Source organism: Pelodiscus sinensis, chromosome 7 (genome assembly GCF_049634645.1).
Source record: "Pelodiscus sinensis isolate JC-2024 chromosome 7, ASM4963464v1, whole genome shotgun sequence".
NCBI lineage: Eukaryota > Metazoa > Chordata > Testudines > Trionychidae > Pelodiscus > Pelodiscus sinensis.
The window spans coordinates 75,957,278-76,011,750 of NC_134717.1; the positions used below are offsets into that span (position 1 = coordinate 75,957,278).

At 45.3% G+C, this 54,473-nt stretch overlaps 1 protein-coding gene across 1 annotated transcript; it reads left to right on the top strand.

Moving 5' to 3' along the window:
- Positions 1-496: 496 nt before the first annotated feature.
- Positions 497-53,353, top strand: CCNYL1 (cyclin Y like 1). Its single transcript, XM_075934369.1, has 10 exons — positions 497-842; positions 16,859-16,933; positions 21,848-21,882; positions 22,712-22,812; positions 27,354-27,389; positions 29,880-29,931; positions 38,534-38,653; positions 42,285-42,451; positions 47,787-47,949; positions 51,599-53,353. Exons 1-10 carry the CDS (start codon positions 641-643, stop codon positions 51,713-51,715), a joined length of 1,068 nt encoding a protein of 355 aa, XP_075790484.1. The 5' UTR covers positions 497-640; the 3' UTR covers positions 51,716-53,353.
- The last annotated feature ends 1,120 nt before the right edge of the window (positions 53,354-54,473 follow it).

A 54,473-nucleotide genomic window follows, 5' to 3' on the forward strand; every position in this document is an offset into this window, starting at 1 on the left:
CCGGCCGGCGCCATTTTTAAATGCCGGCTGGTTCGAACCCCGTGCCCGCGGCTACACACGGCTACACGCGGCACGGAGTAGCTAGTGCGGATTAGGCTTCCTATCCGAACTAGCTGTACACTTGGTTCCACGAGGCCTTTGCAGGAAAGGAGGGGCAGGGTGCACGCTCTGGCAGGGCTCGCTGCAGCAAAGCCTGGAGCAGGCGGGGCTCGAAGGGCCGGGCCAGCCAGAATGCCTGGGTTAGCTGCACCTCCCGCAAGCCCACGGGCCTTTTGTGGGGGGGCAGGATTGGCCTCCGCCGCTGGCTGCTTGCAGCAGACCCGCCCCGCCCCCCAGCTCGGCAGAGCAGCTCGCGGCTGCCTCGCGCTTCCCGCTCTGCCCAGTGCGCGTGGGAGGGGCAAGGATGGAAGGGGAGGAGCAGGAACTTCCCGGGTCACGTGACACGGAGGCGCCCGGCTCCGTTCTCCCGCTCTGATTGGCTGCCTGGCATCATGTGACGGGAGGGCGTTTGTGCGGGGCTCCTGGGGAGGCGGCGGAGGCTCGCGAGCCGGCGCTGAGGTGGCTGCCGGGTGCGTGGCGGGATGCGGCTCGGCCCCCGCCTGGGAGCCGCGTAGCGGGGCCGGGGGCTCCGGCCGGGCCCATGGGGAACACCGTCACCTGCTGCGTGTCCCCGGACGCCAGCCCCAAGCTCAGCCGGGCCCGCGGGGGGGGCGGCGGGGCCGCGCCGGGGCCCGAGCGCCGGGCGGACGCGTATCAGGCCGCGGCGGAGGCGGACTCGGGGGACTCGGATCCTGGGGGCGGCCCCCACCTGCAGCACATCAGCGACCGGGAGTTCCCGGATGGTGAGCGGCGGCGCGGGGGGGCCGGCACGGGGGGGGGCGAGAGGGGCCGAGGCCGCACCTGGTGGGGCCCGGTGCCGCACAGCCGCGTGCTGCGCCGTCCCCTTCTCGGTGTCCGGCCGTGGGCACGTGGCCCCTGGGCTGGGGAGAGCCTGGATCCGCTTGGCGTTGGTGCTGTGAGGTGCTTCGGAGAGCTGCGCTAGGGCAGCCTCTTGGCTTTCTGTGGTATTCTCTCGGGTCCCTAGGCAGGCTTCTGTAGATCGTAATTTTTCTAAAAGGTCCATTTGGAGTTTCTAAATTATAATTCTTACAGATTCCTGGGCTTTCTTCATTTTCTAGAACGTTATATTTTTTTTGGTTTGAAGCCAGGGCTGTCAAGCGATTAAAAAAATTAATTGTGATTAGTTGTGCAATTAAATGTTTGTTAATATCGTGCTGTTAAACAATTGAGACTACTACCTATTTAAATATTTATGGGTGTTTCTATATATTCAAATATATTGACTTCAATTTCATCAGAGAATACAAAGTGTATAGTGCTCACTTTATATTTAATTACAAAACACTTACACTGTAAAAAAAAAAAACCCTTCAGTTCACCTCACTGAAAGAATTTGTACTACAATACATCAGCTGACCCAGCTGATGGCATTGCTCTTGTGGCATTTCAAAGGGACGGCGCTGCATGGAGCCCAGGGTTAGCTGGAGACTCCAGCTAACCCCAGGCTCTGCGTTGCGCTTCCCCTTTGAAATGCCATGGTGGTGTTTCAAAGGGGCAGTAGCTGATCCCAGGTTTTCCACAAAATGTCTGTAATTAATGCACATTAATTTTTTAATGTGTTAATTCTGCCCTGTGATAATCGCAGGGGTTAATGCATGTGAATTGACAGCCCTATTTGAAACTAGCCATGAAAAATTTTAGGTCAAAGGAACTTTTCTTAAGGAATTTAGGGAAGGAAGAGAAGTAAGGCTTAGAATGAAAAACTACTGGCAAGCTAAAGGGACATTACTGGCTTGCAATCTAGTCAGTGTCTTAAGAAAAGTGAAAAGAAATTGTAGGCTATACAGTTTAACCTGAAACCTACTTGTCAAACGTTATGGTTTCTCTAGATTTTTTTCCTCCCAGACTCTGTGTCCTATTGAAGCAGGAGGGGCCAACTAAAAAGAGAAAACAGTGAGACTGGCTATAGACTAACTCCATCACCTGATAATTAATCACTCTCTGAAGCCTTTAGAATCCTAGGGCTGGAAGAGACCTCAGGAAGTCATTGAGTTCAGCCCCTGAAACTGATTATGTTGGTGATCGGTGGTAATATCCATAAGTAAAACACTTTCAGGTGGAAGTGTGTTTTTTAGCATTGATGATAGTTCTTTAGTTTTGGAGTCATAATTCATAACTTACTTAACTTTTGTGTAATTGATAGTGGTTGCTGCATTCCCAGTCTCTGTTTAGTAAAAGGAGGAGGAGGGTTGGAGGGTAAAGGAATTATAAATTATGAAGATTATGTGTAATGTGACACCACCCTGGGAGACACAGACAATTTATAATCTAACTGCATGGGGAGCTAAATTACAGCAGTAGATTCATTGCACTGAAAGTCCATTTTCACATAGCTCTTGTTCTTATGTACTTCCCCATTGTCTCAAGGCTGCCAGATGTTTAACTGCAGTCTGAATAGCAAACTTGGGTGTGCTGGTGAATATAAGAATTATTCTGTAGAATTTTTTTATACTTGCAGCAGAACCTAGGAAGAACTGACGTGGGCCATGCTGTGGTAGGAATTGTGAAGAGATCACCTCATGTTTTACTGGTTCTGCTGCACATGTGAACTTCAGTTGCAGTTACACTCAACATTTCATGACTTGTCAGAAGTTAAGATGTTGAACTGATTTGTAGAACGTGTACAAGCTTTGCCATCCCATTTCATGATTATAACCAGGGCTCGCCGAACTGCGGCGATTCCCGCTCGCCAGCCGTGCTGTCCGGCGATCTGCGCATGTGCAGATCGCCCAAACCCGGCTCTTCCAGGTTGCAATCTACTTGCCACAGGCGAGTAGATTGCATTATTTGTCGAGCCCTGATACACAGTTTGAAAGAGACAGCATGTTTGCCATCTGGTGTGTAGGATGCCTGCAATAACAGTTAGCTTTGGTCTTCCTTTCTTGTTCCTGAATTTTTAGGGACACATTTTTGGCAGTTATTTAGAAACTGGTTGCAGAAGAGTATGAGGAAGCTGTCAGAATGGAACATTTAAACATCTATGGTTCTGCACACACAGAACCATATGGCAAAACTGTTTTTATAGAAATGAATCTAAATAGAACAGCCAATTTTCCAGGCTTCCTCTGGGACAGCTGTGTAATGCAGCAGTGGGAAAAGTTACATTCTGTGGTTAAGAAAAATTCTAATATCACAAGAAACTACAATGGAATCCATGAATTACTTCTTTTCTAAATATTTTTGGGTGGGAGGAGCTAAATTTTCTAATAAAGATTCTAGTAATCTGAGCAAAAAGCCTGAACTAAATATGGCCTGTTAATCTATAAAGAACTAACAAAACATGTACAGTAGATTTCTGATAATCCGGCACCTTTGGGATCCAGAGGGTGCTGGATTATCGGATATGCCAGAGTATCAGGAGGTACTCCGGCTGGGGGAGGGGTTGTGATGGGTCTGAGTTGGGGGGGGGGGGGAGGTCGGCAGGGAATGGTGCAGTGAGGGGCGAACCCTCTGCCGTTTTGCAGGGAGGCAGGGGAAGTCCCGTGTAGCCGCCAGCAACAGGCCAGCTGGAGCTGCAAGTGCTAGTAGCGGTCTTGGGGAAGCGGCGGGTCAGAGCAGCTGGATGCCACCAGGTTGGTCCTGCAGCGCCACCCCGACCTTGCCCCCTCGCCGCCGCTTACAGCCCCAGCTGGCCTGTAGCAGGCGGCTGTGTGGGGCTTTCCCCCGCCTCCCTGCAAAACGGTGGAGGGTTCGCTCCTTGCCGGCTGGCTGCAGTGTGGGTCCCAGCAGACCCGTCACAGGGGTATAATCCCCTTCCCTTTCCTGGCCCGTGAGCGTGTGTGAGGCTCACATGAGCTCCAAGTTTCCAGCTGGCTGGAGCACTTCCGGATTCCAGTTGGTGCTAGACTATCAGGAGAGCCGGACCACTTGATGCCGGACAATTGGAGTTTTACTGTAGATTGTGGTATGAGCTTTCGTGGGCACAGCCCACTTCTTCAGATGACGGAGGTGTTGAGTTTAGGATGTGCAGACCCAAAATAAATAGGGGAGATGGAGAAAGTGGGGGAGAGGAAAAGGAATGGGGTGGGAAACAAGGAGCAGAGGGTATGAAGATATCAAAGGGGAAAAACAAGGAGGCAGAACTGGTAATCTATAAGCTCCTGAAGATTGGATAGTTAAAAAGAAGCAGATAAGGATCAAAGGATAGCATTTAGATAGGAAGGGTACTAATGCAAGAATCTATACACAGAGCTATTGGCACCTTCATTGAATTTAGGTTGATAATGTCCCAGCCATCCGTTATCTCGATTAAGAAGAAAAAGACAAGACTATGCAGTACTTTAAAGTCTAACAAGCTGGTTTATTAGATGATGAGCTTTCGTGGGCCAGACCCACTTCCTCAGATGAAATTGTGGAAGAAAATTGGCATGACCATATATACCAAAGGGATACAATCAAAAAAATGAACACGCACAAAATTGACAAATCAGATTTTAGAACGGGGGGGGGGAGAGGGGGAGAGTGAGGAGGGGAGGTTAGTGTCTATGAGATGATAATATTAGGGGTGGTAATTGGGGAAGCAATCTTTGTAATGGGTAAGATAATTAGCATTTTTGTTAAGGCCCATTCATAAAGTGTCAAATTTAAGCATGAATGACAGTTCTGAGGCTTCCCTTTGTAGTCTGGTGTTAAAGTCTCTTTGAAGCAGGATGCATGTAGTGAGGTCATTGAGACAATGCCCAGTCTGGTTGAAATGGCAGGAAACTGTTTTTTCTTTGTGAAACTGTCCAATGTCTGTTCTGTGTGCATTGATTCTTCAGTGAAATGTCTGAGAAGTTGGTCCAATATACATAGCACACGGACATTGTTGGCACATCATGGCATAAATTATATTTCTGGATGAATAGGAATGTGTTCTTGATCTTGTAACTGACATGGTTAGGTCCAATGATGGTGTCAAAGGAGTAAATATGTGGACAAAGCTGGCAACGGGGTTTGTTGCAAGGGTAAGTTCCAGGGTTGGTATTAGTGTGATATGTGCTGTGGTTGTTGGTAAGAATCATCTTGAGGTTAGGTGGTTGTCTATAGGAGACTATGGGTCTGTCTCCCAGAGCCTCTTGGAGTGTAGTATCCTGTTCCAGTATAGGCTGTAGTTTATTGATAATGTGTTGGACAGGTTTAAGTTGGGGGCTATAGGAGATGACAAGTGGTGTTCTATTGTTGGTTTTCTTGGGTCTATCTTGAAGTAGATGGTTTCTGGGTATTCATCTGGCTCTTCCAATTTGTTTTTTTTTAAATTTCTCTGGGTGGATAATTGAGGTTTATAAATGCTTGGTAGAGATCCTGAAGTTTCTGGTCTCTGTCAGTGGGATTAGAGCAGATGCTGTTGTATCTAAGGGCTTGGCTATAGATGATGGATCATATGGTGTGTTCTGGATGGGAGCTGGAGGCATGTAGGTAACTGTATGAGTCAGTGGGTTTTCTGTAGAGAATAGTATCTAATTTACCATTGGTGATTTGTACTGTGGTGTCCAGGAAATGGATCTCTTGTGTAGAATGGTCCAGTCTGAAATTGATGGTGGGGTGTAGGTTGTTAAAGTCTCAGTGGAATGCATCCAGTGTTTCTTGGCTATGGGTCCAGATCATAAATATGTCATCCATGTAGCGTAAGTAGAGAAGGGATAAAAGGGGACGGGATCGGAGGAAACATTCTAAGTCAGCCATAAAGATGTTAGCATGCTGTGGGGCCATGCGGGTACTCATGACCAGAGCTCGCCGAGCTGTGGCAAACCCCGCTTGCCAGCTGCGCTGTCTGGCGATCTGTGCATGCACAGATCGCCCGAACCCGGATCTTCCGGGTTGTAATCTACTTGCCACGGGCGAGTAGATTACATAGATTGTCGAGCCCTGCCCATGACTGTGCCGCTGATCTGGAGGTATAAGTTGTCCCCAAATTGGAAATAATTGTGGGTGAGAACAAAGTTACATAGGTCTGCTACCAGACTGGCAGTGGTATCCTCTGGGATAGTGTTTCTAATTGCTTGTAATCCATCTTCATGTGGGATGTTGGTGTAGAGAGCGTCTACATCCATGGTAGCAAGGATGGTGTTATCAGGGAGGTTATCTATGTTTTGTAGTTTTTTCTCAGGAAGTCAGTAGAATATCGGCGATAGCTGGGAGTGTTGGTTGCGCAGGGTTTGTGAAGAGCGTCTACATAGCTGGATAATCCAGTAGTGAGTGTGCCGATACCTGAGATGATGGGATGTCCAGGGTGTCCAGGTTTATGGATTTTGGAAAGCAGATAGAACAATCGTGGTTGGGGTTCAGAATGCGTTTGTGTGGATTTGGTCCCAAGTAGAGGTAAGGAGTTCTTTAAGGAGACAGTGTAGTTTCTTTTGATATTCTGAAGTGGGATCAGGGGAGAGAGGTCTGTAAAATGTGGTGTTGGAGAGTTGTCTAGTTGTCTCCTGGTCATAGTCTGACTTATTCATAATGACCATACCACCCCCTTTGTCAGCTGGTTTGATTATAATGTCTGATTGTTTTAGAGACTCTGGATAGCATAGTGTTCAGCAAGGCTGAGATTATATGTTGCTTGTTGTCATTTGTGAATAATGTCAGTCTGTGCATTGTTGCGGAAGCATGGTATATAAAAATCCAAATTGTAATTCTGACCGTCAGGGGGAGCCCATATAGAATTAGTTTTCTTTTGGCATTGATAGGGGGGGATCTGGTTGGTCAGATTGATATTCATTGGTAGTTTGGAAATATTCTCGTAGGTGGAGACGGCGAAAGAAAGCCTCGGCTACATCTCTATTACTATTCGATTGAGAAGGTGATCAGTGGAGAACTAGATATCTCAATTGAGATAACCAATGGCTGGGACTTTTTCAACCTAACATTCAGTAAAGGTGCCAACAGCTCTTTGTGAAGATTAGTGATTCCCAAACCTTTTGGCATCATGCCCCCTTTTTTATTTTTGAGAAACCCTCATGCCCTGCTCCACCTCCCCCAAAATAGCAGCAAAACTTGTTGAGCCTCCCCCCCCCCCGCCCAAAAAGAACTGACTGGCGCCAAAAAACAAAAATAGCAGCAAAACTTGGGGGAGGATTGACCGGGGGGGGGGAGGGGCGGGGCCTGGGTCACCTCATGCCCCCCCCACCCCAGAATTACTTCATGGCCCCCAGAGGGGCACGTCCCCCAGTTTCAGAACCCACGGTGTAGATTCTTGTTAGTACCCTTCCTATCTAATTGCTATCCTTTAATCCTTATCTGCTTCTTTTTAACTATCAAATCTTCAGGTGCTTATAGATTACCAGTTTTGCCCACTTATTTTTCCCTTTTATATTTTCATACCCTCTGCTCCTTGTTTCTCGCCCCCTTCTTTTTTTTTCCTTCTCCCTCCTGCCCCCTTATTTATTTTGGGAATGCACATCCTAAATTCAACACTCCAGTCATCTGAAGAAGTGGGCTGTGCCCACAAAAGCTCATGATACCATCTCCATGTTTTGTCTATAAAGTGATATCAGACCATTTGTTGATTTTTTAGGTTTATCCTGCATAGACTAACTCTGCTACTCCCTGAAGCTTCTAAACTAAATATGTCTGCTCAGAAATAATGGCTATGTTTGTTTGAATCTCTCAACTTCAGTTTTGATCCAATCCTGAATAGCTATGGTAAGTTTAATGGAGAGTTCATCCCTATGTTGGCATTGGCCTTGGAGCAAGGAAGCATTTAATTTTCTGCGTTTGCAGACTTATGACAGAACTGTACAGTTGAAGGATAACCTAGCTAATTAATGAAGCAAGTTAGTTTTGTGGCTGTCAAAATTTTGACATGAAGTTGGACATCATTCTAGAATTTGTGAGAGGCACAAATTAGGCATATTATAGAGACTTTCAGAGGCATAGTTATTCACAAAACATTGCTCCTGATTCATTATGTTGTGTTCTGTAAGTTAGATCTTCTTACAGTAAATGTCTGTTCCTTATCTCTATTACTATTATAGTCTCGAATATATCTGGTTACTCTTTTTATAGGGCTGCAAACAAAATTACGATGACCTAGGTAAACTCAGAATAAGACAGTTGTGCAAATAGATGTATCGTGGGCCATCACTACAAGTGTATTTTTAAAGTTCTAAAATGAACAAGGAAATCTAAAATGTGACGGTAGTAGTTGTGATAACATCTTTGAGAGGTTCATTTCACACCATCAGAGCCTCTCAATATGCAAGGTTTTATGCGAATCCCTCTTTCATAATGCTTTTTTAAAGGTTCGGGTATCAGTGTAACTTAACGTTCTATAAAATGACAGACTTAGAATCATAGAACCATAGAGCTGGAAGAGACCTCAGAAGGTCATCAAGTCCAGCTCCCTGCTCTAGGCAGGACCAATCCCAATTAAATCAACCAAGCCAGGGCTTTGTCAAGCCGAGACTTAAACACCTCTAGGGATGGAGACTCCGCTACTTCCCTAGGGAACCCATTCCAGTACTTCACTACCCTCCTAGGGAAATAGTTTTTCCTAATATCCAACCTGGACCTCTCCCACCACAACTTGAGACCATTGCTCCTTGTTCTGCCATCTGTCACTACCGAGAACAGCCTCTCTCCATCCTCTTTGGAACCTCCCTTCAGGAAGTTGAAGGCTGCTATCAAATCCCCCCTCACTCTTCTCTTCTGCAGACTAAACAGACCCAACTCCCTCAGCCTCTCCTCATAAGTCATATGCTCCAACCCCCTAATCATTTTGGTTGCCATCCGCTGGACCCTCTCCAATGCATCCACATCCTTTTTGTAGTAGGGGGCCCAGAACTGGACACAATACTCCAGATGTGGCCTCACTAGAGCCGAATAAAGGTGAATAATGACATCTCTGGATCTGCTGGCAATGCTCCTCTTAATGCAACCTAATATGCCATTAGCCTTCTTGGCTACAAGGGCACATTGTTGACTCATATCCAGCTTCTCATCCACTGTAACGTCCAGGTCCTTTTCTGAATAACTACTACTTAACTGGTTGGTCCCCAGCTTGTAACTATGCTTGGGATTCTTCCGTCCCAAGTGCAGGACTGTGCACTTGTCCTTGTTGAACCTCATCAGATTTCTTGTGGCCCAATCCTCCAATTTGTCTAAGTCACTCTGGACCCCATCTCTGCCCTCAAGCGTATCTACCTCTCCCCCAGCTTAGTGTCATCTGCAAACTTGCTGAGGGTGCAATCCATCCCCTCATCCAGGTCATTAATAAAGATATTGAACAAAACCGGTCCTAGAACTGAACCTTGGGGCACTCGGCTAGAAACTGACCGCCATCCTGACAGCGAGCCGTTGATCACTACCCGCTGGGCCCGGCCTCCTAGCCATCTTTCTACCCATCTTACCGTCCATTTATCCAATCCATATTCCCTTAACTTGCTGGCAAGAATATTGTGGGAGACCGTATCAAAAGCCGTGCTAAAGTCAAGGTATATAACATCCACTGATTTCCCCATATCCACAGAGCCAGTTACCTCATCCTAGAAGCTAATCAGATTGGTCAGGCACGACTTGCCCTTTGTGAATCCATGCTGACTATTCCTAATCAATTTCCTCTCCTCCAAGTGCCTCAAAATGGATTCCTTAAGGATCCCTTCCATGATTTTTCCAGGAACCGAGGTAAGACTAACCGGCCTATAGTTCCCTGGATCGTCCTTTTTCCTTTTTTTGAAGATGGGCACTACATTTGCCTTTTTCCAATCATCGGGGATTTCTCCCCATCTCCACGACTTTTCAAAGATAATAGCCAAAGGCTCCTCAATGCCATTTGCCAACTCCCTCAGTACCCTCGGATGCATTAAGTCCGGACCCATGGATTTGTGTACGTTTAGCTTTTCTAAATAGTTCCTAACCTGTTCTTTACCCGCCATGGGTTGTCCATCTTCATCCCATCTTGCGTCACTTAGCGCACAAGTCCAGTAGCCAACCTTGTCCGTGAATACAGAGGCAAAGAAAGCATTGAGTACTTCAGCTTTCCGCACATCATCTGTCACTAGGTTACCTCCTTCATCCATTAGGGGCCACACACCCTCTCTGATCACCTTCTTCTTGTTAACATGCCTGTAGAAACCTTTCTTGTTATCTTTCACATCCTTAGCCAGTCGCAATTCCATCTGCGCTTTCGCCTTCCTGATAACCTCCCAGCACTCTCGAGCTATACAGGCAGTCCCCGGGTTAAGTACAAGATAGGGACTGTAGGTTTGTTCTTAAGTTGAATCTGTATGTAAGTTGGAACTGATCAGTTTCAACAGCGGCTGAATCTGGACGCCAGTTCTGACTTACATACAGATTCAACTTAAGAACCCCAGGCATCCCCAAGTCAGCTGCTGCTGAAACTGATCAGCGGCTGATTCCAGGAAGCCCGGGGCAGGGGCTTCCTGTAGTCAGTCACTGGTCAGTTTCAGCAGCGGCTGACTTGGGGATGCCTGGGGCAGAGCAGCTGGGGTGCTCTGCCCCAGGCGTCCTGATTCAGCCGCTGCTGAAACTGACCAGCAGTGGCTGAATCAGGACGCCTTGGGCAGAGCAGCTGGGGTGCTGCTGGGTTGGTCCAGTAGCGCCCAGAGCGGCGCTACGGGACCAACTGTCAGTGCCCCAGCTGCTGTACCACAGGCGTCCGGAGCAAAGCCGCGGAGCACGGGGGCAGCGGGACAGCCCAGATGTGTCTGGGCTGTCCGCTGCCCGCGTATTCCGCCGCTTTGCTTCCTCTCCCTGGTCTGCTGGAGGCCAGGGAGACGGGCCCCGTTCGTAACTGCGGATCCGACATAAGTCGGATCCGCGTAACTCGGGGACTGCCTGTACATTTAAACCCCTCCCTGGTCATTTGTCCAAGTTTCCACTTTTTGTAAGCTTCCTTTTTGTGCTTAAGTTCACCAAGGATTTCCCCTGTAAGCCAATCTCGTCTCCTACCATGTTTGCCTCTCTTGCTACATGTCGGGATGCTTTTTTTCTGTGCCTTCAATGAGGCTTCTTTAAAATACTGCCAGCTGTCCAGGGCTCCTTTCCCCTTCATTTTAGCATCTCAGGGGATTCTGCCCATCAGATCTCTGAGGGAGTCAAAATCTGCTTTTATGAAGTCCAAGGTGTGTATTTTACTACTCTTTTCTTCCTTTGGTCAGGATCCTGAAATCTACCATCTCATGATCACTGCTTCCCAGGCTGTCACCCACCTCCACTTCCTCTATTAGTTCCTTGAACTGTAATTGTATGTTGTTGATACTGGAAAGGTTTTGGGGACAGGGATGATGTGGTTGAGGAAGCTTTCTGTTTTACTAGTAATGGTGTGATTGGAACTTACTAACTGGTTTGCCTTTCTCTAATCATTAAGGGGTGGAAATAGTCATCTCAGCCTTTTTATCAGTTATTCAGGGTTTTTTGAGAACATTTACTCTCAATGATTGTGCAACAGGCAACTAGTGTCTGAAAATGACTAGAGCGACCTCTCACTCAGTTCCTGCCATGAACAGACTTTTCCCTGTTTTGGGTGAGTGGGAACGGTAAAGCAGGGATTATGCTTTAAGCCCACACTTTAAGGGTACCTCTACACAACAGGGCAAAAGTCGAATTAAGATAGGCAAGTTCAACTATGTAAGTTTTGTAGCTGAAGTCAAAATAGTGCTAAAAGCTGAATTAAGTTGTCTACACAGCAGGAAATTGAAGGAAGAACACTCTTCCTTCAATTTCCCTTACTCCTTGTGAAATGAGGGCTGAAGGCAGGAGTCTGAGTAAGAAGTCCTCCATTTCAACATTACTTTGAAATAATGTCTTGCTGTGTAGATGCGCATTTTGTTATTTCGAAATAACGTCAGTTATTCTGAAATAACGCTGCTGTGTAGACGTACCCTACCACACTTGCTTTTATTTTGCTGAAATTGAAAGTTTGTGGCAGCAGAAATTTGACTGCTACAAGCTCAGACTTAGAGCTGTTAACCTGATTGGAGTGTGATGGTGGGGTGTTCCTCAATTTACTGGCATGGTATCTTAACAGCATCTTTTAAGCTGTTTTTAATTGAAGGATAAGTCAAGATTTGGTAAGAAGAAGACAGTGCTCAAAGTATGCTGTATAGATCCAAACAATTTAGGATCTATTTTTGTAGCAGAAGAAACAACTTAACTCCAATTGTAATTTCAGCTACCTATTCAGTGAATTTGTACAGCTGAATAAATCCCTAATTCATTTGTTGTCACTAATTGGTCTTTCACAGATTCAAGATTGAATCACAGTAAGTCAGTTTACGTGATTAGTATCTATTAAAAGCTATACTGATGACACTTGCTACAGATCATTAGACTTCAATATGAACTAGGGATGGGGAATGAGTAACTGGTTACCCAGTAAGCAGTGTTCCCTGTAAGATGGTTGCTTGTGCACCTGCTCAGGAGAGATTTAAGTGCTGCCCATCTGAGGAGCAGAGAATCCACATGTAGTTTTTTTGTTTCTATAGTGGGCACTTTTGCACATCCCTTGATGCACATAAAGTTTATTCCACACATGGATGGAAAAAAAGAGGGAACATTGCTGGTAAGCATTGCCATTACCGGGTACCATGTAATCAGTATCCGGGAGCAGCTCTTGTCTCCTCTTCCCCCCCCTCCCCCCCCCCCCCCCCCGCTGCAGCTGATTTAACTGATTAACCAGGATTTTACATCCCTAGTATGAATAACAGAGATGTTTAAAAAATGGTTAATTGTGTAACTGCATAACCACTGAAAATCTCAGTAGTTATGTTTGCTACCAGGGAGTCCTCTGCACTGTGGGAACTGCAGTACAAGCTTTATATTGCAGAGCCTAAGGGATGGCTGCTGGGTTCTGGTGCGCATCGGCTCTTGCCTGCCGCCCTGCTTCCAGAGAGCCAGTTGCTGCCCCATCCTTTGTGAGCTGATACAGAGCCAGCTGCATTGGGTGGCATCTTGTTGGCCAGGAGCCTGCATATAACAGTTATGGTAACCAATAAGCTAATGCTTGTTGGTTAACTGTTTAAACAGGTATACTGTTACATCCCTAATGAACACACATTACTTTCAGTAATTTAAAAAGATACTGTATTGCAGATTGACAGATCAGGACTGTAAGCCATCATCCTAGGGACAGTATGGTCCATTGTGCCAGCAATAGGGATGTTAGATATCGTGCAATTAAATAATCGTGTAACCACATCAAATTTTAGTGGTTATGTGACTATTTGATAGTCCCTGGGGGTGGATTAGGGAGCCAGTGTGCTCCAGCCCTACTCCTGGGGAGCCCTCTTCTATCCCACACTGCTGCCTCTTTATCAGAGGCAGCAGCGTGGGGGTTGGACCAGCGGATCTGGTTCTTGTGGGGAGCAGATGGGCACTGCCTCTGTATCAGAGACAATAAGGGGGGAAGGAATGCGTATAGTCAACAGGATTAACCAATAAGTCTAGGCTTATCTGTAAATCATGTAGTCATCTACACGTTGACATCCCTAACCAGCAAGGATCGTTAATAGCACTACAGTGCCTTCCCCTCCCCCCACCCAAGCCCCTTCTCCTTCCACTCCTCTCCCCCCACCTCCCGCGCAAGCCCTCTGCTGCCTCCTCCTCGCCTCTGCCCAAGCCCATTCCCTACCTTTTGCCTTCCACATTGCGGGGCCGGAGGCCGCCGGAGCCAGCGTGGCCCCGCCACGTGCCTCCGAAGACTTTTAAAATCCCGGGCCGTGATGTCGCGTCATGCCCGGGCATCCTTCCCGCCTACGTGCAACGCCGCACATGGGAAGCAGCAGGCAGTGAGGAGGAGCCGTGCACGGCGGGGACGCTCTGGGGGTGGGGTGGGAAGACGTGCGGGGGGGCGGTGCAGCACGGCACGGGGGGCCCACGCCCACGCCAGGCAGAGCTGGGGGAGAGACCCAGCTCCACATATAGGTGGAGCAGGGCTCCCGGCTCTGTAACTCGCCAGCTTATCCAGGTTCTGGGGTGCGGGGCCCGAATCGGCCTAAGGCCGTCCCTGCCGGTAGCCACCAGGCATGCTGAGGCCCGGTATTTTTTTCCCCACAACCTGGTAGCAGGCCGCGGCCCATAGTTTCGGAAACGCTGTATTGCAGCATAAGCTTTCGTGGGCAAAGACCCCTTTGTCAGATGCATGTAGTGGAAATATACTACATGCATCTGATAAAATGGGTCTTTGCCCACGAAAGCTTATGCTCCAATACATCTGTTAGTCTCTAAGGTACTACAGGACTCCTTGTCGCTCTTGCAAGTCCAGACTAACATGGCTATCCCTCTAATATTAATTTTCTGTTTGCCATACTAAAATGTCCTTTCATTTCACCCAGATTTTGATATTTCTTCCCTCTCCCAGATACATAGTGTTAATGTCCCTTTTGCCTTCTACAAATGTGTTAATTGGTCTTATTTTCTCACTTGGAATTCTTGTCCCCTTTTACATTCCAGCTGTTTGCCTACCCAAAATGCTACTTGTTCCTGTAAACAGAGCTTCAGGTGATGAGGCTTGTTAAATTTCTCTCAATCCCTGGAAAGCCTGATTAGTGCATGTGATGGAATAGGCATGTATTTTGTTTTACGTTTCCCCAGCAGGGGCTAAGATAAGTTAACTATAGGTTGCACCTCCCAAAACTGGTGCACTGTGATGTTCCGGGATCGGAGCACCCTGGTAGCCTAGTGGCAGGAGGGCAATTCAGGAGCAGAGCTGGGTGAAGCCCTTGGTGTAGCCCCCAACAGCCTTTCCCACGGGGATTGGGTCTGGGGCAGCCCGTGACAGCATGGGGTTGGGGCTAGAGCCCTGGGTAGCCTGTAGAAGCAGATCCAGATCCCCCAGGTCTGTGTGTCACTTTGAGCACTTTGCAGCAGGGGACCTTCCCTGGTCCAGCAAATTCCCTGGTTCGGGACCAGTCAGGTCCTTAGGGTGCTGGACCAAGCAGGTCCAATCTGTAGGATTTGTTGGTTTTGCAGAGGTATTTTTTTAATGTTGAGAATAGGATTGGACTTTCAAAGGAGAATGAATTGATAGCTTGCAAGTTCTTATGCAAGTCTTGGTTTAAAACGGGTGGGCAATAATTTTTGAGTGGGGGGGGGCCACTTCAGAAATTTTTGACATGGTCATGGGCCACTCCAGAAGGGGCAGAGCCTTTAAATAGCAGGAGTTGAAAGGGCTCACGCCTCCCCTGTGACTCCTAGGCATCTCATTAGCCAGAGACCGGAGCTGTAAGCCCTTTCAATTCCTGCTATTTAAGGGACTCGCTGCTCCTAGTCTCGCTGCTAGAATGTTGCCTGGGAGCCGGGGACATGTGAGCCCTTTCAGCTGCTTCTGTTTAAAGGGCTCACACCCCTGTGGTGTTGCTTGTTTGTCCATCGTGTTCGAAGAGGACCTTGACATCTAACGAGTTGTGGGCTGTCCACGGTGTGTCCGCAGATGGCTGGTAAGGCCAATGCGGGCACGAAATGTTCTGCCACATGTCGGGCAGACATGTGTAGGCACCACTGTTGCAACGTTTGCAACTCTGGCTTTACGGAGTGCTCGCTTCTCTTGTGCTATGGTTGTCCTTCTGGCTTCAGATGTTTGACAGCCTTGGTGGATCAGCATGCGCCATGTCGATCAATCTTGTGCCACGGTCTCCCAGGAGGTGATGTCGATATCCAGGGACTTAAGAGAGGCTTTAAGCATGTCTTTTGTCCCCCGTGCAATCGCTTTCCTTGAGACAGCTCACCATAGAAGAGCTGTTTAGGGATGCGATGGTCTGGCATCCTTGCAACATGGCCAGCCCAGCGTGTCTGGGCTTTCATCAGCAGGGTGTGAACTGACGGCAGGCCTGCTCTAAAAAGATCAGCGCCGCAGGTCCGGCCCGGGTCCTCCGCCGCTTTGCTCCCCCAGCAGACCAGGGAGACGGGGAGCAGCTTTTCTCGCCCCGGAGAAGGCGGGCGGCGGGACGCAAGTCGGATCCGCGTAACTTGGGGACTGCCTGTAATTTAAATTTTATGAGATTAGTTTTCCACTAGTACAGGCAGAAATGTAGTTTCATAGCCAGGCTACTTTGTCCACATGGTATTCAGTACATCTGGCATGTTTTCTATAGAAGTAGGTCTAGTGGCGAGAAGCTTACACTCAAGTGAAGCTTGAGCATGCTTATAGCAAAGTACTTCAAAACTGATGTAAACCAATCTGGTGGGAGGTAGTATTGTTTACCATACTAAGCACCAAATGGAAACCAGACTGGCTGGGAATATATAGGGAGTTTGTAAGCAAGAGGCATCTGACAACAGCAAGTATCTTCAGCTTACTCCACTTTCCACAAAAATATGATCTCCTAAATTGGGATGGGGGAAATCCTTGCAGTAGGGGATAACAGGGAACAGCTTCTTAGCTAGTGTGATATCACCAGCAAGAGGTGACAAATGTTGCTGTTCCTCAGGATTGATGCTGATCACAAGAATGGTATTAACGTGTCTATCAACTTTTCTTTGTGAAAAAGGAAACTTGAATAAAGTTTAAAAAAAAAAACCTGCTTATTTAGCAAGATTATTTTTGTCCTCTGCCCTAATTAACTTGGCTTGAAAATTGTACATCCATTTGCTTACTGCAGTTTTAAAAACTGATAGTGTAGACTGGATTTCTGTTTGGGACCTCAAGCTAAGAAATCTGCATTTTAACACCCTTTTACGGATTTGAAAACTGATATAGATCTGCAAGAGTTGGACAGCCTTCATAATGTTCTCTTCATGGACACATAGAGAGGCTTGTTCTTTCTTCTCTTCTTCTGAAATGCCATCTCTTTGTGCTGTCTTTCAGATTTAGCCTTGGAATCAAATCCATCTGACCATCCCAGAGCAAGCACAATTTTCCTGAGCAAATCCCAAACAGATGGTAAGTTGATGCTTGTTTGTTTTTGAAAATTGGGGCAAATAACAATAACTGGATTTTTGAATTGCAGGTCTTAGAAACATACATTACATTGCCTTTGTGTGTTAACCTGCATCACAGGAAGGAATTACTAGCATAAAAATGTGCAACTCTTCATAGGCTGTTTTATTATGACAGTGCCATTTCACAGTAAAGTTCTCTTGTTGCTTTGTTGATACTAAATATCAGGAGATCATGTTTCTTGATTCTAGTAGCCTGGGAGAATAGGTTTGTTTTATTTCTTTGGGATTTTTCTAGCTGCAGAGGACACTTGTCATATGACCAAGGCCTGAAAAACCTACTTGCAAGTGGGAAGCTTTCCCTGGTGAATGGTGAGCTGGAGCCATTCATTTTGTAAGGGACATTGTCCATTTGACATCTGTTCTGTTTTGTAAGGTTTCAGAAAGCACACTTGTTCTTGAGTCCCTCATATACACGTGAACAGATTTACTCACTTAAAAAAAAAAATGCTCGTGTGAAAGACCCATACACTGGAAACTGACTATACAGGGCAAACAGTGAAGCTATCTGACCACTAAAGGCTGTTGAATGCACAAGCTAAATACAGTAAAACCCCAGTTGTCTGGCATCTAGTAGTCCAGCACTTCTAATAGTCTGGCATCAACTGGAACCTGGAAGTGCTCCGGCCAGCCGGACAACTGGAGCTGCTGTGAGCCCCATGGGCGCTCGCGGCTGGGAAAGGGAAGGGGAGAAGAGGGGAAGGGAATTATACCCCTGTGACGGGTCTTCTGGGACTCACACTGCGTCCGGGTGGGGAGTGGGCGGGGAATGGCGCAGAGAGGGGCAAACCCTCTGCCATTTTGCAGGAAGGCGGGGGAAGCCCCGCGCAGCCGCGAGAGCTAAGGCTCCGAACTTGCCCCGTTCCGGCTGCGCTCAGCCCCACGCCGCCGCCAAGAGTTTCTGGGAGCGGCGGACTTGGGGAAGCAGCAGGGGGAAGCAGCCGGGGTGCTGCCAGGTTGGTCCTGCAGCACCGCCCCTCATCCCCCTGATCGGCGATAACTACGGTAGTCTGGGGGTTGGGGAGCCTGTTCCCCTCCCAGAAACTCTCGGCGGCTGCACGGGTCTTCCCCCGCCTCCCTGAAAAATGGCTGAGGATTCGCCCCTCGCAGTGCCGTTCCCCACCCATCCCCCGGATGCAGTGCGGGTCCCGGCAGACCTGTCACAGCCCCCCGCTGGAATATATCCTGATACTCTGGCATATCTGATAATCCAGCACCACCTAGGTCCCAAAGGTGCTGGATTATTGGAAGTTTACTGTAAACTGAAATAATGGAAAAATGTTCTCATCTTTTAGTTATAGAAATGTTATTTGTGACAGTAGTAGAGTAGAAAAAGTGAACTGATTGGTCCCTTTTAATGTTCAGTTCTTTTTAAAGTTTCTAGTCCTTATTTGGAATGTTATCTTTGCAACCTTAAAACTTAAGGGCCTCTCTGTGTTAACCGAAAGCTTCAGTGTGGCTTCTGCTTGCTTATAGTTTTATAGTCTGTCATTTTCAGAGCTTCTGTTCACAATTGCCCTCCTAGGGGATTCAGTCATGTCAGCATCATGATTATACTGCTGAGGAAATCTGAGTGATAGAGGTGGGCACTGTAGTTAGTCCTTCCTCCCCATGACTCCACCTAATCTCCAGCCTACCTAAAAGCCCTTTCACCCTCAGAAGAGTTAGAAGTTAAGATCAGCTGGAGCAGCCTTTTCAAAGGAAAGACCCAAAGTACATTAAAATTCAGAACAAGTGGTCAACAAAAGCTGTATAAGATGACCATTTGCATGACCGAAGCTATACAACTTAATCATTATCAGTTGTCTATTAATAATATTAATAGTATAAATGAAACATTGTACTCACAGACTTTTAGTGGGACTTCTGCTGCTGTATCTTTTCACACATTTCTTTGAAGTCTGCATCATAACTGGTCAAATCCAGCTTCATGCACATATTCAGGCTGTCTTCTGTCACACTTATGGCAGGGGGCTGGGGATGTGGGGATTATGAGGGGCTCATGGCAGGGGGTTCAGGTGTATGATGGGCTCAGGGTTGGTGTATGTGCAGATGCTGTGGCCAGATGGGGGCTGGATCCCAATTGGTGGCTTATTGGCCAGATTTCATTTTTAAATATAGTGAAATATTACACCCAACACAAAAGATTTCAACGTTGTCTTTGATTTATAGGAGTGGGAAACCTCTTTGGTTTGCGGGGCCACTGAGTTTTGAGTGAAGGAGGCAGTTGTGACCTAGGGCATGGGTTACAGTGCAGGGGTTTGGGTTGTGACCTAGGGAAGGGGATTACAGTGCAGGGGTTTGGGTTGTGACCTAGGGCAGGGGGAGATTATGATTGGGGTGAGGTGTGTGGGAGGGAGTATGGGCTCGGGAGGGAGGCAGAGGGTTTGGGTTATGTGGGGTAGGGGATAGCAATGGGCAGATAGAGGGCTGAGGGAGAGGCTGGAGTGCCAGAGGCAGGCTTTGGCCAGGACACTTACCAGTGAGATGCAGCTCAGCATGTTTCTCTGGCAGGAGCCTCTCCCCCTTTCTCCCTTCCCCCACCTCCTCTCCCCCAAAAAAGCCAGTCTGCCTGGCCGTGTGCCGGTGACTAAGAGCCTGAAGGGAGGGGGGATTGGTGCTTCCCACACTGCCTGTTCTTGAAACCAGCAGCTTCCATTAGCCAGAACTGGACAATGGGATTGTGTTGGGATTGGCCTTAGCCATGAGGCACTGCTCCTTCCTCCCCTCCCTGCTCACAGTGTGTGAAAAATAGAGCCCCGCAGAGCTGCTTTTCTGCACAGCAAGCAGGTAGTCTGCCTGTGGGTTCCCATCTATGTCTGCGGGCTGGACCGTTTTGCCCCAGACCTATTGTAGTGCCAGCACGGGCTGCCTGCTTCAAAAGAGCCATATCTGAGCCATAGGTTGCTACCCCTGATCTAGAGAGAGAATGTTGCAAATATTAGAACTTCATAACCAAATGCCATAAAAATTGTCCTCGCTTTTTCTGAAGAGAGACCCTGAGTATTTCATTTCTTGGACTGACTTGGTTGTGTAACACAGCTATGTTCAAGCTTCATCCTTAGCTCCCTAATGGTTAATACAGAAAATAGCATTAGTCTCTGCTCAAAGGGAATACTGCAGAGGGGGCAATAAATAAAACAATATTAAATGAAAGATCTCGAAGGCCTAGTTTGAGTACAACTAAATCCATGCTTATTACCTTTGGAGGAGAGGACGTCTATTATGGTTGACAGACAGCCTGAATACCAATATGCACGTGGTTTTGTCCTAACCATTTCTGTGAAAACATTGATATCTAGGTACTCATTTTGAACTAGTCTAATAGTCGGCAGTGGAAACAGCTGAATGTATCTGCACCTCTGAAATCTTCCCAAAACACAAGTTTTGAACTTGTGTGGTGGGGTCTGATGTTGGTGCTGAGACTGTTTCCATCTGTGCGTATGAAAACAAATGGCTACTTGTACAATGCCCAGCTTACAGGTGAAGTAAGATAATATCTTGAACTAAAAGCTTTTATCAGTTGTGTTTGACTGCCAAAGAGTTCAGTTAGCCTCCAAACATTTTCAACACCCCTGCACTTTAGGAGACTGTGCGAGTGACACAGTGCAATGCTTAATGTAGTTCTAAACTCAGTTTATGCTCTATCATTTATTTTATTCGAACTACATCATAACTTCAGTTTTCTGAATTGCTTTTATACTGTACAAAGCCAGTGTTTCCTCTCCTCCCTCCCCACTAAGGATGTAAAATCCCATATAATTATTTAACCAGTTAACTGTTAAGCTTAATTGCTTATATTGGGAAGGCAGGGGAACCTTTGCAGCCCCCGTGCCACAGGCAGGGAGGGGCTGCTCCAGCCTGGCTGCTTGCGGCCCTGTGCAAGGCTGTCAACTCCTAGTTTGTGTAGGCTGGGAGCCAGCAGCTGGACTGGAGCAGCCCTCTGTGGGTGGACCACTGCTCCTAGATAACTTGTTACCCCTTCTCTCCCCTCCCTGAGTTATCATTGATTGGTTAACATGACAGTTGCAGGAACTGAGACTGGGGAGATTTCCTGAGATGGGATTGAGAAGGGGTGAAGGGAAGAAGGAGAGAATGGGAGAGGAAAAAGCAAGAAAACAGACAAAAAATGAAGGGAGGGGAGAGAGGGAGAGGAAGACTTGAATGAAGGGGAAGCAAGTGCGGTAGGAGGAAGGGACAGGAAGAGTGGCAGAGGAGAGGGTGGAGGGGACAGAAGGGGAAGGAAAGGAGGCAGAGAGGGAGTAGTTCAAGGAGGAATAGCTTCCTTGGTGGTGCTTCAGTGCTCCTTGGCACTGAAAGCCCTAGTGGAGGGGGCTAGTCTTACTCACTATTTATACTGAAGCTGTCAGTGTTCAAGCAACATCAGGGATGCTCCTATCTTCTGTGGCTATGTCCCCTTCTTTACCCTCCTCTCTACCTTCCTTTGGGTACCACCTGACATCCCTGTAGATACAGGGTCAAAGTACAGCTAGACCTAACCACTGCCTCTTGCTTCCTTTGAGTTCTAGTACTAAATTCTCTGGCACCTCCATTTATCCAGATGCCGGTTAACTGAAAGTTTTGGCTGTTCCCAGACCATTCAGATAAATGGGAGTGGATTTGTTAATGGCTTTATGAATTATTAAAAGTTCATTGATTTTTTTTTGTTTGTTTTTTGTTTTGTTTTTTGTCTTCAGAATTGAATTCCTGATATAGAATTAGAAAATGCTAAAATAGCATCCTGTGTGTTGCTTGTTTATATTTTGGAAAAACAGTACATCTTATTTGATACAACTGTGTGCCTTACTATGGAACTTCTTAATTTATAACTGAGTTCATTTTCCTCCCCCATTCCTAGTGCGAGAGAAGAGGAAGAGTAACCACATCAACCATGTAAGTAAAACAATCCATAAGATATAAGATGTTGGTCACTGTCAACTTAGAACCTAGATTGCAAAAGAAGGCTCAGAGGAGCTGTTGAGCCATGTGTGTACCTCAAAAATCTCTACTTATTTTGCTGATTATACAATTGTCTTTTCCTAGTTTAAAAAAATACAATTATTTCTTTCCTACATTGTGGGAAAGATTTGCACAAATGGAGGAAACAGACACAAGAAAGCACAGCAATGAATTACTAACTCTGTGTATTAATTATAAACAGAAGGGGGAAAAATCAGACAAGTGTGATTAAGTTGATTCTTTAAAGCCAAAGTAAAACCAGTACACTTAAAAGCTGAGATGACAAGAAAGGCTTCTTAATGCAAGAAAGGTTATCTCTTATGAGTGCTCTAATGAGTTTAATGGAGGAACTGAAATTTAAAGGGAGGAGGAAATGCCTAGAAGATAGGAGCATGTTTAAAGTGCCAGGTATGAAAGAAGAGGGAGATAAACAGGATTTGAGAGGAGACATGGGAGCAGTTGAAATAGAGGAAATGTATTAAAAGAAGGGAAAAAGCTGATCCCAAACTAAAATTAAAACATACGTGTTTTGTATTTTATGTACATGAACACTTTGGTATGTGATGCAGAATTAGCAGCATCTTGAATAATTACTGATATAGGGTAGCTTAGAAACAAAGCATTAATCTGCAAGTGCCTCTTGTTTGCTGCTTAATATCCATCTGCAGTATTTTGGATGTGTTGATGAAGTTGTACATCCAAAACCCAAACTTCTGTAAACAAAATTGAAGGATCACTTTTCTACCTCTTTTTTTTTTTTTAGGTTTCTCCAGGGCAGCTTACAAAAAAATATAGCTCATGCTCGACCATATTTATAGATGACAGCACAGTAAGTCAGCCTAATCTTAGAAGCACAATAAAATGGTAAGTATCATTCTAATCATTCAAGAGGCAGAGTGACATTGTGGGTTTTGAGTGTGGGATTGGTTAATCATGTTGGTTTCTATCAGTCTATTTGACAATTCATCCAGTTTGGAAAGGGATTTGGGAGCTAGTAGGGCTTCAGAAGGTAAGAGAACAGAACTTTGTTACCCAGTATTGCAATTTAATGCATTTTCACCTGTCAATGCTTGCCTGCATAAGATGTTGCTCTATGGCAGGCTAATGTGCTGTAGGGTCACATTCAGCTGCATGCCAAGGTCCCATGTAGACAAGATCTTAGTTAAAACCATGCTCAGTTTGCTTGTTTTTATGCAGAATTGGCGTATCAAAGGGACTTTTTTTAATTCTTTAAAATGAAAGCAAAGCAAGAACTGAGTTGAAAAATGGATGGTGGTTTTGTGTTCCATAGAATTCTGTTTTCTTCCCAAGCTGCCTGTAATGCTAATCTGCCCTCTAGTGGTAGCAGAATATATCCAGGGCAGTGATCTCCAGCCTTTTTAAACACAAGATCACTTGTTCAATTTTAAGTCAATCCAGGGTCTATCTTTGTCCCATCTCCTTCCCCATCTCTTTTTTTGAGGCCCTGCCCCGCCCTGCTCCCTCTGTGGAGATGGGTATGGGGTGGAGGGAGGATGACCTCCTGACATCAGCATTGCCCTCTTCTGCTTCCCCTATTATGCGCAGCAAGTGGAGGCCCTTTGGGGCAGCTCCAAAGCAGGGGGCAGGAGCAGCATTGCAGTGGGGAGAGGGGCAGATGAAGTACCAGCACTTGATAGCGTCTTGGCCAAATTAGTCAGGGTCACCTGTCAGAGGCTTTGAGATTTACCGGTAGATCCTGATCAATTGGTTGACCACTAACCTAGTGCACCACAGTCATTGTCTTGTATTTGAGTATAGTTATAACATGTCTTGTTGCAAAAGTGATTATATAGCTTCTGTTATTTCCCCATCTGAGGCTTCTTTTTGATCCATGTAATGCGGATAACCTAGTGAGAACTAGTTTCATACGACCTTGTTAGGGAGCCAAAGCTAAGAAATGACTTTTCCTCTCCTTGATGCAATGTTGAGGAAAATTTGGTAGCTCCCCACTGCATTGTGCCTGCAGACAGATGCAAAAGTTTGAGCAAAATTTAGAAGGGTATTAATGACTGGGCTGTTTGAATCCATACCTGAAGTACGGCTGTTTCTTGGCCAGAAGAAAAGTTAAAACCATCCCAAGCTCTCGCACTTTGCCATATGGCTGGCAAAAGCTTATCTGTTAATGTTATTGCAGTGGGGAACCTACACCTGCCACAGCTCTGCATTTAAAATGTAGTAGGAGCCAGATGGGCAGGCAGTATGGGACCTACCCGCACTGCGGTTCTGCAACTTAAATTTAAGGGCAGGCAGGCAGGCTCCGTCCTGGCTTTGGTCCCAGATGGGCATGAGCCAAGACTCAGCTGGGCTGCCTGTCTGCCTGGCTCTTATTCCATTTAAACTGCAGAGAGGGTAGCTCCTGGAACCAGCAAGAGGTAGGAGCTTTAACTTCCCTTATCAACTAATCATGTAGTCAATAGAATTTTTTATCAACTACATGATTAGTGAATTACCCGCTTAACATCCATAGTAGGGGAGTGTGGCTCAGAAGTGTAATGGTATTAGGAAGCTGCACTTGCATCTGATCCGTTTGAATTAAGTCTGCAGTTCTATTTTTCCAGAAGTCTTCCAGACAAAATGGAAAACAGAATAATAATTTCCCCTTCTGTTGGCCAGTACTAACAGTGAGTCACTGCCATCTGAATGAATTGTCCGTTTTTGTAGACAAGTGTCTCTATCAAATCCATCACATTTGTTGGTAGTCTCAGTCCTGGCCACACGAGCTGTATGGGCAATGGCGTGAACTCGGCTCTTTTCTGTCTTTGGGTCTATGACAGATCCATCCTCATGAGGAAGTGGACACTAGAGTTGTCCCTTACACTTTTTTCCCTTTGGCTAAACACATACTTCAGTCTCTACAGCTGTCTAGTTAGTGTTTCATAATATTACATTCATTACTCTGGATGCTTTGGCTTTTTAAAATGTACTTTTCTCAGTGTTGCACCAAATCCAAGCAAGTGTATAAGAACAATTGTGCTGCTTTAACTATATTGTACAGCACCACTCCTATAAATGTGCTTATACCTATTTGGGCTGGGAAGTAAACTATACCAGCATAAGGGTACCTTTTGGTATAACTGTCCATTCTGGGTATTGTGCTGCTATGACAACATCAGTAAAAAATAAAATCCTAATTCATGGTTGACTATTCCTGTAGCAAAAAACAGTGTAGACTAGGCTTTTCTCTGTATGCTGCACTCTGAAGAACTGCAGTGTTCTACTCAGTTCTGAACCATCCACTAGCTAAAAGCAGTGTCATTTGATTTTTAGTTTTATAAAGGATGTTGAAAAGGGGGTATAAGCTAAAAATCACCTAAGTGAAATTTTCTACCAGTAGTTACTAACTGAAATTACAACCGTTTTTTCCAGAGTTCTGAGTTGGTACACATGACATTATAGTCAGCTTTACTTCTTGTCTTGTCTTTGTGGGTCTCATACAAAGTAGGAAACCAGCAAAAAAACTGACAGGGAATTTGGGCAGGTGAAATACCTGAAATGTTTGAAATTGAATCCTGTGTCTGGTCTCTGTCTCTATTAAAAGAAAATTCCTGTGGGACAACAGTGACGTCATGCGTCACTCTGTCCTGCAACTCTGCCCTCAGCCCCAAGCTGCATGGCCTCTTCTCTCCCCCATGCTCAGCTGACTAACCTGGCCTGCTGTGACTTCCGCCCCACACCTTGGGGGGCAGGGTGGGGAGAAAGCCGGGCCTGGTGCAGTGAGGCCTGGGCGTGTGGCTTCCCTCCTTCCCAGTGCTCCAGGGAGAGGCTTTGTGGTCTGCCCACCCCCTATTTCCCACCCCTTCCCAGCCCAGGAGGCTTGAGGAGAGTGCTGGGGTTCTGCCTTTACCTCTGCCTCTCCTTTCCATACAGTAGACAGGACTCTCCTCCCCTCCAACTCCCTTCAGCCACTTACTCCCTCCTTCCCTTCTCTGCCAACCTGCTCTCTGAGCTCCTCTGTCTGTAGCAGGCAGCTGCTGCTACTGCTCAGCAAGAGTGCTCTTTTCCCAGCCCATCAGCTGAGCTCCCTGGGTGGAGTTTGTTAAACTGCTGGGTGGCTGTGCAGCTTACAAGGAAACTTGCTTTCGGGTAACCAGTTCTGTTCACATCCTTAATATCCATGAAAGTTTATGCCCAAATAAATCTGTTTTGTCTTTAAAGTGTCACAAGACTCCTCATTATTTTTGTAGATACAGACTAATATGGCTACTCCTTTGAGACAGGTCCAAAGGGAGTTATGCTGAGCTGGCTTCTGGCATGCTGAAGCTTTTAAATTTTGACAGTGGTTAATCAGAACTGTATTCAATTAAGTGCCAGAGTTGTCTTTTATGATACAAGTAGGGATGTAAAAGTGTAGTTGATTAACCAATAACCTTATAGATTAATGCTGTAGACTACACACATTCCTCTTCTCTTCTCTTCTTTTCTCTCCCTCACACACGCACGCGCGCGCGCTAGTAACTTTTTTAGCAGGCTGGCCAGCAGCCCTGCTCAGTCCTGGCTTGCAATGGGTCTGGGACCTTCACCACTGTGGCTCTGCATTTAGAGCGTATTAGGAACTGGGCAGGCAGCCCAGCTCGGTTCTGGTCACGCTATGTCTGGGAGCTCAGACTACCCCCTTGTTGGGGTTGGTGCCACCCTGCACTGCTGCCTCTTTATCACAGGTAGCAGCACAGGGTGACAGGCAGCCAGTCCACAAGGGGAGCTGGTTTTTAAACTGTCTCCCTTTGTGGACCAGCTCCCACCAGGCACCCTGCGCTACTCTGTCTGATACAGTGGTGGCAGTGTGGAGTGGCAGGGGTCTTCTCGGGAGTGAGGCTGGAGTGCATTGGCTGCCAGCCCCACCCCCAGGGAGTATAGAGGAGTCGACTAACCGATAAGAATTCATGAGATTACTCAACTATTCAATGAACCAATATTTAACATCCCTAATACAAAGATGTATATACGTAGTTATAAAATGAGTTTAGCTAGCAAATCCAATGGTATGTCTTGTTTAACTTCTGCTCACAGGAGAGAACCAGAAGCAGGAAATGAGAACTTAAGAAAAAAATGTATTTGGGAGATGTGGTATCACTAATTTAATTTCCGCTTCAGACATAGCACACAGTCATACTTCGATTCTTGAAATCTGATTTTGTCCTGAGTAGGGCCTGTAAAAACCCATTTAATCAGTTAACTGGTTAAACAGGGATAGGTAGGGGACTGCTCCAGCCCAGCTGGTCTGGAACGGCCTCCTGCCCATGGCATGGCAGGCCTGTCCTCCTGCCATGGGTGGGGACTGCTCTGGCCAGGGCGGACCACCAGTTAACCATTCCTATCTCTAAGCAGCATCCGTGTCATAACAGAATATGCTTCAGTAAAATAACCTTTTTCCCATTTCCTTGCAGTGTGACGCTAGCAATATACTACCACATAAAGAACAGGTGAGCACTCTCTAAACTTCTTTTTCTAGTTAAGTAAAATCACAACTGTTGCTTGTTAAGCTGTAGTTGTACAACCAAGTCATCTGAGCTGTACTGGCATAAAAGTAATTTAGCTTCAAAACTGCATACAATTTTAGGGAGCTACTGCCTTTCCTTCATCTTTATGTCCTGGGCTGATGGACCACCTTTAATGCATATGGTCAATATTATGTCAAGGGTGAAGCACGGAACTTAGTGACAGTGCTGGAAAAATATACTGAACTCCTGCTGCTGTTTTTAAGTGTACCAGCACTTGAGCTGGGCTTTGGTTTGTCTCCTAAATAATAAGAGGCTTAGATTATTACAATTTAGATGTTCATAAGAAAATGTTGCCCTGTGTACTACGTTCTGTGCAAATACCACAGATTGGCAATCACATTACATATGACCTAGTCCCTTTCCGTGGTATGCTAAATATTTGAATTGGGAAATGAATGATGAGCCTTGTAGAACATTTTGCCACTCATGAAGCTGCTGGTGTAGCTGCCATTTTAGATAATAGAAATAAAGAACATGGCCTGACTGTGCATTAAACAGTCAACAGCTTTTTATTTTTAAAGCCAGATCATGTCTCTAAGATCTGATAGCAGAGGGGTTCCAACCATCTCTCTGTCATGGGCCCTCTTTGTGAAGATTTCACTTCTGTGGAGTTGCGATCTGCTGCAGTTTTATTTTTGCTAGAGGTCTTGCCTAAGATTAACTACCTTTTGAGATAGGCTGTCCCTTTGATTATGAAGACTAGTTCATATGGGAGGCCACGAATGTCTAGCTAGCCTATACAATCTTATGAACTGCCTATCAATTCTGCCAATCAGTTATAAATAGATGAATTTGAGGTAAAAACTCAGTGGAGAGTGGACAGCACTCTACCCCTCCAGGTGGGGTGGGAGGAGGGATGCACATCATAACTCCACCCCTACAGATTTTAGACTCCTTTTTAGGGAGGGGAGACTATCCTTGAAAGGTATCCACCCTTTTTGATGGGGAAAAAATTGGGCATATTTTAACAGCATTAGCTCAGTCAGGTTAGTGTTTGAAAAACACTTTTATTGTTTATGATTTTGTATAGATTAGGATTTAAGGTATGATGTTAGCTAAGATGTTGATCCGTACCATGTCTGTTTTAGACAAGACATGCTACCTTTAAAATGTTAAACTAATCTAATTAAAGTCTAAGGGAAGCCTAAATTACAATGTGACCAGTGAACATGGCTTCAAATGTGCTAGCCTCCATTGTAAGAGACATTAAAAAGGCTTTTCCATCATGCTGAGTTAATTCAAGCTAATGCAATTGGGGGAAAAAAATACATCAGAGCCATGTCTACTAGGGTGGAAGTGTGTTTTTAAAAGCACATTAGCTAATTTGCTAAAACCCTACTGTAGCCAAGACTGTTGTAGTTTTACAAGTATTAGTTGGCTGAAGTAAATTCTGGGGAGCCAAGGTTTTATTTTTAACACATTAGCGAGTCAAAGTAAAGTGGTATTTCATTAACATGTATTAATGAATACGCCATTTTTTCCTAGTCAGGACAGGGCCAGTGGGAGCTCCCCAAGGTAGCTGCAGCCAAGACGGTCACTAGTACAATGCTTGCTATATCTTCCCTGGAAAAACGTGCTTTTGACATTTAGATCGCTAACTTGAGTTAGCTGTTTGTAATATTCCAGGAGAGATAAGGTTCAGGTACTCTTTTGCCTTGATGCCATAAACTCCGGGTGCTGTCCTAAGCTAGTCTATAGCTATGCTGGGTGCAAATGTGCTTTCTCTGCTAGGATTTTACATCAACACTGAGGGGCAGCAGCATGGCTGGGGGCATGTGGCTCCATGGGAGCCGATGCACATGGGGAGCACGCTCAAAAGCCAACTCCCTGCATGTACCAGCTCCCACCTGTCCTCCCTTCTCAGCCAGAGCAGGGGGTGGCTCTCAGGTAGCTGTCTTCCCACCCGTGTAAACATGCAACCGCTGAAATTTTACCCTAATAAATGCATTTTATATCCCTGACACTAACTCAAGTTAGCGATTTCAATGTGAACATTTTTTTTCAGTGAAGGCCTAGCTGTAGGTCCACTGGCACTGTGCTGCCAGATCTTAGACCTGATTTTATTTAGCCACAGCATACATCGTACGTGAAGTGTTACTTCAGAATGAGACGAAAGTTTTCGGTTTGGAAAAATCTATATAATAAATTGAAGTCAGCACTAAGTCCTTTTTTCAGATGCTTAATTGAACTTCTGGTAGTGAAAACATAGCTAGCTGTTCACATGCTTGCTTTTGCTTATTAAATGTTTTCAATTGTGGAAAGTTACTTCATAATCACTTTTATGGGAGTGTAGGAAAATCATATAACACTTTTTAAAATGCTTTAATGTGGTGAACAATTTTTGAAATATCAAAAGCATTGCTTTGCTAGTAGTTACTCTCCATTGGTAAAATGCATTCTCTTGTTTGATAGAGATTCAGATAGATCATTGGATATTTTTGATGAAAAATCCCATCCTCTCACGGTAAGTATAATTTCTTGAGTCTGTAGTCACTCTTGATCCGCTCAGTGTCACACCTTGTAGTATCATTAGTGCCCACATGGATGAGAAGCATGGGGTAGTAGTCAGAGGGCCGGACAATCCTTGACAATGCCTCCATAACATCTCGGATATGGGCCCCCGGCAGACAGATGAAATGTCAGGGAGACACATGGGCGCCTCTGCCCCCCCTTAGAAAAGGGTCTCCGACCACCACTACCCTACGTTTCCTATTCGCAGTGGTGGCAGCAGACCTCCCAGCCTTGGGCTTCTCCTCCTCCGGTGTAGGAGGTGATTGCTTATCTCTTGTATAAAGAAGAGCAGTTTCCTAGTACCATGGAGGGAGGGTTCGGAGCAGGGGTGGAATAGCGCCTACTGCTAGAAGTAACCAGCTGCCACTGTCCACCCTGAGCCGTCTCCTCCTCCACCAGTGGTGTATCCACAGTCCTGTGTACTGGGACAGCTACCCTAGCTGTCTCATGAACACGGTCCACTTGGCTCCCTGGCATTTGTCTTTCTTCCATGCTGTCCCTTGGTGCCTTCCCCTTTCTTCTCCTGACCTGCCCCCCTCCCCTCAGCACAAGCCCCTTCCTCACACACCCCTTCCCCCTATTTTTCCCACCCCCCCCCACCTTCTGCCTTCCAGTTTGAGTCTGTGATCAGGCCTGACCCCAGACCACGTGCCAGGCCTGGAGCTGGGCCGCGCAGTTTTAAATTGTAAAGTCCCGAGCCGTGACATCACGGCACACCAGGCGTCTCCTCTCCGCTGTTGTGCTGGCGTTTGAACGCGCCGTGTATGCACTCCCTCGGATGTCTTGTGAACCTGGTGTCTCCCCTCTCAGAGGGGGTGCGCGCACCCCACTTCGGGGACCACTGTTTTAAAACACTGGTGCGGGCGCACATAATGCCCCAGCGGGTGCCATGTTGGGAACCCCTGCTCTAGGACCTTGTGTGGATGGGTGGGTCCCAGAGCTCAGGCTCCAATCTAAGTCCGAACAGCTACACTGTAGTTAAACAGCCCCTTGGTCCCTTGAGTCTGTCAGCTGGCAGGCCAGCTAAAATTGTCTAATTGCAATGTAAACGCATTCAAAGACTCCAGGGTCTTCTCTATATATTGGGGGTGGACAAACGTTTTGGCATGGGGGCTACATCTCAGTATGGAAACTATATGGAGGGTCAGAAATGCTCACAAAATGGGGGTTGGATACAGGAGGGGGCGAGAGCCCTGGCTGATGATGCCAGGGTGGAGCCTGAAATGAGTTCACAGTGCAGGAGGGTGCTCCGGGCTGGGACTGAAGGGGCTTGCTGCTGAGGCTGGCGATTGGAGTACAGGGGAGGTAAATGCTCTGGGAGTGCGGGCTCCGGGGTCAGGCTGAGTCGTTTGGAGGTTGGAATTGAGGGGTTCAGGACCGGGAAGGAGGCTCAGAGCTGGGGCAGGTAGTTGGAGTGCTAGGGTTGGGCCTTTGGCTGGGGATCCAAGCTTGTGGTTGGGTTGAGGATGAGGAGTTTAGAGTGCAGGAGGACTGCCAGACAGGGATCGAAGGGTCTGGAAGGCAGATGGGGCGGGGATCAGGCACTGCTGCATGGATGGAACAAAGCAAGACAAGGCCCTCACTTGTTCTCTAGCTTGAGTACCTGACCAGGGAAAGCTCCTGAACCCCTCCCCAACGAAAGCTCGGGGGCTGTATTAAAGGTCAGGCAGGTCAGATGCAGCCTGCGTGCTGTCATTTGTCTATTCCTGCAAAATACGTTCAGAACCAGAGACCTCACCATCTCAGAGTGCAGTGCCACCTTTAAGACTTTAAGCCTGGTCTTGCTACTCCGATATTAAAAATCTTACATTTGGCTTTGGCCTTGCTGTAGTTGGTTTGTCTTACTGAAACTGTTTTGGGATTTCCTTTAAACTCCTTTTTTGCCAGGAGTATGACTCCTTCAGGGATGGTATTGTTTAAAGAATGGACAGTTACCTTCTAATCTTGCTTTCCTGGGATCACTGCAGATTCTTTTTCTCATCTATCACCCTGCCCTCAGCCTGGAGGGGACCCTTCTGAGGTATCTGTCTAGAGCTTTGCTGTCTTTTGAAAAGTCAGTGCCTCCAATATTTGTGATTGTGGCTTATTTTGGAATGGATTTTATTTTCCTGCTAAATAGAAAGGTTCCATGGATGAGTTAGTCCCATAGTTCATGCCCTTCTGCCCTTAGGGAAAAATGACCTTTCAGAACTTGGAATTTCACTTCTCAAGCTAGGCAGCTCATGCAGAGCAGAGAAAATCTTACATGATACTTTCAGAGAAGCAGAATGGCAAGCGATTCCTACGGTTGCCAGATGGTTTAACAAAAAATACTGAACCCCCCCCCCCCCCCCCCGCCCCCAAAAAAACACTGGGGAAAAATTCGGGGGGGGGGGGCAGGAGGAGAGAAAGGGGGAGACCAAAGTTAAGCCCCACCCCAAAAAAGCACTGTGCCTTAAATGGCCCCACGCTCCTCACTTCTCCACCCCCTCCAGTCGTGGCAGGGGAAAATTGTTCCCGCCAAGCTTCAATCCAAGGGAAACAGGAAATACCAGCTATTTCACATGTCCGGTATTTCCTGGGTTTTTTACCAGACAGGAGACCTAAATGATGGACAGTCCGGGTGAAAACCAGACCCCTGGCAACCCTAGGGATTCCTGTTGTATATGTAATTACTGTATGCATATACAAGAATGCACTTGATGTGCCAATAGCATTACCCATCATCTTACTTCTCCAAAATTACTTACTTCTGATCATCACTGCAAGGATATAACTCCTAATGTAAAGTCTGGATGACAGCCGTATTCTTCCTTTCATTCATCCTGGGATGCAGCCTACAAGGCCCCTGTGTTCTGGGCCAGCCCTGTCTGGCGGCAAGGAGGCACGGTAGACTGTTCCTTCCTGCTGTGCTTCTCCCATGCTCCCGGGCTGGAGCCATGTTACTGCAAACTCTTTAATGCTGTCCCTGAAATTCCCATTTGGAAGGAAATTGGGGTCAGTGCTTGCAGCTGAGCATGGGGCAGCATGTAGCCACCTGTTTTCCCTGCCCCAGCCATGGTCCCACTCTACCACCCCAGCTCTTTCCTAGACTGCACACCCCAACTGTGAGCCCCCTCCTTTACCCTAACTCCCCCTACCCCAGTAGTCTTCAGCCTTTTTAACCACAAGATCACTGTTTCAGTGTAAGATCTATCTCAACCCCAAATACCCTTTTCCAGCTTCCTTCCTGCCCCCAATCCACCCCTTCTCTGAGCCCTCACCCTGCTCACTCCCTCCCGGAATCTCATTCACTTTCACCAGGCTGGGGTTGGGGTGCAGGCTCTGGTCTTGGGCCGAGGGGTTTGGAGCATGGAAGGAGATGCCCTGAAGGTCGGGAGGTGGAGTAGGCTCTGGACTGGCCTAGGGGATAGGGTATTTGCCTGAAGAGCGCAGGATTAGGGGCTTGAGTCCTGGCCACCCTGGAAGCAGTGGAACAGACAACACCAGCTGCCCCCAGGCTGGAGCTGGCTCCCACAGGAGGAAGGCAGGATAAGGGACCCTCTCAAGGTAGGGAGGTGTGGTGGGTTCCGGAGGGGGAAGAACAGGGCCCGGTAGCCAACACCAGCTGCCACAGGGATGGAGCTGGCTCCTGCATGAGCAGGGCTCGACAAATTAGTCAATCTGTTTGCCCGGGGCGGGTAGATTTTAAGCCGGCACGGCGCCGCAGCGCGATCAGCGTATGTGCAGCGTGCCAAATCGTGCGGCTGGTGAGCAGGGCTCGCTGCAGCTTGTCAAGCCCTGAACACATGAGGAAGGCAGGATAAGGGACCCTCTGAAGGTAAAGAGGTAGGGTGGGTTTTGGAGTGGCCTAAGAATTGGCTGGGTAGCGCAGGCTGGTGGGCTTAAGTCCAGTCACCACTCGGCATCCAAGGTCCTGCCCCCCACGTACCCTGGGAGTGACCAGACAGCCATGACAGGATAAGAGACCCTCTGACAGTGGGGGGGTGGGTTCTAGTGTGGCCTAGGGGATACGGCATTTGCCTGGGGAGTCTTGTCCCAGCCCTCCATCCACCCTGGGCTCATCGGGGCCGCCAACACAGGCTGCCTCTCACATGGAACAAGCTCCCGCATTAGGAAGGCAGGATAAGGTAGGGAGGTGGGGTGGGTTGTGGTGCGGCTTGGGCAAGAGGGAGTTTGTTCGGGGAGTGCAGGATGCTGGGTTCAAGCTCAGTCCCCACCTCCACCCACCCTGGGAGTGATCAGACAGCCAATGCTGGCTGTCTCGGGATGGCTCAAACTCCCACACGACGGACCCTCTGAAGTTAAGGAGCTGAGGTGGGTCCCTGAGTGGACTAGAGCAGTGGTCACCAACCAATAGATGGGGATCTACCAGTAGATCTTAGAGCCGTGGTCACCAACAGGTCGATCGCGATCAACTGGTCGATTGCAAGGCCTTGACCAGTCGATTGCGAGGCAACCGCCCTTTCCCCCCCTCCCCCATTTTCCACCCACCCTCGAGAAGCCCCAGTACTTACCTCAAGCGAAAATGGGGGTAGCATTTCCGGGAGTTCTGGAAGTGGTGCTGGCTACTTTGCCAGGCGCGCTACGGGAGGGGGCCCTGGCTCCGGAAGAGGAGCATGGTGACTTCCCTGCACCAGCGCAGAAGGTGTGAGTTCTCCCTGGGGCAGGCGCGCGCGGGGTTTCCCAAGGCTTGTGGATGTGAGGGTGCAGAAATTTGGGTTGGGGTATGTGAGGGGCTCAGGACAGGGGGTTCCAGTGTATCAGATCTAGGGTCTGGGGAAGGGAGAATGCAGGAGTGGTTATGGCCAGATGGGGGCTTCGCCCCATTTGGGGGTTTGTTGGCCAGGCTTCATTTTTAAATAAAATATTATGTCAAACACAAAATGTTTCAGTATTGTCTTTATTAATAAGAGGGGCCTTTTTTGAGTCAGGGGTCACTGACCCCCAGAAAAATAATTTGGGACCACACAAGTGAGATGCAAAAAAAAAAACCCTCCAAGACCCCCCAAGCATTATGGGGGGGGGGCCCAAATGAGACACCTCACTCCCCTGGCACTCCATCAGAGTGTACTGAGGGAATTGGCATATGTCATTGTGGAGCCTTTGGCCATATCTTTGAAGACTCGAGATCAGGAGAGATCCCGGATGATTGGAAAAAGGCAGATGTGCCCATCTTTAAAAAAGGGAAGAAGGACAATCCAGGGAACTACAGACCAGTCAGCTTTACCTCAGTCCCTGGAAAAATCATGGAGGGGGATCCTCAGGGGATCCTCAAGGGATCCTTTTGAAGCACTTGGAACAGGGGAAGGGGATCAGGAATAGTCAGCATGGATTCACAAAGGGCAAGTCGTGCCTGACCAATCTGATTAGCTTCTAGGATGAGGTAACTGGCTCTGTGGATATGGGAAAGTCAATGGATGTGATAGACCTTGACTTTAGCAAAGCTTTTGATACGATCTCCGACAATATTCTTGCCAGTAAGTTAAGGGAATATGGATTGGATAAATGTACTGCAAGATGAATAGAAAGCTGGCTAGACTGTCAGGCCCAAAGGGTAGTGATCAACGGGTCAATGTCAGGTTTGGGGGGTTGGTTTCTAGCAGAGTGCCCCAAGGATCTGTTTGTTTTGTTCAACATCTTTATTAATGACCTGGATGAGGGGATGGATTGCACCCTCAGCAAGTTTGCAGATGACACTAAGCTAGGGGGAGAGGTAGATACGCTGGAGGGCAGAGATAGGTTCCAGAGTGACTTGGACAGATTAGAGGATTGGGCCATAAGAAATCTGACAAGGTTCAACAAGGATAAATGTAGAGTCCTGCACTTGGGATGGAAGAATCCCAAACATTGTTACAGGCTGGGGACCGAATGACTAAGTAGCAGTTCTGCAGAAAGGGACCTGGGGGTTACAGTGGGTGAGAAGCTGGATATGAGTCAACAGTGTGCCCTTGTAGCCAAGAAGGCTAATGGCATATTAGGATTCATTAGGAGGAGCATTGCCAGCAGATCCAGAGAAGTGATGATTCCCCTTTATTCGGCTCTGGTGAGGCCATATGTATAGTATTGTGTCCAGGTCTGGGCCCCCCGCTATAGAAAGGATGTGGATGCATTGGAGAGGGTCCAGCAGAGGGTAACCAAAATAAGGGGGCTGGAGCACATGACCTATGAGGAAGGGCTGACGGATTTGGGTTTGTTTAGTCTGCAGAAGAGAAGAGTGAGGGGGGATTTGATAGCAGCCTTCAACTTCCTGAAGGGAGGTTCCAAAGAAGCTGGAAAAAGGCTGTTCTCAGTAGTGACGGGTGGCAGAACAAGGAGCAATGGTCTCAAGTTACAGTGGGGGAGGTCTAGGTTGGATATTAGGAAAAACTATTTCACTAGGAGGGTAGTGAAGAACTGGAATGGGTTACCTAGGGAGGTGGTGGAATCCCCATCCTTGGAGGTTTTTAAGTGACAAAAGCCCTGGTTGGGTTGATTTAGCTGGGATTGGTTCTGCCTTGGGCAGGGGGCTGGACTTGATGACCTGCTGAGGTCTCTTCCAGCTCTAGGATTTTATGATTCCAGGCCAAATTAATTCTTCTGCGTTCCAGGGTTAGTGGCATTAGTGGGCCCCTCTGTAATCTGAGGTGGGGCCAAAAATGAGAAATCCAGTGTGCGGAACAGGGCTGCCAGTGAGTTGGATAGGGATGGGGGTACAGAATCTGGGTGGAAATAGGGTACAGGAGCAAGCTGGGGGTAGGTGTCTGGCTGGGGGGGGGGCAGGAGCAAGGTGTTGGGGGAGGGGGAGGAGGAGGAGGAGGAGGAGGAGGAGTCCAGCCAGGGGGCACGGTGCTGATGGTAGTCGGGCCGGGGCAAGGTGCTGGTGGGGGTTTGGTTAGAGGGTAGGAGCAGGGTGCTATTGGGGATCTGGCTAGGGGGCAGGATGGTGGTGGGGGCTGGAGCGGGGGGCAGGGTGCCGGTGGGGGTCTTGGGTGGGGGAAGGGGACAGGGACAGCTCGGGCCAGTACTTGGGGATTCTGCAGCTGTGAGCCAGGTCCAGGAAGTGCATGGGCTGCTCTGCCTTCCCCCAAACAGCCAGCGCGTTTCCCGAAATGCCGGTCCGTCGTGTGCTGGGGCCTTCTTTCCCCTTGCTGCCTTCCTGCGGGGTGGGGGGGGCAGAGAGTAGGAGTCCAGGGACCATGTCATGCGCACTATCACGGGGAGCTGAGGAGGAGGGTGTGAGTGCCTGAGAGTTGAATCTAGTGCAGTCCCATGACTCCTCCTACTCCCCTCCCCCCCGCCGTTCCCCAGCGGAGGAAGGCAGCAGGGGGAAGGAAGTCCCTGGCGCATGATGAACCCGGTGTTTTAGGTGCTGCGCTGGCTGTTCAGGGAGGGGGAGTACTGCGCACTTCCTGGACCTGGTGCGCAGCTCAGAACTTCCCACCCCACAGGAAGTCTGCGCTACCTCCATTGTCGCTGGAGGTAGCGTCCGTGCACGGTGGTTCTTGGGGGTTGGAGGGAGAGCGAGGAGGGCCCCTGAAAGCCTCACAATCAACTGGTTGGTGGCCACAGACGTAGGACGATCAAAACTCCTTTACACTAAGCTTTCCTTCATCTGCGGTCAGAGAACATGGCCAGTGGACATAAGTACAGTACGGTCCTGAGTAAGAAATAAGGAAACATGCTCCCATTCCTTTGTCCTGATTCATGCAGATCAGGACCAGTGTAAATCAGAACACGTTCTCTAGTTAGGGTAATGCACATTAGGGATGTTAATGAACGTCTATTTGCGTAAACACAAAACCTCTGGATTATATGCTAGGGAGGCTTGAAAGTGCTTTCCCCGCATGTACAGGCAGCTCTGCAGGAGCCAGTGCTTGTGAAGCTCTTGCCTCCCCTGCTGCTGCCTCTGTAAGGTTCTGTGAGCCGGCATGTGTGTATCCGCTCCCACCTGCGTGGCTCCCCATCCCCACGCAGAGGCAGCAGTGCAAGGGGGGGTGGCAGGTGGCTCCATGTGAGCTGATGCTTGTGGGGAGCTGGCTTTCAAGTTGGCTCCTCCTGAGCACCAGTTCCCACCTGCCCTCTCCACACTGCTGCTTCTGTGGGAGGCAGCAGTGGGCGAGGGGGCAGGTGGCTCCATGGGAGCCAGCAGGTGCAGATAGCTTAAAAGCTGGCTCCCCACAGGCACTGTGCCCCCCCCCCACTCCGCTGCCTCTGATACAGAGGCAGGAAGGAGGGGTTCATGTAGTCATGTGATAAGCCCAGATTTACTGGTTAACTGAGTACACGCTAACTTCTCTAATGCATATCCAAAACAATGGATAAGGGGAAGGGTATATCGAGGACTCCCTTTAGGAGCAACATGTGAATTCAATCTGGACTGCAAAAGACCAGGTAACATTTTTTTGTTAGAGGACTCTCCTGATATTTACCAGCGCTGCTATCTATTTTGAGTAGGATTTTGTTCCTTCTCTTTCCAAGCAGAGGCTTGGGTACATTTGCCTTTCAGATTGGTAAAAGGGAACAAGTGTATTGCTGTAAAAAGCAGTCCTAGGTTTAGTTGTCCAGTGACTAACTCTAGGGACTTTCTGTTTCAGCGGGAAGAAGTTCCAGATGACTACTACAAGCATGACCCTGATCACAAGCACATTTACCGTTTTGTACGGACGCTTTTTAGTGCAGCGCAGCTGACGGCTGAATGTGCAATAGTGACGCTGGTAAGATATGCTCTAGCATTTAGTTCAACCTGTAAAAAAAATCCTTTTTGATTGAACAAGTTGATTAAGCTTTGCTAAATACAAGAAATGTAAATTGCAAAAGGAGTCTGACTGGATGAAAGGCAGATATAACTGCAAATTGGTGTTTATCAGTCAACAGTAAAATACAGTTAATCATTTTTCTAATGTCAGTTCCTTTCCTGTATATGAATTCGGCAAGGTCTAGTCAGTTTGTAAAATGAGCCATTTGTTTCAATATTAGAATGCTAATGAAAAGTGAATAGTTACTAATGAAATGCAATTAGAGGGGAATGGGGATGTGGTTATGGTGATTTAACTACTGGGCCACTGGTTGAATCTGGCCTCTGTCAGCAGTGATTAGAAGCAACCGCTGTTGAATGGCTGTTTGCTGGCGAATAAGAGCCATGTGGCTTCTGTATAATTCTTAAGGGAAATATTCACATTAGAAAATTATTGTCCTTATAGCACAGATGCCTAGAGCTGAATGGACCAAACAGCTGTCTGAATCCTAGAGGCACTATGAAGCTGCTCATGTGTATACCACATGGGCAGCAATACAAGGAGTATTTTGGTTCCCAGGACTATCAGGCATGTCAACTTAAACTTCATGTATAGACTTTGCTAGTTACCTTGATTGCAAAAGTAGCAATGATCTTCCTTTACAAGGTGGCTAAAGACAAGTGGCGTTTGATATGTCTCATTTCACTTGAGGTATGCAGGGAAAATCCACTCACCAGTGGTATGTCAGATAACTTCCTCGGAGAGCAGTGAAACTGCGCAAGAGGGCCAGTGTAGACAACACGGTATTGTTTTGCGCAAAAAAGCCCCGATCGCAAAAATGGCGATCGGGGCTTTCTTGCGCAAAACTGCGTCTAGATTGGTATGGACGATTTTCCGCAAAAAGTGTTTTTGAGGAAAAGCGTCTGTGCCAATCTAGACGCTCTTTTCCGCAAATGCTTTTAACGGAAAAACTTTTCCGTTAAAAGCATTTGCGGAAAATCATGCCAGTCTAAACATAGCCATCATGTCATATTTTCTCTGTTCCTGCATATGGTACTCAAAGGGTGGTGAAGTTATTTGCTGCGAGGAGAAACAAAATGTTGTTGTGTATGGTAGACTTAATACAAATCGAGCCTCTTTTGTCCGGCACCCTTGGGACCTGAGTGGTCCCAAACCACGGACAAGGGGAGATCAATGCTCCCTACCCAGGTGTAGGGTTGTGCTCCTGGACAGGGCTGCATCTCCCACCGTGCCAGTCCTGGACAGGGCCAGCCCTGCTGCCTCCAACTCTGGCCAGGCCTGCACCCTTCACGGCCATGGCTAAGGCTGCATGCCTAGCTGCTAGCCCTGCTGACTCCAGCCCTGGCTAGGGCTGTGCACTCTACCACCAGTCCCAGCCAGGACTGCGCTCCTGACTGCCAGCCCTGCTGCCTCCTGCCCCGACCGAAGCTGTGTTTTGCAGCATGCCAGTCTCAGCAGGACTGTGCTGCTGGCAGCACTGGCTGGGGCTGTGCTCCCCACCATGCCAGCCCCGCTGGGGATGTGTTCCCCACCATCAGCCCAGCTCGGGCTGCAATTCTGAAACTGAGCAGCTGGGGCTCTCTGGTCCAGCAATAGCCGATGTTGCTCGACCAGAGAGTCCCAGATTTCAGAGGTTCAACCTTTTACAGAAATTGGGAGTGTAGAGGGAAGGTTTAGTTTAGGGCCACCACCCTAAACAGTAGAGTACTTAGAGTTGGGGAGAATGAACTCCTTTTCCCTTCCATCAGGTGAGGATTCATAAAATGTATATTAGCCAGAGACTGATGTGAAAGATAGAGCTCCTAAGTGAATTGAGGAACTGCACACTGGTGAGAATACCAGCAGCGGAACCTTCTTGCCATTGCAATGCTGCAGTACCTCCTCCTATTTTATCAATATTCAGCTGTTCAGTTTACATCTTGGACTAGTAGCTGCTTCCAAGTATGTTTGATATGGTCTTAAAAAAGACCCATCCAAAACCTACACCTAATCTTGTGTCCTTGCCGTGTGACTTTGAAAAGGGGAACAGGTAAAGAAACTGAAGATAGAGACTGATTGTCCAAAAAATGTCCTAACCTACATAATTACTGAGGATGTGGGCTACTGAAATGTGGGCTTTAGTTGCCTGCTAAGACTATGGTAATTTAAATTTTCACATCTAGGCTAGGAAGAAATAGTGCAGAAGATGAATAAAGAGGGTAAGGTTTGCAACCAAAAAGATAACAAAAGTGAGTGTGTCATGGAAGCAAATTCTTAAAGTTTAAAAACAATGATTTTAATAAAACTGTGACTGAGAAGGCTAAATAACCATTGAGCTATTGAAACTCTGCAAGCCTTTTGTGTTGCTTTCCTAAAGCATGCAGGCATTTTCACAGGGCAGGCTGGTGTCTGACATCAGGCATTCTGCCTAATACTAATATTCAGAAATTAGCCTCTGAAGATCTTTTCTGAAGTTTGTTTTTTAAAAAGTGGACTTCTGCCAGTAGGTGGCTCTGTTGGCTGTGGAAAAACTGTGGGGTTCCAGTCTAAAACTACAAGTAGACAATTAACTCCTTATTTGAGTCCATTTTTTTCCCATTCAGAAAAGACTTATGAAAAGTATTGAAAACATATTGGCTACGTCTACACTGGCCCCTTTTCCGGAAGGGGCATGTAAATTTCAGCAGTCGTCGTAGGGAAATCCGCGGGGGATTTAAATATCCCCCGCGGCATTTAAATAAAAGTGTCCGCCGCTTTTTTCCGGCTTTTAAAAAAGCCGGAAAAGAGCGTCTACACTGGCCCCGATCCTCCGGAAAAAGTGCCCTTTTCCGGAGGGTCTTATTCCTACTTCAAAGTAGGAATAAGACCCTCCGGAAAAGGGCACTTTTTCCGGAGGATCGGGGCCAGTGTAGACGCTCTTTTCCGGCTTTTTTAAAAGCCGGAAAAAAGCGGCGGACACTTATTTAAATGCCGCGGGGGATATTTAAATCCCCCGCGGATTTCCCTACGACGACTGCTGAAATTTACATGCCCCTTCCGGAAAAGGGGCCAGTGTAGACGTAGCCATTGAGGCTGCAGTTTTCTCCAAGCTCCTATATCCACTTGTGAATGGAATTTTAATTCTTGATTTAAAAGTATTTTTAATTTTTTTTCTATAAAAGAGACAGCTACTTGGGACATGTAGTCCTGGAGTAAATCTGTATGTCACTGTCAAAAAAGCAGTGTTAGTAAGAAAACAGTTGAGATTTAAGCTGCTGGGACTGTTAGGAACTGTATGAAAGGAGGTAGGAAATCCATTTGAAACTGAAAGCTTTGTACTTGAAGCTTTGTCACCATCTACCTCTCAATGTGGCCAGCTGAGATGTGAGTGCAGCACTCATTGAGGGGTGAGAGTTGTGCTAACTGTATGTTTCATGCAGATTGAAGTGGAGATGTGACCTGAAGGAAAAGTCTGAATGCTAAAATTCAGAAATAGCTACTAATTCTGGTAGCTTAATAGATATTAGATAAATAAATGAAATATCTGATGACGTCTAAATCTGACTGAATTCTTATTGTTTGGTACTCAAACTTCAGTTGAGCTGTCCTAAGTTGAATTCTCTTTCTGTAGGTTTACTTGGAAAGACTCTTAACCTATGCGGAAATTGACATCTGTCCTAGTAACTGGAAAAGAATAGTTCTAGGAGCTATTCTGCTGGCTTCTAAGGTTTGGGATGATCAGGCTGTGTGGAATGTGGATTACTGCCAAATATTGAAGGACATTACGGTTGAGGACATGTAAGTTGCAAGTTTGGTCAATTTGCTGCTTTCTTAAACAGTGTTTTTGGAGAGCTGCCATTTATTGTAAAGTTATCTGTTCTAAGGCCAATTATTCAGTATAGAGAATTGAACTAGTTCATGTTGTCAGGCTTTATTCTCATGAATAAACAGAGACACTCAGAGTAAAAGCATTATGTTAAAACAAGTCCACATTGGTACGATAAGTAACTTGGATTACTACACTTTCACTTTTAAACTTAGCCACCTGTCTACACTGGCCGCGAGTACTTGTGCAAGAACACTGACGTCCTAATGTATAAAATCAGTGCTTCTTGCGCAAATACTCTGACGCTCCCGCTCAGGGATAAGCCCCCTTGTGCAACTGTTCGTGCGCAAGAGGCCAGTGTAGACAGGTAACATTAATTTCTTGTGCAAGAAAGCCCAATGTTTAAAATGGCCATTGGAGCTTTCTTGCGCAAGAGAGCGTCTACACTAGCACAGGTGCTCTTGTGCAAAAGCACATCTTTTGCACAAAGGCACATGCCAGTGTAGACACTCTCTTACTCAAATACTCTAATGCAAAAACTCTTGTGTTAAAGAGTATTTGCACAAAATTTTGCCAATATAGACGTAGCCTAAATGTTTGCTGTTTGCCATTTACACTTCCCTTAGCCTGGATAATGAAAAAGCTATTTAGTTACTAATGATCACTTCTGGGTTTCCATTTGCTTGTCTAATGCACAAATTTGGTTTATAGACATAATGGGCATTTTTACAAAAAAAAATCCAAAACAAAAAATTTAAATGAAATTTAAAGAATTGAAAGGATTTTTTTTAAAGAACTTTTGGGATTATTTTTGATTTCTCACTCCTGCATCCATCTTCCAGCTTTCAGCCAAGTGAAGAGAACTCCCCTCTAACTATTCCAGAAGTAGGTATCTTTTGCCGGAATCTACTGTGGAATGTAGGCATAATCTATTACTGTGACTTTTTTTCAGAATGAGTTCTTGAAAACACTTTCCCGCGGTCCCTGCAGTCAGTTGTTCATCTGTATTGCTCATTTTAAGGCTTTGCACAGATGTTGAGCAGAAGTTCAAGGATCTATGAGAAGATGGATGGAACCTCTTTTGGGCAAAAGTTAAAAGCTAATTGCAGTTGCTAAGCTCCGTCATTCAATCCTCTTCCAATAAATTACAGAATAAAGATAAAGGCCACCAGCTTTTAGTTTCACTTTACACCTCAGTAGGCTCTCTCGGAGAGCATTGTCAAAACTGCACTTTTGTATTTCTTAGTTAATCTTGGTTTTATATCTTCTCAATTATTTATTATATCTAAGCACTACAGAGGATCCACGCAACATTTTACATAGTGAACTTCACACTGGATTCAGTGCATCGCATCTCCCAGGTTCTAGTTTGTTCTTCTGTGTGTACATTTTTTACTTAACAGCCTGATAGTTATAATTCCAAGAACATGCTCATCTTACTCGGTATAAGACAGCAGTATTTGCTATAGCAATAGGTCTCTGGTTTCTTTCTCAGTAGTAGATTAAGAAGGCAGAAATGTGAAGTACATTACATATGTTCCCTAAGCACTGGTCCTTTGATTCAGCCTCAGACTAGGACTCAAAATTTGACCTATAGGTTTTCCAGGATTTTTTTTATTTTTTGAGTACCAGGGCCACATACTTCTCCAAGTGGGTTGTGCCCACAAAAGCTGGAATACCATCTACATTTTTTGTTAGTTTCTAAGGTGGTGCAGGACTCGTCACTGTTTAAGTTTTTTCAGTTACAGATTAACATGGAGGAGACAAGTTGAATTGGTGTTCTTTTAGCAGAAACAGGCTGTGATAATTACCATTCATCTTCCCTCAGGCTATGTCTAGACTGCAAGCCTCTTTCGAAAGAGAGCGTCTAGACTGCACGCGGAATTTCGAAAAAGCAAGCCACTTTTTCGAAAGAAAGCACCCAGTGAGTCTGGATGCTCTCTTTCTAAAAAGCCTGTTTGCTTTCAAGAACGCCTTCTTTCGAAAGAGCACTTTCAAAAGAAGGCGTTCTTCCTCGTGGAATTAGGTTTACCACCGTCGAAAGAAAAGCCGCATTCTTTCGATTTCATTTCGAAAGAACGCGGCTGCAGTCTAGACGCAGGTGAAGTTTTTTTGAAAAAAGGCTACTTTTTTCGAAAAAACCCCTGAGTCTGGACACAGCCTCAGAGTGCTCATCTACACTAATGGCATTTTTGAAATATTTCACACAGGTATCACTGGTACAACTGAACTGGTAATGGCAATGCTGGGCAATCCTGCTGATTACTAACGGCATCTCATCTTTTAACCGTGCTACGAGTAAATTTAGGGCTGAAAATTAATTAATGTTTAAAGACATTTTTTCCCAAACACAAACAATTGCTGAGTTGAGGGTTCTGTACTCTTTTTATTAATGCACCTTTTTGATCAAATCTCTCATTCACGTGGGAAAAGTATATCCTTTGGATTGAAAGAAGCTGGCATTCTACTTTGTGGCTTAGTTCCACTCTGGGTGTTGGCCCCTGCTTGAAACTAGCTTAGAAGTTTGAGCTTGGAGTTTGTGCAGAACAGATCCCATTGTGATGGCCTAATGTGATCTAGGTCTTTAGAAAACTGCTACAGAAAAGTGACTTTCTCGTCTAACCCAACCTAACTTAGGTCCAACTTGATTTGATAGTGTCCCTTTAATTGGTAGTTAGCAATCTCTTTATTTGCCAGTATTAGCTGTTCTGCTATTAATTCCTACCACTGAAAAAGTTTAAGTCCTTTTGTATGTTAATCCTAATGAGCAAAGTACTTGGAAAAGAATTTCAGAAATGGTCATGTTCTGGTGTTGGAGACAGCCTTGTAGTAAGTACTAAGTTAGAAGCAAATGTTAAGCTGAACCTTATTGTTTGCAACTTTTATTTTCCAAACACGTGGGCCATGTCCACTCTGATTTTAATCAAAGAATTTTCAAAATGGGAATCTTACCTATGGGTCCATACTAGAATAATTATACCGCTTTAGTTATTCTGTTGGTATATTTCCCTGTAAAGACAAGCCCTCAATCAGTTTAGAAATGGATCTTACTAAATTGGTGCAACTCCTTGTACGAACAGTCTTTAATCAGTTTGGTGCAACTTGTGTGTGTGGATAAAGCCTTTCGTACTCTAAAGCTATTAGACTTAGTTGACTCCTAGTAGCCTGTATGCATCATTTTCTCTGAGATGAAATTTACAAGATCTAGGATTGTGATTGATCTTTCACACCCCTACCTACTTACCTGAGAGTAGTCATTGCAGAACTGATGAAAAGGATGTTTTATATTTCTATAGAAACATCATAAACCAAGTAGGAAGTACTACAGAAGAAGGCATATTACAGAAATAAATTCACTTTCCCCTATTTATAACTTTTCTGAAGTGCTAATTTTGCAGTGTGCTAATTTTGTACTTGGGATCCCAAATGTGGTGTTCAGCTGTTAGAAAATAGCTTTTTGGGACTAAAGAAAACTTTAGATAATGGTGCTAGAAATGTAGCCGTGTTAGTCTGGGGTAGTTGAAGCAAAATGCAGGACAATGTAGCACTTTAAAGACTAACAAGATGGTTTATTAGATGATGAGCTTTCGTGGGTCTGGCCCACGAAAGCTCATCATCTAATAAACCATCTTGTTAGTCTTTAAAGTGCTACATTGTCCTGCATTTTGCTTAGATAATGGTCACTTTCTAAAGAGTACATGAATTTAATTTTGATATGAAAAGCAGATGCAGAGGCAATGTGACATTCTGCATATTGTAGCTTTTTCTCACCTCAGTCTTCCCAGCAAAGTTTGGACTGAAATTAATTTAATATTCAGAAGCCCTTCTTTACTGTAAACTTTTCTGCTTTGATGGTGTTTGTCTCCAATCAGTGACAAAATTAACCATGCAGCTGCTAATCCTGTGAACTACATTGTGTGAAGGAGGGAACATACTGTTCATTCTTTTGGCTACCTACATTGGTAAATAAAGCACGTGGGCATTATGCTTTTGCTGTTTTTTTTTTTAAACCACTATTAATAGACTTGTTAATCCTATGAAGTATTGTATTTTTTATACAATTAAAATGTATTAGTGTAGCAAGAACAAAAGGGGTGATGAAGAGCATTTATTCATGGGATAAATCAAGCTCTGATCAGCTGATCATCAAAACATCTGATTTACATTTCTATAGGCTTATGACCATATGAACAGGAAATTAATTTTGGCAGTAGGTTCAATGGGACTCAAGTCCACCCTGCTAGAAACAAACGCAAAGCTGCTATTCACGTTATGAGACCAGTTATCCAACAAAGACACAACTAGGATGATTCTTCAATTTGTTTTCCCTCTCTGGTGGGTAAAACATCAATCTTAAAAGCTTCCAAAAATAAGGAATAACTTACTGAGTTTTAGGTGACTTATCTTTTGAATTGCATAGCGTTTGTTTGTTCGTATGCTCACTTGTGTAGTCTTTGGAACTGTGGTGCTGTTCTAAGTATTGAACGGAATTGTGTATTCCAGGTACCAGTTTATTTTTAGAATAATTTTTTTAAAATTCTGGTTGTTAAACATCTGTCTCTGACATCTGCAATAGCCACAGAAAGTTTTTCTCTGTATAACAGGCTGCTTCCTACCCACACCCTCCAAATATTTTGGACACTACAAATAGTGAAGTGAGTCTCAACTAGTGCCTGTGCTTTTTGACAAAGTACTTTGTTACACTGCCTAGTGCTATTGAGAGAGAAATTCCTTTCCCCACCTAATGCTGCTTATTTATTTATTTTTTGGAGATGAATCTATGTTGCCTCAAGAGGCTTTTTTCCTTGGAGATAATAGCAGCAGCTCTTCATAGATCCATTTGTTGCCGTGGTGATATGACTACTCCTTTTGTTGGTCCCCTCTACTTCAATAAACCCCCTTCCTGTTATCAGCCCAGTGAAAATGTCTGCAAGTTCTTCAGAGCTAATAAAGAGCATACATCATTCCTTTCATCTGATTGCTATAGTGGGACCTTATGAGAGAATGAGACTAGAGTAGGAATTGTACAGCTGCACTAATGGAAGTCTGAAGAATGAACCTTCGAAGTCAGAGTGAGTGTGCAACGGTGCAATTACCTTTCTCCCAAAGCTGAAGGTGCTGAGATTCAGAAGTCATACCTTGTTTTGAGTACTAGTGAATTAATCTATTGCTTTTTGAAAACAATAGTATATAATTTGAAGGACTGTTGTTAAATTGGTAATTGTGAAAATGACTTGTGGTCTGTTCAGCTTGACTTGGTGCTGATGTTGAATCCCATTTCTTTGTTTCCCTGCTATACCCTTTTAGGAATGAGATGGAAAGACACTTCTTGGAGCTGCTGCAGTTTAATATCAATGTTCCTGCCAGTGTTTATGCCAAATACTACTTTGACCTTCGCTCCTTAGCAGATGACAACAATCTGAGTTTTCTGCTGGAGCCTCTTAGTAAAGAGAGAGCACAGAAACTGGAGGTAATAGGTTAAGACTTGGTGAGCTGGGCACTCCTCTGTCTGCATAATAACAGCATCTCTGGCTAATTGTATTATGTGGTGATTAGCAAAACTAAAAAGCTTTTAGAGTAGTATATTAGAGCGGGTTGACCCCTTAATAATGGGTGTTATCACATGTAAAACACACTGGTGCTTTGTAACATAAGCAGATATACTGAGGAGATGGAGGAAGAAAGGCTATAGTCTGTTTGGGTGGCTTAATAAAACATGAGGTATTAGTTTCTGGAACTGTAGTTTGGCTAGGCCACTTAATAGTAAAAGCTGTATCTATAATGGACTGTTTTCTGTCTTTCCCTTATTCACATCTCCTTTCCAAGCATACTAAAACATCCTATTCAAACCTGTTTAAATTATACTGGCTGTGGGTTTCCATAGCACCCAGCTCCTTTTGGCTTTAAGGGAGTTCTTAATGTTCTTAATTGTGATTTATTAAAGTGGATGTTTAGTAGCAACTGAAGGTAGCAGTTTCATTTAACAACTTTAAAAAAAAAGTGAGCTAACATCTCTTTATCAATGACAAGCACTGTTTTATGAATAATCTGAAATACCCACTTTAAATGCTATATACTATTACTGACCCTGCAAAAACTGGCTAGTAAAAATACTCCCTGCTAAAGAGTCCTTGTGACTGCCCAAGAGCTCCATTACTGTTCTCTAGTATTCAAGTTCACTTATTTTAATTAAGTTTTGTGCTGTGAAAAGCGAGATCTTCTTTGTGATTTGTTTTAACATGATACTGGAAACCCCAGGCAAAAATTCTGTCAGGGTCCACTTACTGAGTTCTGTCAGGGCTCTTTCTGAGAGAGATACGTTGACTATCATGCATTTTGGTCTTTAATTTGAGACCTTAAAAACAGACTCTGTGTAGACACTAAAAAGTCAGAGAGCCCTTTCTCCATAAGAATTTTGCTACATTATTCTCAGGCCAAACCATTTTTCATCCACATCCCAAAAATTGTGCAGCATGCTAGGTTCTTATGCTTCTGAAATGTAGTCATTTGTGAAATGGAGATAATCAGTATAATTCTTCAATCCTTTGAAATGATAGGCACTATATGCCTAAAAATGGAGCTATACTTTTCTTTGGGGCTTTTTGTTTTTGTTTTAAACCTTTAAGTAATGTTAAAGCTAACCGCTTATGTGATGACAGTGCAGCTTTGGACAGGAATCTTATTTTAGTTTGCATTTGTACAGCACCTAGCACAGCATGGTCCTGGTCCAGGATGGGGGCTTCCAAGCACTACTGTATTACAGATAATACATATATTGTTTATATTCCAGTACTTTGATAATACTATTCTGAAGAAAATAGTTCACAATTTGTCCAGCATATAAGCAAAAGTGGATGACTTATGAACAGGTGTGAGCCTCAATTTTGTACTTCCGTTGCTAATATTTGGGAGCCAGTTATTCAATATGACTTCACTGAATTATTCTCAGCACAGCATACCATTTGCTACTGCATACTCACTCTTGTGTGAGTGTGTGTATATATGTGTAAAAATTGTAATTGTGTTTAAATCAGGGTATGCAATAAATAGTTTTCAAAGTATGTGCTTAAATTTCTAACTTTAAAGATAAACCTGCTTTTGGCTTAAAAACTCAAAAAGGTCAGTTTGGGAGCTTGTCTTATGTAGTGAATTAATGTTTCAGTGGATCAAAATGTGATTTGTATCTTATGGAAGAGTGGGGCTTAATGTGTAATGTGGCTCCTTTATGATGACTGGGCATTAATTCTGAAGAGAGGTTTTGTCTGGTCTTGCAGCAAGGGCTCGTGCAGCCAGTGTGTCAAAGCATGCCTCTCTTGAGCCACATGAATACCTCCAGAAGGAAGTTGACAGAGAGAAATATAAATAATTATTTTAGAATACACTTAGCAATGTGTTCATGCTGAGAAGCACTGCTCACCTTTTGAACTTGAGAATCCTGGGCCAAGCAGAATGGGATGCTACCCTAGACAGAAGGAGCAGTCTTTGTGCTAAATGAAGGACTGTGAAAGCTCATCTGGTGTTCATGGTAGATTTTGAATGCAAGTTAATACTCACAACTGACATTCTGAGCCTAACAGCAGTAGTTCAACAAACAAATGGAAAATGACATCTTTTTTTTGTGGTGTGTGTGTTTTTTTTTTTTTTTTTTTTACTTGCATTATATGAAGGCTCCAAGAGACCTCAATTAGGACTTGAAACGCTGTCCTGAAGTGTTTCTAATTGAATTAGTTGACACACAGTTTTAATAAGAATTCTCTGCTGGAATAAATGCAGTGTACACGCTGCTTTAATCATTAAATAAATGGAGCCTCTCGGCAGTTAAAGCAACTCAAATCTACTGTGTTGTATTTAAACAAGTAAGTCTGTCTGTCCATTCCTCTGTCTGTTCAAGGACTCTTCTTAAACGGTAAGAGCTAGTAGGACCCCCAAATTTAGTATGCAACTTCCTCTTATAACTTAAAGTAAGGTCAAGGATTTGATTTGTTCCAGGATACTGGGATGTGCCTAGAATGCCATTGTTTTTCATAATATAGAGAAGGAGGAGTCTGCTAGCAAGGATAATTATACTGTATAATGACCATGCAAGGGACCAGAAATAGGGACCCCATTAGGATAGCTGAGGGCAGAGGTGGAGGTAAGGTTCCTGGGTAGTGTGGCCCCGGCCAGCTGCCTCCTGGCCCCAGGCAGCTTGGTGGCCACACTCCCTGCTCTAAGTCCCCATCCCCTATACCCAACCTAATTCCTGTCTCCTGCACCCCCCACATCCTGCCATTAGAGAGGGCTGGGGCAGTCCCCTCTCTCCAGGGCAGCCTGCATACTGAATCTCTCATCCCCAGTGCAATGATTTAAAAGAAGAAAAATAAATTAGGGACCCAAACAATCTCAGGTAAATCTTGTGGTACGGTACTAAATAAAATGATCATACCTTTGTTAATATTAAATTACCTGCACTAAAGCTGGGTGGATGGGTAGTATACAGTTCGGCACTGAGATCTTATTGGATTCACTAACTTTGTGCTGGTTTACAAACTTCTGCAAAAAGTTATCTGGCATCAGGAAGTGCAGAGAAACACCAATCTTCTACCATACACCCTAAAAATCCTAAATGGTTCTGTTGAATATTTGTGCTGGAGGGAACCAGCAGCTGCATGTAAACGTCCTTTAAACTAGCGTCCCTATTGAGCCTCATATCCATGGCCTGGGCCCCCAAAACCTAACTGTGTAGTTTTGAGTGTAGTTTGTGCATAAACTCACATACTAGAGTTGGATCCAAGGTTGCCAATAGGCTGTAGAGGATGGTATAATATTTAAGTTACTTAGAACTGTGGAGATTGAACTGCATTTGAAAATAAATCTTCTGGGACTAATGATGGTGCTGGGAACATGGGAAAGCGTCTAGAAGATGCAGTGTCTACAGTCCCTTAATGCTTTTCCTCAACAAAAGGATTTTTTTGTAATTGCATACCCAGGGCAGCAACCAATAATTGTCATTGAAAGATACAAGCATTGTACTGTACATGCTTAGTCCATTAGCATTGCCATTTGTAAGAGCTTTCTTAAAATGTTTGAACACTTCTAATTCATGTATTCATTCTTTTATATCCAAATGTATTTTACAGGCTATCTCCAGGCTCTGTGAGGACAAATACAAAGACTTGTCAAAAGCTGCTATGAGGCGATCTTTCAGTGCTGATAATTTAGTTGGAATTCGTCGTTCTAATGCCATCCTCTCCTGAGGAGAGAGAAGGGTGCAGCACAATGAAGCCAGCATACATATGAACCAGAGGAATACCACCACTCCATGCACATAAGCCAGCAGTGATGGTGTCTTCCAGTAAAGGGAGGAAGGATAAAAAACCAACCAAGGAATCCCAGGGCCTGAGGAGCATTTTCTAGTCAAAAGATGGGACTTTGTCAGATCAGCACTCCTCCTTTTTAATGTATCCAGAGGTGCAAAAATGAGCTCCTCCCTCCCCTCCCACAGAAGTTTGCTTACTGTGTAGGCCTATAGTGGTGAACAATGAGGTTTTTAATAATGAGTAGTTTTAAATTTTAGAATTTAAACACTAACCACGTGACAATAGTTACAAATGTTCTTCCCTCTTCTCCCCATCATTCAGAATCTTGCTGCATTTGCCTTTCAGAGTGAATGCAGTGTTAACACAGAGAGAGACTCTAATGAAGTATACAGCCACTCTGGAGCTGAAATGGTAGCTTGAATAAGTATTGAAGGTTTTTGCTATTTAAAAAGCTGCTGTTTAGGGATGAGTTCAAAACCAGCAAGCTGTTTGAGCAGGATATAATGCTAACAGTGTCATCCCAGTAGAAACTGTAAAAGGATTTGAATATTTTGGTTGGAAGCAAAGAAATGGTGTTACATATTGATCAAATTTGTAGGGGCCATTCTGCATTTCTTGTGACCTATGGTGCTTCTCACTTTCTAATACTTTTACTACTGCTTTGGAAAATATGCATCCTGTATATCTTTCTGAGGCATTGAATGAGAGAGCTCTATTGGAGAAAATGTGGCAATCCAGTGATGAATAGCCTACAGCATTGCTTCTCTGAATTCTTCCTCCTCTTCCACCACAGATTTGTTGTGCTTTATGAAGTGATGTTTTGACAACATTGATGCTAAGATTATCATGTCTGTTATGGTTCCCCCAGGACTTCCTGCTTTCAGACGGGGGGGGGGGGGGGGGTACATTTGTGGTGGAACAGTAGTAGTTTAAGGATCTTGGACTCTCTGATAGAGGTAGACATGTATTCCCAATTAGCACATAAGATTTTGTTGAAATTTTTTCTTAAAAAAACAGAACCCAAATGTATAAGTTGTCAGATTTATTTTTGGAGAAGTGAATGTTGCTGTTAGTGTAACTCTGCTCTTCCTGAAGATAGAGTTTACTCCTCCAGAATGAGAATTTGGGATGGAGTTGCCTTTCAAACTTAAAAATCCTAAACAGGATAAGTATTAATGACTTTTCCTGTGGCTAGCCCTTGTATACCTCCTTCTCTGTTCTAGGTAGACTCTAGGCACTTTGACATTACTAGACATTACTTCCTAGGACAATTTTGTTCAACCCTGCTTCCATCCACGGTTCAGTAAGTTATCATGTCTTCATGTCTTTGAGATTGGGGACTTCTTTGTGTAACAATTTGGCAGCATTCAAATTATTTAAATGACACGCATAGTATTTTAAAGTTTGCAAATCTACCAGCTCCAGGCCCACAATCCTTGGAACTTGGAATTTCAGGTATTGATCACGATTCAATTTTGAAAATAATGCTACATCTTCAGGTGGTTTTTCCTTTCTCATGTTTGTATTAAAAGAAAAACTAATAATAAACTCTATTTTAATTAAAGCTAAAGGTGATTAGAGTGTTCTGTACCATTTCTGACTTTGTTTGCAAATAATTTATAAAACAGATTAAAGTGAGGACTTGGATCTGACTACTTTAGAATTTTGGCAAATCTTAGTCCTATTGTGTGTGTGATCCTCCCCAATATGAGCTGATTTTTGTTGTTGTTGTCTTATTACCTTTATTTGAAAATACTACTTAACAGCCAAAAATGATTATTGGAGGCTTGATATAGCTAGGGGTATACAGTTTGCAGTCAGCTGCAGTTTGTATATTTAAGATGAAGGAAGAGTATGATTGAATGACAACTTCATTGATTCCAGGCCCTATTTGTTAAATCTGAGAGCAAAACTATTTAAATAACTGGTAGTGATGGATAGATTTTGGTTTACATGCAAGGCGGCGGAGGTGACTGCTGCTCTATTCCTTCTTGGGAGTTTGCTTTGGAACAAGATTAGCTGCTTGTAATTTCCAGTCTCTGGATTTCAGGTTGACCTGTAACCTAATTCTTACAATTCTGTTTGTTAGTTAATACCCGGCAACCTGATTTGAACTTTCTGGCTTATGAGGTGAACATAAACACCCTTTTCTTGGGCTTGTTTTTTGTAGCACTGTACACATGTAACAGGTACCTTCTGGCACATCTAAGGAAATAATCCCCTGTGCAAGGTATTCACCATTTCCTTGACAGATAAATTAGTGAAGGATGTAATAACACAGTAAGAAAAGAAATGTGATCCTGGTTTGCATGACTGATTCTAGGATGCTGTCAATAGACATCTCCCCAACAGTGTGGGGGAATCAGAAAAGAACTCACCCCAAAGGAATCTGAATCTACAGGATGTCTGGTTCATCTTTTGTCTGTGTTCCTTGTGTAGGCTCTCAAAGAAGGCTAGGATTGTCTGACTCCTCAGAACCAGATCAAAATCAGGACATGCCTTTGCTCAGTGGCACTTGAAGTTACCAGTTATCATTGCTTGTGAGGTAATGTCATGCATAATATGTGGTGCTGCAATAGCATGAAATATTGGACGGTGCATGCAGAATAGATTAAATCTGAATTCAAAAAGTCAGTTTATCTTATCAAATCTTTCTTTCTTTCATACATTAATCTGACAGATTAACAAATTGACT

Coding starts and splice junctions, on each gene's coding strand:
- CCNYL1 (XM_075934369.1), top strand. CDS start 641: ATGGGGAACACCGTCACCTGCTGCGTGTCCCCGGACGCCAGCCCCAAG. Junction 22,813..27,353: donor CTTAGAAGCACAATAAAATG/GTAAGTATCATT, acceptor ATTTCCTTGCAG/TGTGACGCTAGCAATATACT. Junction 47,950..51,598: donor AGAGAGCACAGAAACTGGAG/GTAATAGGTTAA, acceptor TGTATTTTACAG/GCTATCTCCAGGCTCTGTGA.